Consider the following 72,089-nt stretch of genomic DNA (forward strand, 5'->3'; position numbering starts at 1 on the left):
GTAAGATTTGGAATCCCTAATGCTGAGATTGGAGTTTGATAATGGCAGTCGGCTCCCACAATCACAGGTAAGGGCAAGCTGAATGTACCGATTTTGAAACCCCTAATCTTTGGATTTGGGGTTTGAAGATCCCTAATTGGCATCTGCATTTGGGGATCTAAATTCAAAATCCCTGATTTCACAATATGGGATTCGAATCCGAAATCCCTAACAGCTGATTTGGGATGGAAATCCCTAATTCCTGATATGGGGATTCAAATCCCTAATACCTGATTCAGGGATTATGGATTCCGAAATCCCTAATTGAGTGATTTAAATCCCTAATCCATGAACGAATATAGAGGATTAAGGATCTGAAATCCTAATTGCAACTAGATTAGGGATCTGGGTTCCGAAATCCCTAATCGGAATCTGGAATTGGGAATAGGGATCTGAACTTCCCAATTTGGGATTTGGGATTCGAAATTCCTAATTGCTGTATCTGGGATTTAAATCCCTAATTTTCTCAATTTGGGGATTTGGGGATATTGGGCGTGTTTGGGCAGTGGGATTAGAAGGGATTAGGTTTTTTGACTCAATTGACTCAGTGGATGGGATCTTCCAATCTTAGGGACTTCTGGTGCAAGGTCCATCCTTCGTGAGGCACATCATACCTCTATTTGGAACACTAAAGCACGGACCCCACCTGAACAAACTGAAAACACAAGTGCACTGTGAAAACTTTCATATAGAATAACTGACAAAAAGATAAGATGCTTCAACCTAACAGTGGAAGAATCAAATAACTGACAAAAAGATAAGATGCTCTAGACCTGACGGTGGAAGAATCGCCTTTAACCTACTTCCCCAGCTCCCTCAAATACAGTCGGAACAAGGTTGACCTGCAAAACACTCGTAACCATCTTCAAGCATTACACAAGCACTCCGATGTATTTAGTGACAACTTGGAATTTTTTCTTTCTAGCTACAAGATAAAGTGAGAACCATCGATAATGATTTTCTTTTCTTTTTAATGCAAGGCAAGATATAGCTGAGGTTGCATTTGAATGCACTAATGAATTGAATTGCAATAACTACTTCAAAAATGTGAAAAGGGCCATATTGCAATTGTCTTCAATAACATTTCAAATTTTGCAATTAAGGTCTAAAAGAACAGAACATTGGTTTGAGGGCTACTTCCACATTATGAATGCAAAGGAAGGTGAGCACAGCTCAGTTATCTCCTCTTTATTGAACTTTATTTGGGATTTGGGATTCGAAATCCCTAATTACTACTGTTTTTTGCATTGATTTAGGTAGGGGTGCCATCACTTGTGTGCTTTCTGAATAAGGTTGATGCTGTTGATGATCCAGATCTACTGGAACTTGTAGAGATGGAACTCCGTGGTATGTACTATGACCGTTGTCATTCATTAATTTATTTATTAATGTTTTGGTTGTGAGGCATCCTATTATGCTTGTTTGAGAGAAACTGCTTTGTTTGTTAAACAGTAGTAGCTACTTGTAATATATGATTTTGTTGATGGTTGTTGTCACATATTTGAAGATCTGCTGTATTGTATTTATATGTAGCGTCCTCAGGTCTTACATGAACTAATTGATGACTTCAATTGGACATGCCAAATTTGGATGATTAATGATTAATATACTATCCTATCAACCATTTCTCAAAGCACTTGCATCCATTAGTAGCTATCTATTATCCTTAGCTTTTAAGCCCTTTCAGTGGGGTTGCAATTGGTTTTGTTTCACAATAAACCAAACTTTACAACTAAGCTATCAATGAGCTTCTTTCAAAGGATCAAAATTGATAGCACTCTTACTTAAAAAGTATTGAAGGTCTTTAAAGTCCTTTATCTTAAAATTTTGAGAGAGATTTTTCAAAAATTTCACATATCCTACAACACCACTTGTGATGATCAAATTATCTATGTCAACAACACAAAGTTTCATTTATATATTTCTTCACAAAAGTGCATGTATTAGTAAAAGGGAGAATAAAATCATTTGAAGAAAGTATTCTCTAACCTTTGTAACCAAACTTTAGATGCTTGTTTTAGATTATGGAGTGCCTTTTTTGGTTTGCATGCATGCCTCAGCTTCATATGATTATAAAATTCTATAGGTTGATCAATATATATGATGAAACCCTACTCTCTCAAAGCAATGTGAGAATAACAGCACTCCAGATATGTATATCTTTTATCTTTCTTATATGTAGTTACGTGTCAAAAATCTTTTTGTAAAAAAAATGATTTCATTTGATTTTTTTTATATGGATGCATCATGCATGGTTTTATGATAAAACACATGTATGTGTGTGTGTATATGTATGCATGCACACATGGATGGATGAAACGTATGCATGCATACATGCATGGATGGATTTATGTGTGTGTATATGTATGTATGTATGCATCCATGGATGGAAGATTGGATGGATGGATCATCACGCATGTGTGTATATGTGTGTATGCATGCATGGATAGATGGATGGATTGTTAGATCATGGATGGATGGATCATCATGCATGTGTTTATGTATGTATGCATGCATGGATGGATGGATGTATCATCATGCATGTATGTATGCATGATCCCAAACCTAAACCCGACCCCAAACCCGAACTCGATTTCCTAAACCTAAACCTTAACTTATCCTCAATTCCCTGAAGCTATAACCTATAACCTAAAACCTACACCTAATCATGTGCATATATTTGCGGATATATATAGATCCATGTATCAGTTGCATGGATCTATATATAGGTTGCATTATAAGGAAACACTTAATGATGTCTCATACAGGTTGTGGCTATTAAAGATATAATATCACCTCCTTATAGGGAAACATTTAATGATGTGTACAGGTAAATTCATTTTTTTTTATTCCTTATATTGTTTTCCAGTTATATTTGTGTTGGTTTCAGAGTACAGGTAGCAATAGAAAGTGTTGGTCGATTGTGGCTTATAGACAAAGGGATGAGTAACCAACAATACGAATATGGGAGGCCTTCCCCAGGTATCCAAATGCTTTTATATACAATTATGTTGTTTTTAAATGTATTAGATCGAAATTAATGGAGTAGACCCGGATGTGCGTCGGAGCTATCCGGATGTTGAGCGGGGGTCCTTGGAAGGTGGGAACCGCGGTTTTGACTAGGATGAAGCTGTCCATTTCCTATGGAGAACATTGGAGTGGCCTGACCATTTGGACAGGCCATGTTTATGTATTAACTCGAAATTGATGGAGCAGACCTGGATGTGCGTCGGAGCTATCCGGATGTTGAGCGAGGGTCCCTGGAAGGTGGGAACCGCTGTTATGACCATGATAAAGCTGTCAATTTCCTATGGATAACATTGGAGTGGCCTGGCCATTTAGACATGCCGTGTTTATGTATTTGATCGAAATTAATGGAGCAGACCCGGATGTGCGTCGGAGCTATTCGAAAGAGCGGGGTTCCCTGGAAAGAGGGAACCGCTATTATGACCATGATGAAGCTGTCCATTTTTTATGGACAGCATTAGAAGGGCCTGACCATTTGCGCCGGATGGTCGTGTTTATATCTGTATTTGCAGGGACCATACCCTTAACTTAAACCAAAACCTATGACCTAAAACCTCCTAAAACCTTAACCTATAACCTAAACCTCAACCTTAACCTAAACCTAAATCTTAACTTAAAACCTAAACCTAAACCTAAAACCTAAATGTATTCTCAAATCCCTAAACCTAAACCTACACTTAATCCTAATCTTAACTCTCTAACCTAAACCTATACCTAAACTTGAAAACCTAAACATAAACTCAATTCCGAACCCGATCCTAAACCTTAACCTTAACCTATTCTCAATTCCCTAAACCTATATCTTATAACTTAAACCTAAACCCAAACCTAAACCTTAACCTATACCTATAACCTTAACCTAAACCTAAACCTTAACCTAAAACCTAAACCTATAACCTAAACCTAAATCAAAACATATAACCAAAACCAAAACCAAAACCAAAACCTATATCCTAAACCCAAATGCATTCTCAAATCCTATAACCCATAATCTAAACCTAAACCTAAACCTAAACCTATAACCTATAACCAAAACCAAAACCTATAACCTAAACCAAAGCCAAAACCTATAGCCTAAACTTGAACCCATTCTCAAATCCAAAAACCTATAACCTAAACCGTTAACCTATAACCTAAAACAAAACCTATAACCTAAACCAAACCTAAACCAAAAACCAAAACCTAAAACCTAAACTTATAATCTATAACTTAAATCAAAACATATACTCAAAACCAAATCCCAAAACCCAAACCTAAACCTAAACCTGAACCTATAACTTAAACTCAAATCCCTAAACCTAAACCTAAACCTAATCCTATAACCTAAACTCAAATCCCTAAACCTTAACTTATAACCTAACCTAAACCTATACTTATAACCTAAAACTATTCTCAAATCCCAAAACCTATAACCTAAACCTACCCTTTCCCTAAACCTATAACCTAAACTCAATTCCCTAAACCTAAACCTGGACCTAAACCTAAACCTATAGCCTAAACTCAAATCCTTAAACCTTAACCTATAACCTAACCTAAACCTATACTTATAACTTAAATCTATTCTCAAATCCCAAAACCTATAACTTAAACATAAACCTTAACCTAAACCTATAACCTATAACCTTGACCTAAACCTAAACTTAAACCTGTAACCTATAACCTAAACCTAAACCTAAAACCTAAATGTATTCTCAAATCCCTAAACCTAAAGCTACACCTAATCCTAATCTCAACTCCCTAACCTAAACCTAAACCTAAACTTGAAAACCCAAACCTAAACTCGATCCCGAACCCGAACCGATTTCCTAAACCTAAACCTTAACCTATTCTCAATTCCCTAAACCTATAGCTTATAACCTAAACCGAAACCTAAACCTAATCCTAAACCTAAACCTATAACATATAACCTAAACATAAACCTAAAACCTAAATGTATTCTCAAATCCCTAAACCTAAACCTACACCTAATCCTAATCTCAACTCCCTAACCTAAACCTAAACCTAAACTTGAAAACCCAAACCTAAAACTGATCCTGAACCCGAACCCGATTTCCTAAACCTAAACCTCAACCTATACTCAATTCCCTAAACCTTAACCTATAACCTAACCTAAACCTAAATCGATAACCAAAACCTAAACCTATAACCTAAGTGTATTGTCAAATCCTTAAACCTAAACCTACACCTAATCCTAATCTCAACTCCTTAACCTAAACCTAAACCGATCCCGATTTCCTAAACTTAAACATTAACCTATTCTCAATTCCCTAAACCTATATCTTATAACCTAAACCTAAACCTATAACCTATAACCTTAACCTAAACTTAAACTTAAACCTGTAACCTATAACCTAAATCTAAACCTAAAACCTAAATGTATTCTCAAATCCCTAAACCTAAACCTACACCTAATCCTAATCTCAACTCCCTAACCTAAACCTAAACCTAAACTTGAAAACCCAAACCTAAACCCGATCCCGAACCCGAACCCGATTTCCTAAACCTAAACCTTAACCTATTCTCAATTCCCTAAACCTATAGTTTATAACCTAAACCTATACCTAAACCTAAACCTAAACTTATAACCTATAACCTAAACATAAACCTAAAACCTAAATGTATTCTCAAATCCCTAAAGTTAAACCTACACCTAATCCTAATCTTAACTCCCTAACCTAAACCTAAACCTAAACTTGATAACCCAAACCTAAACTCGATCCTGAACCCGAACCCGATTTCCTAAACCTAAACCTTAACCTATTCTCAATTCTCTAAACCTTAACCTATAACCTAACCTAAACCTAAATCTATAACCTAAACCTAAACCTAAAACCTAAGGGCATTCTCAAATCCTTAAACTTAAACCTACACCTAATCCTAATCTCAACTCCTTAACCTAAACTTAAACCTAAATTTGAAAACCCAAACCTAAACTCGATCGCGAACCCGAACCCGATTTCTTAAACCTAAATATTAACTTATTCTCAATTCCCTAAACCTATATCTTATAACCTATACCTAAACCTAAACCTATAACCTTGACCTAAACCTAAACCTAAACCTGTAACCTATAACCTAAACCTAAACCTAACACCTAAATGTATTCTTAAATCCCTAAACCTAAACCTACACCTAATCCTAATCTCAACTCCCTAACTTAAACCTAAACCTAAACTTAAAAACCTAAACCTAAACCCGATTCCGAACACGAATCCGATTTCCAAAACCTAAACATTAACCTATTCTCAATTTCCTAAACCTATATCTTATAACCTAAACCTACACCTAAACAATCACCTAAACCTAAACCTATAACCTATAACCTTGACCTAAACCTAAACCTAAACTTGTAACCTATAACCTAAACCTAAACCTAAACCTAAAACCTAAATGTATTCTCAAATCCCTAAACCTATAGCTACACCTAATCCTAATATCAACTCCCTAACCTAAACCTAAACCTAAACTTAAAAACCCAAACCTAAACCCGATCCCGAACCCGAACCCGATTTCCTAAACCTAAACCTTAACCTATTCTCAATTCCCTAAACCTAAACCTTATAACCTAAACCGAAACCTAAACCTATACCTAAACCTATACCTAAACCTAAACCTATAACCTATAACCTAAACATAAACCTAAAACCTAAATGTATTCTCAAATCCCTAAACCTAAACCTACACCTAATCCTAATCTCAACTCCCTAACCTAAACCTAAACCTAAACTTGAAAACCCAAACCTAAAACTAATCCTGAACCCGAACCCGATTTCCTAAACCTAAACCTCAACCTATACTCAATTCCCTAAACCTTAACCTATAACCTAACCTAAACCTAAATCGATAACCTAAATCTAAACCTATAACCTAAGTGTATTCTCAAATCCTTAAACCTAAACATACACATAATCCTAATCTCAACTCCTTAACCTAAACCTAAACCCAATCCCAAACCCGATCCTGATCTCCTAAACCTAAACATTAACCTATTCTCAATTCCCTAAACCTATATCTTATAACCTAAACCTAAACCTAAACCTAAAACCTATAACCTAAACCTAAACCTAAACTTAAACCTGTAACCTATAACCTAAACCTAAACCTAAAACCTAAATGTATTCTCAAATCCCTAAACCTAAACCTACACCTAATCCTAATCTCAACTCCCTAACCTAAACCTAAACCTAAACTTGAAAACCCAAACCTAAACCCAATCCCGAACCCGAACCCGAACCCGATTTCCTAAACCTAAACCTTAACCTATTCTCAATTCCCTAAACCTATAGCTTATAACCTAAATCGAAACCTAAACCTATACCTAAACCTATAACCTATAACCTAAACATAAACCTAAAACCTAATTGTATTCTCAAATCCCTAAAGTTAAACCTACACCTAATCTTAATCTCAACTCCCTAACCTAAACCTAAACCTAAACTTGATAACCCAAACCTAAACCCGATCCTGAACCCGAACCCGATTTCCTAAACCTAAACCTTAACCTATTCTCAATTCTCTAAACCTTAACCTATAACCTAACCAAAACATAAGTCTATAACCTAAACCTAAACCTAAAACCTAAGGGCATTCTCAAATCCTTAAACCTAAACCTACACCTAATCCTAATCTCAACTCCTTAACCTAAACTTAAACCTAAATTTGAAAACCCAAACCTAAACCCGATCGCGAACCGGAACCCGATTTCCTAAACCTAAATATTAACTTATTCTCAATTCCCTAAACCTATATCTTATAACCTATACCTAAACCTAAACCTTAACCTAAACCTATAACCTATAACCTTGACCTAAACCTAAACCTAAACCTAACACCTAAATTTATTCTTAAATCCCTAAACATAAACCTACACCTAATCCTAATCTCAACTTCCTAACTTAAACCTAAACCTAAACTTAAAAACCAAAACCTAAACCCGATTCCGAACACGAATCCGATTTCCTAAACCTAAACATTAACCTATTCTCAATTCCCTAAACCTATATCTTATAACCTAAACCTACACCTAAACCATCACCTAAACCTAAACCTATAACCTATAACCTTGACCTAAACCTAAACATAAACTTGTAACCTATAACCTAAACCTAAACCTAAAACCTAAATGTATTCTCAAATCCCTAAACCTATAGCTACACCTAATCCTAATCTTAACTCCCTAACCTAAACCTAAACCTAAACTTAAAAACCCAAACCTAAACCCGATCCCGAACCCGAACCCGATTTCCTAAACCTAAACCTTAACCTATTCTCAATTCCCTAAACCTATAGCTTATAACCTAAACCTATACCTAAACCTATACCAAAACCTAAACCTATAACCTATAACCTAAAGATAAACCTAAAACCTAAATGTATTCTCAAATCCCTAAACCAAAACCTACACCTAATCCTAATCTCAACTCCCTAACCTAAACCTAAACCTAAACTTGAAAACACAAACCTAAAACTGATCCTGAACCCGAACCCGATTTCCTAAACCTAAACCTCAACCTATTCTCAATTCCCTAAACCTTAACCTATAACCTAACCTAAACCTAAATCGATAACCTAAACCTAAATCTATAACCTAAGTGTATTCTCAAATCCTTAAACCTAAACATACACCTAATCCTAATCTCAACTCCTTAACCTAAACCTAAACCCGATCCCAAACCCGTTCCCGATTTCCTAAACCTAAACATTAACCTATTCTCAATTCCCTAAACCTATATCTTATAACCTAAACCTAAACTTATAACCTATAACCTAAACATAAACCTAAAACCTAAATGTATTCTCAAATCCCTAAAGTTAAACCTACACCTAATCCTAATCTCAACTCCCTAACCTAAACCTAAACCTAAACTTGATAGCCCAAACCTAAACCCGATCCTGAACCCTAACTCGATTTCCTAAACCTAAACCTTAACCTATTCTCAATTCCCTAAACCTATAGCTTATAACCTAAACTTAAACCTAAACCTAAACCTGTAACCTAAACCTAAAACCTAAATGTATTCTTAAATCCCTAAACCTAAACCTACACCTAATCCTAATCTCAACTCCCTAACCTAAACCTAAACCCGATCCCTAACCCGAACCCGATTTCCTAAACCTAAACCTTAAGATATTCTCAATTCCCTAAACCTATTGCTTATAACCTAAAACGAAACCTAAACCTATACCTTAACCTAAACCTATACCTTAACCTATAACATATAACTTAAACATAAACCTAAAACTTAAATGTATTCTCAAATCCCTAAACCTAAACCTACACATAATCTTAATCTCAACTCTCTAACCTAAACCTAAACCTAAACTTGAAAACCCAAACCTAAACCCGATCCCGAACCCGAACCCGATTTCTTAAACGTAAACCTAAATGTATTCTCAAATCCCTAAACCTAAACTAACACCTAATCCTAATCTCAACTCTCTAACCTAAACCTAAACTTAAACTTGAAAACCCAAACCAAAACCCGATCCCGAACCCGAACCTGATTTTCTAATCCTAAACCTTAACCTATTCTCAATTCCCTAAACCTATAGCTTATAACCTAAACCTAAACCTAAACCTATAACCTATAACCTTAACCTAAACCTTAACCTAAACCTGTAACCTATAACCTAAACCTAAACCTAAAACCTAAATGTATTCTCAAATCCCTAAACCTAAACCTACACCTAATCCTAATCTCAACTCCCTAACCTAAACCTAAACTTGAAAACCCAAACCTAAACCTGATCTCGAACCCGAACCCGATTTCCTAAACCTAAACCTTAACCTATTCTCAATTCCTTAAACCTATAGCTTACAACCTATACCTAAACCTAAACCTAAACTTATAACATATAACCTAAACCTAAAACCTAATATATTCTCAAATCTCTAAACCTAAACCTACACCTAATCCTAATCTCAACTCCCTAACCTAAACCTAAACCTAAACTTGAAAATCCAAACCTAAACCCGATCCCGAACCCGAACCCGATTTCTTAAACCTAAACCTTAACCTATTCTCAATTCCCTAAACCTATAGCGTATAACCTAAACCTAAACCTAAACCTAAACTTAAACTTTAACCTAAACCAATAACGTATAACCTAAACCTAAACCTAAACCTAAAACCTAAATGTATTCTCAAATCCCTAAACCTAAACCTACACCTAATCCTAATCTCAACTCCTTAACCTAAACCTAAACCAAAACTTGAAAACCCAAACCTAAACCCGATCCCGAACCCGTACCCAATTTCCTAAACCTAAACATTAACATATTCTCAATTCCCTAAACTTATAGCTTATGACCTAAACCTAAAGCTTAACCTAAACCTATAACCTATAACCTAAACCTAAACCTAAAACCTAAATGTATTCTCAAATCCCTAAACCTAAACCTACACCTAATACTAATCTCAACTCCCTAACCTAAACTTGAAAATCTAAACCTAAAACCGATCCCGAACCCGAACCCGATTTCCTAAACCTAAACCTTAACCTATAACCTAACCTAAACCTAAACCTATAACCTAAACCTATAACCTAAACATATGCCTAAAACCTAAACCTAAACCTAAAATCGAAATGTATTCTCAAATCCCTAAACCTAAACCTACACCTAATCCTAATCTCAACTCCCTAACCTAAACCTAAACCTAAACTTGAAAATCCAAACCTAAAACCGATCCCGAACCCGAACCCGATTTCCTTAACCTAAACCTTAACCTATAACCTAACCTAAACCTATAACCTAAACATATAACCTAAACGTATGCCTAAAACCTAAACTTAAACCTAAAATTGAAATGTATTCTCAAATCCCTAAACCTAAATCTACACCTAATCCTAATCTCAACTCCCTAACCTAAACCTAAACCTAAACTTAAAAACCCAAACCTAAACCCGATCCCGAACCTGAACCCGATTTCCTAAACCTAAACCTTAACCTATAACCTAACATAAACCTAAACCTATTACCTGCACTTATAACCTAAACCTATTACCTAAACATAAGCCTAAAACCTAAACCTAAACCTAAAATCGAAATGTATTCTCAAATCCTTGAACCTAAACCTACACATAATCCTAATCTCAACTCCCTAACCTAAACTTAAACCTAAACTTGATAACCCAAACCTAAACCTGATCCCAAACTCGACCCAATTTCCTAAACCTTAACCTTAACCTATTCTCAATTCTCTAAAGCTATAACCTATATACTATAACCTATAACTAAAATCTAAACTTTAACCTAAAACCTAAGCCTAAACCTTAACCTAAACCTAAACCAAAACCTATAACCTAAACCTTAACCTATAACCTAAAACCTAATCCTAAACCTAAACCTAAAACCTAAAACCTAAATGTAAACATATTTTAATGATCAGTTTTATTTTTAAAAAGTGCCCACTTTTTTGGAAGAAGTTTATGCAATTCTTCATGATTCTGAATTATAATGTTTTGTTGGTTTAAATATTTTTTTTTCAGGTGAAAGACACAAAAAGAAAATTGTTGCTGATTTTTTTTCTTTTTTTATTTATGATGTTAAACCTATATGTATTTATGTGTGGATGAATGTAATGTGGATAAGATTGCTTATGTTTGGATGGATGTAGTTTATGTTTGGATGAATGTAGTTTATGTTAGATTTACGTAGTTTGGGTTGTTTAAATGGATGTGAATGTGAATATGATGAAATATATTATATAACAGGTGTATATCAGGAAGAATACGATGAAATATGTTGTAACAGGTATAGTGACCCTCTTATAAAGGACGGTCCATGACAGTCCTTTTTAAGAACGGTCCATGGCCGTCCTTTGAAGGCCCATAAGAGACGGTCCATGACAGTCCTTTTTAAGGACGGCCCATGACCTTCCTTTTAAAGGACGGTCCATAGCCGTCCTTTAAAGGCTTATCAGAGACGGTCTACAACAGTCTTTTTTGAGGACGGTCCATGACCGTCTTTTTAAAGGACGGTCAATGGCCGTCCTTTAAAGGCTTATAAGAGACGGTCCAAGACCGTCCTTTTTAAGGACGGTTCACGATCGTCCTTTTTTAGGATGGTCCATGACCGTCTTTTTTTCGTCAATAAAAATGACGGTTTTCGACCGTCCTCTAAGTAATACGACACGTCAAAATTTGACGGCCCTTGCGATGGTCCATGACCGTCCTTTTTGGTCATTTGAGACGGTTTTGGACCATCCTTTTTTCGCAGTTTTGGCGTAGTGTCAAAGTTATTACAGATCTATTGTAATTTGAGTCACAATAAACCATTAAAAAAATTAAAAGTATTCCTTGATAATCAAACTAGAATCCATAAGAGTTCAATAACCATGAATAAAAGCAAAGCCATCTTCCTAATCACGCTACAAGCTTCACCTCTTAGTCCTAACTAAGTGGTTTAACTAACCATAAGCATGATTAACCAATCCTCAAAAGAAAAGAAAAGAAAAAACAGAAAAGCAATGAACAAACTCTCTATGCACGTCCCATATGGGATTGAATTCGCCTCCACGGCTGCCCATCCAAGATTGGATTGGATCCCCCTTTCTCTCCTCTCTTCTCTCTTTATAACATGCTAGGGCGGTGGAGAGCGTAATCTGGAGTCGGTGGAGCTTTCGCAGCTGTGTGCGAAGCAAGAATGCGGAAGTTCTTGCGCTGTTTGATGGTGGGGTCCACCAAGAAAACTGAATGAGAGATCCACTCCATCCACTGAATTCCTCTCAGAATTTCAGTTGGGAAGATGTATTTTTGGTCTTCTATTGATGAGGCCTACAGAGCTTTTTACTTCACCGTAGGTTGTCTTGTTTGGACGGTTTAAAATCGATCTTTATTAACTTCTGCCATTCTGTCACCTAGACTTGGGGGAGAGGGAGTGTGGGCTTCTGATGGACGGTCCAGATCAGACCTTTGTTGTCCTATGGAGCCCCATAGAGATCAACCGCAAACTCTGTTTGCGAACAGAGCTTCCGCGTCGGCATTGTGATAGATGGTGGCCCACTAATTGATGTCAGGACAAAAATCCATTCCGTACATTGGAATATACTCGAAAAACCATTCTGAAGGGATATTTTTGGAGTGAAATCGAAGTGGCCCACACGATTTTTTATTCCACCCTCTATCCTATGTTTAATAGCTAGGATCTTGCAATAGCTTACATGGTGGAAAAAAGACACCTAGGAGAGGGTCAAGCCCAACCTCTCGTCACAATGGACGGTCCATATCTTTAGAATAGGCGATGAGTGGAGCCCACTAGCACGAACTGGCGAGACAGCGTTTGCACGCTGTCTCTGCAGAGAAGATGGATCGACTCCACGGTCTGTTGACCGGTTTTGCTGACTCGGTGCACATCCGGTTATATGTACATGGTGTACACGCACCGTGATGTGGGGTCCACTGTAATGTTTACACAAAATCATCTCCGTCCATTTTCTGCGTCACCTTGTTTAATGGGTGGTTTGAGACCAAAATTGACGCATATCCAGGTGGGTCCGAAATCAATGGTTTATGGGCTGATCTACCCAATGGGTCAATTCTACAGAGATCCAACCGTTGAAATTCGACATGTGCGGTTCATTTATGGTCCTCAGGCCAGACATAAAGTTTTGAACCGAACGGATAATAGGAACCTTGTGATCTTGCATTCTAGATGTCTTTCAGGCCACTTGAGCTTCAGTTTCGCAATTTTCTCGGATCTCTGGCATGTAAATCCATCTATCTCGATCCCCTGGAGTCCTTCCCTTCCCTTGGTGAGTTCTGAGCGTTAAATTTATGCTTTTAGCACCCTGTTTTAGTTCAAGCTCGCAAATACACCTTGCAGCACAAACACGGTTAAATTGGGCTGTTAAACAGAACCATGTTCGTAAATCCAAGCAATAACTGGAGTCTGATATGCAATATTTGACCCTCAACACTAGCCATCCTTGGTAGCAACTACAGTTGGTTGGGATACTCCAATGGCCATGATTGCACCCTGCAGAACAATCCATTGCAAATTTGGCGGTCAGACTCTCAATTAAAGAGGGGATAGTGTATTTGATTTACAAAAACTAAAACATAGAATCCCCTTGTTTTTTTCTTCTTTTCTCAAAGTGGGATTGTGTATTTGATTTACGTGGTGCAGCATCCAGGGAACGTCCTGAAGACACAAGAGACAGTAAATTCAATTTTCACCCATGGCATAAAATTGCAAGCATTCCCTGCACTTGTTAAAATTAAATGACACTAGCAGTGCCACCAGTCCTTGGGCCAAGACATGACCCTGACTGCTTATTGAGTGGACTGCTACTGAATTAGTTTAGTGGGTGTTCACACAAAATTATGCTGATTAATGAAGAAATTTCATGATGCAACCAAATGCACCATTACCCAAAAACAAACACCAATTGGATTATCCTAATAATTCATATTATGGGCTTAAAATGGATATTTAAAAACAAAAATCACCAGCACATATATAACAAATAAGAAGGAAAAAATCTCTGATATGGTCAGGATTGTTTGATTAGAGTAGCTTCTGTAGCTATTCCACGATGAGACCCACCAAAATAAATGGTTGGAATTACAGGGCAAAATCATTTCCCATACACAATATAAGGATAAAAGAAAACATGAACTCTGTTGTAAGTGACTAACTAGTGCATATACCAAATCATACTCATCCAAGTGACTAACTAGTGCATTTCTGATCACCCTTCGTGAAAAACTACAATCATGTGGATTTTCTGTACTCTGAAAAACTACAATCATGTGGATTTTCTATATTTGTTAAGAGGAGTTTCATCAAGGCATATACCAAGTACTCAAGGCATCGGTCGGCCTGGTTTCTCATCTCTGTTATGCTCTCTCTGTGAGATTTTCTTGCATTATTTTCAACTGATCCGAGCATGCACTTGACATGGACTCCATTTCCTTTGTAGCTTCTTCGTCCAGCAGTAGCGATTCTACATCCCAAAGGAAAAAATAAAAAGGAAAAAAAAATAATCATAAGACATCTACATTAGTGCACTTCTTGCACGAATTACCTCAAACTAAAAGATTAAAGATAAAATTACCTTGTTTTTTATTAAAAGGTAGACATTCGATTCCAACTACCTTGTTTTCCTATTTATATTGTAAATGAGTAACAATTATTTACAAGGTATTTACTACTGTAGCAATTTTATAGTTGACAGGTGTTGTGTATGGAGAAAAACAGAAGCAGGGAAATTTTTTTATGCAAGAACTGTGGGGGCCACCTTGATGCATGTCATATCCATGCCATCCATCAGTTCCACCAGCTCATTTTAGATCATGAGCCCAAAAATGAAGCCAACACCATTTAAGTAGGGCTTAATAACACCTTAAACCCTACAAAGCCCAATTTTACTAATTCAGTTGGAAAGTCGCTGGACATGCTAGTGCAAAAGCAACCACTTGCACCAACGTACAGCACACATGCTTGAGATCCACCAGAAGCGTACATCTGATCTAAAATATCAGGCTGGTCCATTCATCTGCTAGCCATGCATGCATTTTGAATGTGGACAGTCTGTCAATATGTACCTGTCCATTTTCTTTTGTACATATGCAGCCCATCTAACATTTTGGATCTCACAAGTGCGCCAATGTGCAAGTACTATTAACAAGGCTCACTAAAGAAATGAACGCCCACAGTTGATGATGGTACACTAAGATTAATTTACGAACGGACTGAAATCCAACAAAAATTTTTATGGTCTTTCATGGTAACATATATTTCTTAGCCCAAACTAATGCACCTCTGGGGATTAAGTGAAGCATAATGATTGTTCACATTCAGCTGTAAAAGATACTAATACTGATAGTTGGGCTTTTCCATAAAGAATGATTTTTGGGGCATGCAACATCGATGATGGGAACCAACAGACGAATGGTCTGGATTACCAAACCATAAGCTTCACTCAGTAGAATTGAAAATGTGTGGGGGTAATGCATCATTTAATAACTCTTTGTCAGGATCATCAATCTGTTTTGATTTCTTTGCATGATTTCATCAACGTGCTGGGAAGTTTTTGTCCATCAAGCAACATGAAGGCATAATATGAAATTTAAATCACAATAATTATGAGACACTTACCAAGTGCCATTCTTATCATGTTTTACAAGCTGTTGAAGCACATCAATTTCAATCATCGCAGCCTCCCGGTACTTCTTAATACCACAGATGACTTTGATGGCTACCATCTCCTTTTTTCCTTGTCCCAGCATTCCAAAACCTGACCAAATGTCTCTGAAATAAAGAACAAAATTAACACTCAGGCCTTATATGACCTCACACCACAACCCAGATACAAATAGAATAAAAACCGAAGTAAAAATAAAAATAAAAATAAAAATGGGCCATTTTAAAAGTATTCAATGAGAATATGCTACTTCCAATACCAAGGAACTTACAGCCACTTGACCAATGGTCAACCAATTAATGATTCTACCAACACTTCATCTTTAGTTCAGTCGAGGTCAGTCTACATTCAAACCATTAATAAGTGGTTATAACTTCTAGGCAAGTAGCTACCATAGCGCGGTAGCAAATGTCAAAAACTGCACTAATGAATTTGGAAAGATCCAAGACAAATCAAAATACCCTAATGTCACTTTTCAGCACTATTTCAAAGGGATCACGGGCCTCAATTGTTACAAATGTGTGAACAAATACCTGAAGCAACACTCTATCTAAAAACTAGTCCATGGTTCTACACTACACCTACTAAGGAAACCAGCTTTGATAGCATTGACAAATAGCTAAGAAACTAGCTATCAAATTTTATTTTGATCACGTAATTTTGCTTCCACACATTCAACAACATGTTTACATGCATCGCTTATACATTGCATAAACACAATTCATGAAACATAAACATAATATCAAAGAGCACCAATCCACTTAACAAACCTGCATAACCAAAGACAGGCTGACTTCTTGGATAGCAGTAATGTGGATTGCCATATAATAATAACAATGCCTTTTTTTTTACCATGCCATGCATATGTTCTTTGAACAGGCAGCAACTGCAATATTTGGTAGAATTTCATCTCATGTCATGATTCCCAAGGCAAAGCTACAGCATTTGTTTCCAGATCAGGGCATTGTTAATGCCCAGAGATAAGAACAGTTCCCATTCTTGACAGTGTACCCCGCCCGTTGTGAGGGTTGTCCACGCTGTCCAGATTGGACAGTAGGCCCCGCCTTGTGTACTGCACATCCATGCTGTCCAAGGTGGACAGTGGACCCCACTGCAATGTGTGTGTGGCCGATTCAGCGAATTGTTCAGCCCCGTGAATATGTGGAATTTATGACGTGCATGTGAACACAACACACAATCATGTGATGGAATTGGGGCTCCATTTTCGCCAATTAAAACAGGGGCTGACTTCTCCTAATTCTTGTTCATAGTAATTACAATAAGAAAGAGGAAATGAAAAATTGGCATTACAATCAATTCCAATTGGTCCTTGTGACGCAGCATTGACCTATTAGAAACAAGCACTAATAAAAGATTGTAACCAAGGTGGGAAAAAATAAATAGACTAAGGCCCTGTTTGGAAGAACCCTAAAAATGAGTTCAGCTCATTTTAGTTAACAGTAATTACGTTTTAGAGATCTCTAATATGTAATTACTGTTAACTAAAATGAGTTGAACTCATTTTTAGGCCTCTTCCAAACGGGACCTAAAACTGGGACTCCAAGATCAACATTACCACTAGTAAGAGATTGTACTTTGAGAAGGAAACTAAAAGAACTGTAACAAGACTTCTAACTCCACAATTAACTTTTCAATACACCAATCATATACGCCTTGGAGCCTGGAGGGCAGTCTACACTATCTGATTGACATCTGGCTATTTGATTTATCCAATGGGACCCATGGTTAATCATTGATGATACTCCAAAGTTTCCTCAAATTCATTCATTTCTAATTCTATCATTGTCTTGCCACTCATCCATCTGAATATCCTTATTTCAGCTACACTCATCCATGAACGCGTTCTTCCTTGGCTGCCCAACATTCAATCCCATAAAGCATGGCTGGTCCTATAGCTATCCTATAAAATTTCAGCCCACTATTAATGTTACAAGCAATAAGAAAGATTGTGTGTTGTGTTCACAAGCACATGATTGTGTGTTGTGTTCACAAGATAAGGAAATGAAAAATTAAAACAGGGGCCGACTTCTCCTAATTCTTGTTCATAGTAATTACAATAAGAAAGAGGAAATGAAAAATTGGCATTTACCTCATCTTCTTTGAAGTGCAAGTCAAGCCAATTCCCTTTTGAAGCTTTAGACTGTGTGACAATGACTCGGTTGGGCTTAACAACCACCTTACATTGCTCAGGTACAATCTCCTTGTTCAACTTGGTATGGCACAATGGTAATTCTTCCCTTGAAAGTCATGGAATTTAATATCAACAGACATTGGCTTGAAGTTTCCACCTAGATCTCTTGCTCCACACCCTCCAAGGACACGTAAATCTTAAAGGAAAAGCATGGATGAACATCATGGAATTTAATATCAACTACTCATGTAAGCAAAAGCATCCTATAAGAGGGGGAGTTATTTAATACTCTGGCAGGGTGTGATGTTTGATACATAGGCACATAAATTGTACACATGCCATGCATTAACTCAAGCTACATGGTCCAAAATTATGGGACCCACATTGGATAGGCTGAGAACCCAAAATCAGATTGTTGGACCAATTTGAGAACTCTGGTTAATGGACATTTTTCTGTTGGGTTTGGACCATAGACTATATTTCATTTTAACCGTCACCTTTGCTTCATGGCCCATCTAAAGTGGGGGCCATGATTTGGGCGGTTTAGTTTGAGTTACTTGTATGCCACGTGTACAAATTTCTAGCGCATGCATGTCAACCATCGAACTCTGCCAGAGTATCAAAGTATTCCCTCAGTTAGAATTACTGATGACTACTTGCATGAACACAATTAGACCATCAAGTGCACATCAAACTCTAACGCATGCACGTCGACCATCAAATTCCCCTAGTTGTTGAAAATCATTTTCTAACTGCTGGAAATTGACCCTCATTTGATGGAAATTGTGAATAGTTGAATATTTAGTTTAAACACTGATTTCATTGGATGTTTTACAAATACTTCATAGTTTGTGTTGGACATCGAAGTGAGCCCTTCCCTAGATCATTGGAATTAAGTGACAATCATTGGGCCTCTTAAACCTATATCAATCCCACATCAGCCAATGGCATCCAATCTGCAATTTCGACACATCCTTGGTTGATATAGTTTTCAATGCAACTAAAAAAGAAATAGATAATGATCAGACAATGTTCTATCAAGTATGAACCACAATGCCAGAAACCCACTTACCTGTACTCGAGGATTTTCAAAATCATCCATATCTGAGGCTAATGCATGCAAGACCCATTGATGATACTGAACTTGAAGGTTTGGCCCCAAATTGATTTGTAGACAATTGCCCATTCGCATTAATAGCAGCCCAGCGCACACGAGGGTGGGGATCTTGGAACGAGTTCAAAACCATCGCCACCACTTGCTCCAGGTTTTTATCATCACCTGCATGGAATAAAAAGGAAATTAAATGAAAATGCAATTGTAAAAGAAGCTTTCATGAAAATCCATTATAAAACTCAAAATCAAGCCACAGACAAAAGGAAACATAGCCTTAAATTTCAGATTCCTACCATGTTATTAAAAAAACATAAGGCTGTAGCTACCTCCAGCCATTAAAAAAATGATTTTTGGAATCTGTACTATAAGTACAATTCTGCAATTCAATCTGTCCAGATCTGACTCCTTTTGGAGGCTGTTTGATAGTCTAATACTTCTAACTAAATTTACACATACACACAAAAAATTAAAAAAATAAAAAATCAAAGCTCCATAAATTATATATATCTAAATAAATGTTATAGATCAATTCTCCTTTTAAATCAATTTCAATCTATGGTTTCAGGCCAAAATAATCAAACACCCTATCAATACAATCAAAATCATACAAGAGTTGGTCGGTCTTGGAGGTGATTAGGAGGCAACTGTAGAACTCAATTCAAAAAGTGTATCCCATTTTGACCCGACCTTTAGAAAGCTAAATATGTACATCTTTGGATGATTAAAAAAGATTTAGAAAGAAACAAACACACAAATGCAAAATAAGGTAAGATCATAGCTTGTCGCAACTGCCAATTTCGGACATCAAGCATGCAAGACCACCAATTACTTGCTCATCGCTATTAGCAAGAGCAGGTAGAAGAAGTGCTTCTTTAAGAAACTGTACCCTGAACAACAAAACCTGGGGTACACCCTGCCGGAGAGATGGTTGTTAAAAGCACATAAAGAAATACAATTGTTGAAGTACAAATCCATGCAAAATATCTCACCCCTCCAGAAAGGCAATAAGATGCAGAAATAGGATGTGATTGTTTTAATTGTAATTTTTCATCATATAAGCAAGAACTGGCCCATCCATACCTCATACCGACTCACAAGCTCCGTGAGAACTTCAATGGCCAGATCAAATGAAGAGGAAACCTATCCCCATCCATACAGAAATGAATTGAGTGCATGAAAGAATGCAACATGAGCAGAACTGATTGCATAAGATGGAGAAAACATACCTGCAAGGAGTTGAAGACAAAATTAAGAAGTGGGTGAGTTGGCAGTGAGGAGGGAGGAATCTTTGAGATGCAGCCAGCACGAACCTGAGATTCAGCTAAGCTTTCAGATGGCAACTTAGGAGTTCCAGTAAAAAGTGTAACATGATGGACGCGACGAACTTCTACACATGCCAGACAATGTTCTATCAAGTATGAACCACAATGCCAGAAACCCACTTACCTATACTCGAGGATTTTCGAAATCATCCATATCTGAGGCTAATTCATGCAACACCCATTGATGATACTGAACTTGAAGGTTTGGCCCCAAATTGATTTGTAGACAATTGCCCATTTGCATTAATAGCAGCCCAGTGCACACAAGGGTGGGGATCTTGGAACAAGTTCAAAACCATCGCCACCACTTGCTCCAGGTTTTTATCATCACCTGCATGGAATAAAAAGGAAATTAAATGAAAATGCAATTGTAAAAGAAGCTTTCATGAAAATCCATCATAAAACTCAAAATAAAGCCACAGACAAAAGGAAACATAGCCTTAAATTTCAGATTCCTACCATGTTATTAAAAAAACATAAGGGTGTATTTACCTCCAGCCATTAAAAAAATGATTTTTGGAATCTGTACTATAAGTACAATTCTGCAATTCAATCTGTCCAGATCTGACTCCTTTTGGAGGCCGTTTGATAGTCTAATACTTCTAACTAAATTTACACATACACAAAAAAATAATAATAATAATAAATAAATAAATAAAAATCAAAGCTCCATAAATTATAAATATCTAAATAAATGTTATAGATCAATTCTCCTTTTAAATCAATTTCAATCTATGGTTTCAGGCCAAAATAATCAAACACCCTATCAATACAATCAAAATCATACAAGAGTTGGTCGGTCTTGGAGGTGATTAGGAGGCAACTATAGAACTCAATTAAAAAAGTGTATCCCATTTTGACCCGACCTTTAGAAAGCTAAATATGTACAGCTTTGGATGATTAAAAAAGATTTAGAAAGAAACAAACACACAAATGCAGAATAAGGTAAGATCATAGCTTGTCGCAACTGCCAATTTCGGACATCAAGCATGCAAGACCACCAATTACTTGCTCATCGCTATTAGCAAGAGCAGGTTGAAGAAGTGCTTCTTTAAGAAACTGTACCCTGAACAACAAAACCTGGGGTACACCCTGCCGGAGAGATGGTTGTTAAAAGCACATAAAGAAATACAATTGTTGAAGTACAAATCTATGCAAAATATCTCACCCCTCCAGAAAGGCAATAAGATGCAGAAATAGGATGTGATTGTTTTAATTGTAATTTTTCATCATATAAGCAAGAACTGGCCCATCCATACCTCATACCGACTCACAAGCTCCGGGAGAACTTCAATGGCCAGATCAAATGAAGAGGAAACCTATCCCCATCCATACAGAAATGAATTGAGTGCATGAAAGAATGCAACATGAGCAGAACTGATTGCATAAGATGGAGAAAACATACCTGCAAGGAGTTGAAGACAAAATTAAGAAGTGGGTGAGTTGGCAGTGAGGAGGGAGGAATCTTTGAGATGCAGCCAGCACGAACCTGAGATTCAGCGAAGCTTTCAGATGGCAACTCAGGAGTTCCAGTAAAAAGTGTAACATGATGGACGCGACGAACTTCTACACATGCCAGACAATGTTCTATCAAGTATGAACCACAATGCCAGAAACCCACTTACCTGTACTCGAGGATTTTCGAAATCATTCATATCTGAGGCTAATGCATGCAACACCCATTGATGATACTGAACTTGAAGGTTTGGCCCCAAATTGATTTATAGACAATTGCCCATTTGCATTAATAGCAGCCCAGCGCACACGAGGGTGGGGGATCTTGGAACGAGTTCAAAACCATCGCCACCACTTGCTCCAGGTTTTTATCATCACCTGCATGGAATAAAAAGGAAATTAAATGAAATTGCAATTGTAAAAGAAGCTTTCATGAAAATCCATCATAAAACTCAAAATCAAGCCACAGACAAAAGGAAACATAGCCTTAAATTTCAGATTCCTACCATGTTATTAAAAAAACATAAGGCTATAGCTACCTCCAGCCATTAAAAAAATGATTTTTGGAATCTGTACTATAAGTACAATTCTGCAATTCAATCTGTCCAGATCTGACCCCTTTTGCAGGCTGTTTGATAGTCTAATACTTCTAACTAAATTTACACACACACACACACACACACACACACACACACACAAAAAGAAAAAATCAAAGCACCATAAAGTATATATATCTAAATAAATGTTATAGATCAATTCTCCTTTTAAATCAATTTCAATCTATGGTTTCAGGCCAAAATAATCAAACACCCTATCAATACAATCAAAATCATACAAGAGTTGGTCGGTCTTGGAGGTGATTAGGAGGCAACTATAGAACTCAATTCAAAAAGTGTATCCCATTTTGACCCGACCTTTAGAAAGCTAAATATGTACAGCTTTGGATGATTAAAAAAGATTTAGAAAGAAACAAACACACAAATGCAAAATAAGGTAAGATCATAGCTTGTCGCAACTGCCAATTTCGGACATCAAGCATGCAAGACCACCAATTACTTGCTCATCGCTATTAGCAAGAGCAGGTAGAAGAAGTGCTTCTTTAAGAAACTGTACCCTGAACAACAAAACCTAGGGTACACCCTGCCGGAGAGATGGTTGTTAAAAGCACATAAAGAAATACAATTGTTGAAGTACAAATCCATGCAAAATATCTCACCCCTCCAGAAAGGCAATAAGATGCAAAAATAGGATGTGATTGTTTTAATTGTAATTTTTCATCATATAAGCAAGAACTGGCCCATCCATACCTCATACCGACTCACAAGCTCCGTGAGAACTTCAATGGCCAGATCAAATGAAGAGGAAACCTATCCCCATCCATACAGAAATGAATTGAGTGCATGAAAGAATGCAACATGAGCAGAACTGATTGCATAAGATGGAGAAAACATACCTGCAAGGAGTTGAAGACAAAATTAAGAAGTGGGTGAGTTGGCAGTGAGGAGGGAGGAATCTTTGAGATGCAGCCAGCACGAACCTGAGATTCAGCTAAGCTTTCAGATGGCAACTCAGGAGTTCCAGTAAAAAGTGTAACAAGATGGACGCGACGAACTTCTACACATGCCAGACAATGTTCTATCAAGTATGAACCACAATGCCAGAAACCCACTTACCTGTACTCGAGGATTTTCAAAATCATCCACATCTGAGGCTAATGCATGCAACACCCATTGATGATACTGCACTTGAAGGTTTGGCCCCAAATTGATTTATAGACAATTGCCCATTTGCATTAATAGCAGCCAAGCGCACACGAGGGTGGGGGATCTTTGAACGAGTTCAAAACCATCGCCACCACTTGCTCCAGGTTTTTATCATCACCTGCATGGAATAAAAAGGAAATTAAATGAAATTGCAATTGTAAAAGAAGCTTTCATGAAAATCCATCATAAAACTCAAAATCAAGCCACAGACAAAAGGAAACATAGCCTTAAATTTCAGATTCTTACCATGTTATTAAAAAAACATAAGGCTGTATTTACCTCCAGCCATTAAAAAAATGATTTTTGGAATCTGTACTATAAGTACAATTCTGCAATTCAATCTATCCAAATCTGACTCCTTTTGGAGGCTGTTTGATAGTCTAATACTTCTAACTAAATTTACACACACACATACAAAAAATAAAAAAAAAATTTTAAAAGAAAAAATCAAAGCTCCATAAATTATATATATCTAAATAAATGTTATAGATCAATTCTCCTTTTAAATCAATTTCAATCTATGGTTTCAGGCCAAAATAATCAAACACCCTATCAATACAATCAAAATCATACAAGAGTTGGTCGGTCTTGGAGGTGATTAGGAGACAACTATAGAACTCAATTCAAAAAGTGTATCCCATTTTGACCCGACCTTTAGAACGCTAAATATGTACAGCTTTGGATGATTAAAAAAGATTTAGAAAGAAACAAAAACATAAATGCAAAATAAGGAAAGGTCATAGCTTGTCGCAACTGCCAATTTCGGACATCAAGCATGCAAGACCACCAATTACTTGCTCATCGCTATTAGCAAGAGCAGGTAGAAGAAGTGCTTCTTTAAGAAACTGTACCCTGAACAACAAAACCTGGGGTACACCTTGCTGGAGAGATGGTTGTTAAAAACACATAAAGAAATACAATTGTTAAAGTACAAATCCATGCAAAATATCTCACCCCTCCAGAAAGGCAATAAGATGCAGAAATAGGATATGATTGTTTTAATTGTAATTTTTCATCATATAAGCAAGAACTGGCCCATCCATACCTCATACCGACTCACAAGTTCCGTGAGAACTTCAATGGCCAGATCAAATGAAGAGGAAACCTATCCCCATCCATACAGAAATGAATTGAGTGCATGAAAGAATGCAACATGAGCAGAACTGATTACATAAGATGGAGAAAACATACCTGCAAGGAGTTGAAGACAAAATTAAGAAGTGGGTGAGTTGGCAGTGAGGAGGGAGGAATCTTTGAGATGCAGCCAGCACGAACCTGAGATTCAGCTAAGCTTTCAGATGGCAACTCAGGAGTTCCAGTAAAAAGTGTAACATGATGGACGCGACGAACTTCTACACATGCCAGACAATGTTCTATCAAGTATGAACCACAATGCCAGAAACCCACTTACCTGTACTCGAGGATTTTCGAAATCATCCATATCTGAGGCTAATGCATGCAACACCCATTGATGATACTGAACTTGAAGGTTTGGCCCCAAATTGATTTATAGACAATTGCCCATTTGCATTAATAGCAGCCCAGCGCACACGAGGGTGGGGGATCTTGGAACGAGTTCAAAACCATCGCCACCTCTTGGTCCAGGTTTTTATCATCACCTGCTTGGAATAAAAAGGAAATTAAATGAAAATGCAATTGTAAAAGAAGCTTTCATGAAAATCCATCATAAAACTCAAAATCAAGCCACAGACAAAAGGAAACATAGCCTTAAATTTCAGATTCCTACCATGTTATTAAAAAAACATAAGGGTGTATTTACCTCCAGCCATTAAAAAAATGATTTTTGGAATCTGTACTATAAGTACAATTCTGCAATTCAATCTGTCCAGATCTGACTCCTTTTGGAGGCTGTTTGATAGTCTAATACTTCTAACTAAATTTACACACACACAAAAAAAAAAAAAAATCAAAATCAAAGCTCCATAAATTGTATATATCTAAATAAATGTTATAGATCAATTCTCCTTTTAAATCAATTTCAATCTATGGTTTCAGGCCAAAATAATCAAACACCCTATCAATACAATCAAAATCATACAAGAGTTGGTCGGTCTTGGGGGTGATTAGGAGACAACTATAGAACTCAATTCAAAAAGTATATCCCATTTTGACCCGACCTTTAGAACGCTAAATATGTACAGCTTTGGATGATTAAAAAAGATTTAGAAAGAAACAAACACACAAATGCAAAATAAGGAAAGATCATAGCTTGTCGCAACTGCCAATTTCGGACATCAAGCATGCAAGACCACCAATTACTTGCTCATCGCTATTAGCAAGAGCAGGTAGAAGAAGTGCTTCTTTAAGAAACTGTACCCTGAACAACAAAACCTGGGGTACACCCTGCCGGAGAGATGGTTGTTAAAAGCACATAAAGAAATACAATTGTTGAAGTACAAATCCATGCAAAATATCTCACCCCTCCAGAAAGGCAATAAGATGCAGAAATAGGATGTGATTGTTTTAATTGTAATTTTTCATCATATAAGCAAGAACTGGCCCATCCATACCTCATACCGACTCACAAGCTCCGTGAGAACTTCAATGGCCAGATCAAATGAAGAGGAAACCTATCCCCATCCATACAGAAATGAATTGAGTGCATGAAAGAATGCAACATGAGCAGAACTGATTACATAAGATGGAGAAAACATACCTGCAAGGAGTTGAAGACAAAATTAAGAAGTGGGTGAGTTGGCAGTGAGGAGGGAGGAATCTTTGAGATGCAGCCAGCACGAACCTGAGATTCAGCTAAGCTTTCAGATGGCAACTCAGGAGTTCCAGTAAAAAGTGTAACATGATGGACGCGACGAACTTCTACACATGCCAGACAATGTTCTATCAAGTATGAACCACAATGCCAGAAACCCACTTACCTGTACTCGAGGATTTTCGAAATCATCCATATCTGAGGCTAATGCATGCAACACCCATTGATGATACTGGACTTGAAGGTTTGGCCCCAAATTGATTTATAGACAATTGCCTATTTGCATTAATAGCTGCCCAGCGCACACGAGGGTGGGGGATCTTGGAACGAGTTCAAAACCATCGCCACCACTTGCTCCAGGTTTTTATCATCACCTGCATGGAATAAAAAGGAAATTAAATGAAAATGCAATTGTAAAAGAAGCTTTCATGAAAATCCATCATAAAACTCAAAATCAAGCCACAGACAAAAGGAAACATAGCCTTAAATTTCAGATTCCTACCATGTTATTAAAAAAACATAAGGCTGTATTTACCTCCAGCCATTAAAAAAATGATTTTTGGAATCTGTACTATAAGTACAATTCTGCAATTCAATCTGTCCAGATCTGACTCCTTTTGGAGGCTGTTTGATAGTCTAATACTTCTAACTAAATTTACACACACACACAAAAAAAAGAAAAAATCAAAGCTCCATAAATTATATATATCTAAATAAATGTTATAGATCAATTCTCCTTTTAAATCAATTTCAATCTATGGTTTCAGGCCAAAATAATCAAACACCCTATCAATACAATCAAAATCATACAAGAGTTGGTCGGTCTTGGAGGTGATTAGGAGACAACTATAGAACTCAATTCAAAAAGTGTATCCCATTTTGACCCGACCTTTAGAATGCTAAATATGTACAACTTTGGATGATTAAAAAAGATTTAGAAAGAAACAAACACACAAATGCAAAATAAGGAAAGATCATAGCTTGTCGCAACTGCCAATTTCGGACATCAAGCATGCAAGACCACCAATTACTTGCTCATCGCTATTAGCAAGAGCAGGTAGAAGAAGTGCTTCTTTAAGAAACTGTACCCTGAACAACAAAACCTGGGGTACACCCTGCCGGAGAGATGGTTGTTAAAAGCACATAAAGAAATACAATTGTTGAAGTACAAATCCATGCAAAATATCTCACCCCTCCAGAAAGGCAATAAGATGCAGAAATAGGATGTGATTGTTTTAATTGTAATTTTTCATCATATAAGCAAGAACTGGCCCATCCATACCTCATACCGACTCACAAGCTCCGTGAGAACTTCAATGGCCAGATCAAATGAAGAGGAAACCTATCCCCATCCATACAGAAATGAATTGAGTGCATGAAAGAATGCAACATGAGCAGAACTGATTACATAAGATGGAGAAAACATACCTGCAAGGAGTTGAAGACAAAAATTAAGAAGTGGGTGAGTTGGCAGTGAGGAGGGAGGAATCTTTGAGATGCAGCCAGCACGAACCTAAGATTCAGCTAAGCTTTCAGATGGCAACTCAGGAGTTCCAGTAAAAAGTGTAACATGATGGACGCGACGAACTTCTACACATGCCACTGGCACAAAACGTAACATTACTAGCCAGCGGTTGACATGATCAGTCAGCATAGACATTCATGATAAAAAGTGGCATCAAAAAACCCAAAAACATTTATAAAGTCAACTTATGTTTCAAGCATGGTTCAAAAACATGAGAACTAAATGTCCAGCTTGGTCAGCTCAATTCAAAGACTCAAATGAGTCCTTCTTGACTCAATTTGATATTAATAATTGAATTAATAATATCTAAAGTAGTGATAAATGTTTAAAATAATTATGTACACTAAAATATATAAAATTTGTTGAAATGAACAAATGTGCACCTTGTGATGCTGATCATTGATGTTTGTTCATCCAAAGCGGTTGTGTTTTCGAACTTATCACCTTTACATGAAAAAGAACAGTCTACAAGGCGAGAGACTCGGTTCAAATTGTTGCAAGTCACATCGAGTCAACCCAGTCAGAAAGTCGACACAACGAGTCTCATCGATGCGAGACGAAGTCACACTCACAATCAAGTTCCCCAGTCATTCAGCTCGCAATCTCATCAAAAACTTTGGTTTATCAATGGAGGGGCTAACATGCCGGCAGAAAAACTAGTTTGGAAACTGGCTTATGGTTCTGATCACTTGCAGTATGCATTTTTACTTTTTGTTTTTAGTGCATATTCAGATGATATTGAGATTGTAGAGAATGTGTATGTGTGCACGTCACATTATTGTACTCCCTCTGGGCACCATAACTATGCTTAGGGTTAGTTTAGAGTGGTAAGACATAACTCCTGCAGTTGCACAAATCTTTCTTCTCTTCACTTCTCCCTTCCTGATTTTTGTTTTCTTTTTTTCCCTTGCATAAGCTAACAGCCCATCCCACACACACATGCGAGCATGAGTGCATGCACACACACACATTATCTACATAGATATTACTTTCTGACATTGGAAAAAACAAAGTTGTTTAACTTGTGTTTATTCTATGTTCAAATGCGGACACACTAAACTGAGACGGGTCAACTCCCGTACTAGTTCAGGCTGGAGCTTTGATGGTATCATCAAGAATTGTTCTCAATTAACCCATTAGAAAAGATGATAAATTTCTGCCCTTTCTTATGGTACTTTCTGCTATTGATTGAAGGAGCAGAAAAGAAAAATAAATAGTAACAACCTAGATCAGAAAACTTCATTGGAACAAAATAGCAAAGTCTTTCAAAAAATATCTTACCCAACTCAGCAAACATCTCAATATTTTCCCACTCTTCTCATGAAGCTGAACACCATCCTCAGATCGTTGCTCAGATTGGTGCAGCAGGAATTCAAGAACAATAGGAGTATGTAAAGAAGCTGTTTGAGAATCAAAGGTTGCCTTATGAGTAGAAGAAATACATCCATCTATGAAGAACAAAATAAATATAGCAAGATGATCATGCAACATCAGAATAAATATAATAAGATTATCATGCAGCATGCACAAGGGGAATAGAAAGGAACAGCCATGATTCTTCAAAAATAACTTGGGACAAAATCAAGAATGAGTACTATAATAATGATTGTAAAAATTCTCAAACCTCTCGGCCATACTGGCATCTACGATCCGAACTGATGTTACAATCAGTATTTTGATCCTCAATGACTTCCTCTGGAAGAACAGTAAGCATCTCTAAAACAGCAATATTACCATTATCCTGGGTTCGCAGTCGGTCAAGACTAGAAAATAGCTGCTCAATGGGCTTCTTGTGTTCTACTGCATGAATGACAAGTGCTGATAATGCGAGACAGACTTGCGTTAAGAGTTGTTACATGTGGAAAAGAAAAGCTCAATCAATACCTTAGGCACTTCATTCGGATTACACAAGAAAGAAATGCAATTAGTTAGGGGCCTGAACTAGAAATCAACAAGGTTATCAGACAGTACTACAACAGAATTTTGTAAAACTGTGCCAGTAATTCCAGTAACCAAGATGGTTAAGGGCTTGTTTGATTTTCCATGATTCTGGTAAATCCCTGATAAAAAAAAGTAATTATTACTTTTTCACTTGTTTGAAAATGAGGGAGTAATTCTACCTAGAAAATCAGTCCAAAAATATTGACTTAAACCCGTGGACCCCACCATAAAGTATATAATATATCCGTGTCGTCCATCTGTTTTACTAGAATATATTAGAGCATGATCCGAAAAAATTAGGAAGATCTAATGCTCAATTGGCCCACATGAAACAATGGACTTAATTTGTCCACCGTTGAAAGTTGATTATTTTACTGGGCCCATATTGAGGTTTATTCACCATCTAACCCATTCACAGGGTCACATAGTCATGGATAAGTGAAAAATATAAATATAAGCCTGATCTACAACTTCTAAGGACCTCAACAAGTTTTTAATGGTAGGCATTCGATTTTCACATTTTCATGTGGTGTGGTCCACTTGAGCTTTGGATTTGCCTAATTTTTTGCCTTAAATTCATTTGGCATAATGAATATTGGGCGGTGTGGATAAGCCACACATTATGGTGGGCCCCATATTTATTTTACAAATTCCTCGATTTAAGTGTTTAAAAAGTAACCAGTCAAGTTGGGAAAGATGCAAGTAATTACCTTGGTAAACAATGATTACTCATTTACAAGGTAACTACATTTGAGCCAGAAAATCAAACAGGCCCTAAGAAGTCAATGTAGTTTTATATAACAGGGGCAACATTCAGTTAGCTCCTGTCACTAACAAAATAGGGGAAATATTAAGAACTAAAGTGAAAAATGAATACGCCTGATATATGCAAAAGAAACCCGTGTAGGGATTTGGTGAACCACAGGAAATGGAATATACATTAAATAGGAATTTCTTTTCCCTCTTTCTCTTCCCCAAATCATGAGCAGTTCCATTCTTTTTCTTAACCAAATACAGGGAATTGGGAAGAATTGAATTTGCCTATATTGCGAGTTAGGGTCCAGCGTACGTGTGTGCTGCTCAATGCTCACCATCCATGTTGTAACTCTATTATGATTTATGGTCCACTATAAAATTACGCTGAAGGGAGGATTGTGACCATTACAATCTGTGCATGAAATTAAAACAATCTAAAGAAGATTAAAAAGTACTACTGTAAACAGTTCCAACGTCACTATCTTCCAGAACTCCGATAATCTCATATTAGACAATCTTAACCATTGAATCAGCCTCCCTACAACCAATGGACCATCCACAATGGGACAGGCATTCAACTACACTAGTCTTCCCAACTCAGGTATGATCCTCAACCAGGACATGGGTAGCATCCTAGGCCCTAAGCACTAACAAGTGGGTCCCATGATAACAACTAAACTGTTAATCCAATGGACCAAAGATATAAGGACCACGTCAGAAAATAAATAAATAAATAAAATAAAACCCAAGAGGGCTAAGCGTATTAAGTGCGATCGGGCCTCACCCAAGACAGTGGGGCCCACCTTGATGTATATGTTTTATATCTACACCGTCCATCTGTTTCTCCATATCATTTTATGGCATGAGCCCAAAAAATGAAGATCCAAATCTCAGGTGGACCATATCATCGGAAACAGTGGTGATTAAACACCCTACCATTAAAAACTTTCTACGACCCACTGTAATGTTTCTGTAATTTTTATTCGCCATTCAACATGTTGATAAGGTCAAACAAAGCTCCATGGATGGTATTTAAAAAAAAAAAAAAAAAAAACAAACAAACAAATGTTCAACTGTCATCACCTGCTGCCACTCTCCATCTACCGCCTCCTTCCACAACGTTACATTGTTGTTCCCATCTGCCACTACCAATATATTCCCAATCAGTGACCATGACACCCTCCACACTAGCATCTTGCAATCATTCAAGATCTTCCCCTCCCACTGATCCCCTTCCTTCGCCACCGTGCATATGACAATCGTCCCGTCCTGAGAAACACTCGTGATCGTCGATTTTGGGAGCCACAGATTCGGGGCGCAGGCCACATCCCTCACCCAGTCGGCTTACATCTGTAGGGCGGGGAAGCAGTCCATCTTCCAAATCATCACCTTTTAAGGCGATCGATTGGCGATGAAGATGGCGCTCGAAAGAGGGAAGGGAGCCAGAAAAAAAAGGGCGGTCGAAAGAGGGAATATGAATTTTCCTCTTTTGAAATGGGATAAGAATCCAAATCCGGAAAATGTGAGTTTTCCATAGTTTATAAAACAAACTGTATTCACAGCCGTACAATATATGGTCCATTTAGTTGATGGTTAAGATAATATTACATAAGATAATTATAAATATAAACCATCTACAAGAAGACCCATTCTTTGGATGGTCTGGATAGCCATATATCAAACCCACATTTTCTATGAACGAGTCACCACTATTTAACATAAAATGCAAAACTAACACGTTTTCACCATACAAATGAAAACGGTAGCTTGAGTTTTAGATTTGGTAGGGCTCTATGGGCCCCACCATGATGTTTTTGTTTAATCCAAACCATAAATCCATCTGTAAACAATCTTTTAAGGTTGATACCAAAAAATTAGCTCGAAATAAATCTCGAGCGAACAACACCACAGGAAAATAGTAGCAATTGAACGTCCACCCTTAAAAATCGACATTTTAGCTACAGATTCTTGTGTTTCGGTTACAAATTTTAGCCCTTGGTTTTACCGATGGCTAAAAGCCGTAGCTGAAACAGCCACACATCCGTCGGCTTTGCTCTATTTTTTGGTAGTGTCGAATCCACAGGGACTGAACCTTGTACGTAATCTGAAAAATAACCAGAACTAGAACTAGAATAAAATGAAATCAAAATCAAGTGAATATGGGGAAATAATGGTGAAATAGGAAACTAAATTTTGTAGAAATTAAAGGTAGGAAACTAGGGATTCACACCCAGATCCATAGCTCAATTGGCAGACTAAGTGGAGATACCTCGTTTCAACACTTGAGGTCTTGGTATCGATCCCTAGCGGGGGTGGCTAGAATGGAGTGTGTGTACTGACATAGGTGTGTACTAACCATCATAAGAGAATTGTGAACTCAACTGGACTTCGAGTCCCATCTTCATTCAGTTGGAAGAGATTTGTCAGATCTCTGATCTTCTCATGGATCTAATCATCAATAGATAAGAGTGGTGAAGATTTGGAAGTGATCCCATCACCTAACCATGCCCATGAGACTATGGCAAACAACGGCAATTTACCAAACCCACAACCAATCATAAGAGAATTGTGACAGTTAAGAAGGATTCCGTCACCCTACCATGTCCATGAGACGATGGTGAACAACAAGTCTTACTAATTTCACAATCTCAATAATGGAAGGAACATACTTAAAGCTATCGCAGATCTATTGTAATTTAAGTCACAGCAAACCAATAAAAACTAAAAGTATACCTTCATAATTAAACTAGAATCCAAAAAAGTTCAACAAAACATGAATCAAAACCAAGCAAACATCCCAATCACACTACAAGCTTCACTTCTTAGCCCTAGCTAAGAGGTCTAGCCAATCATAGACATGGTTAGGCAATCTCTTAGAAAATATAAAAGAAATTAGAAAGATTAAGGAAGAAGAAAGAAGAAAACTCAGTCGGTTGCACTCCACGTCCTATTCTCTCTCTCTCCTCCTCACGTTCTTGATACCTCCACGGCTGCCCGGATCCATACGTCCAAGGGATCAAAAGATAGCCTCCCCATGTTGCCCTCTCTCTTCTTTATATAGCCAGCAAGAGACCAGGTCTGCTGGAGTCGGCGTGCACTCGTACGTACGTTGCATGCGCAGCGACAGCGGAAGAACTGCGTGTGGTCTGCTGTTGATGCTGATGACTGATCAGTTGTCGGGATCTGAATCATTCAGACTCCTTAGTGGCGGTCAGACATCCCCTGGGATTAGTTTGGACGGCCAAGATCATTAGACTAATCCTGGCCATGGACACAAAATGGCCTAGATCATCCAGACGTCCGTAACACACGTTGGATGCGTTGGAATTGCGCTAGAGTGCTCGGTGGGCCCATGATCGGTATCGGCGGAAAAATCCACTTTGTTCATTGAATTCGTGGAGAAAAACCAGTCGAGGAGTGGTTTTTATTGGGTTTTGGTGCAGTCCACTGTATAAAATCAACTCGCCGTTCATCCTACATTTTCCATCAATCTACGTGTGTACACATGCATGGGGCCAAAAGGTGACCTTGGCGAGGGGCGTGGACCCCCCTTGGAATATATGGACGGCTCAGATCATCCATTTGGATGATGGGTGGGCCCCACTACTCAAACCCAGCGGAACCACGTCCGTCCACTATTGCGGGTGCGGAAGGAGTTGGGTCAGCCGACTTTGACCGGGATCCCCGGTCCGATGCAGCTCGCGTGCGGACATGCTGTGTACATGCATGTGGGGTCCACTATGATGCATGTGAAAAATCCGCTCTGTCCATCCGTTTTTCCACCCTATTTAAGGGGTTAAGACCAAATTTGAACTATATCCAGATATCAGGTGGGCCTCAAATTGAGGATTTATGGGTTGATCTGTCTGTTGGGCCACTTCTACAAGGATCCAATGGCTTAAATGTTATGTGTATAGTTAATTTATGGTCCGTAGGCCATATATGAAGTTTTGAGCCGAACGGATGGTTGGAACCCTGTGATCTTGCATGTTGGACGATTTTTAGGTCATTTAAACGTGTGTGGCCTGGTTTTCTCGGATCTCTAGCATATAATTTCTTTGATCTCGGTCCCCTGGGGTCCTTTCCTTGCCTTGGTGACTTCATAGCGTCAAATCCACGCTTTTAGTACTCTTTTTCAGTCCACACTCGTAAATTCACCTTGCAACACAAATACGGTTAAAATAAGGCATTAAACAGTATCATGTTCATAAAAGCAGGTAATAACTAGGGTCTAATATACAATATTTGACCCTTAACACAACACCCAACCAGTATTTTGCTAGTCCCGAGCAAAGTATGCGAAAAATAAGTTGAGAATTACATGGCAATTTCTATAAACTCGAGTGATTTTTTAAAAACAATCTAAATACTAGAATTCTAAGATTCATGAATGTTGGGTATTACTTTCTCTTGGACTCAAGCGCACTGTAAACTTCATAATCAAGTTCAAAGTATTAATCCTTCAAATAAAACAATTCTAAACATTGAGTTCTATGAGTGTATAGTATAATCTTGGCTTATCATCATTAAGAGATCCAATCGTCAATTTCATAATAACATTGATAATAAAAAGGGTATTCAGGACAACCAAAACTTGCCTTACAGTTCTTTTTTTCATCCTTTCAGCTTTTGATTTTTCCATCGATGACTTTCACACTATGTCAACCTTTTAAAGGTAAAGCCAAGGAGGGGAATTGAATCCTCACCTATAGGGAGCAAACCCATGGTGAAGACCATTCGCCCAACCCTTCCAGACGAGAACTGTTTTTTAGCTGGGTATTTATCTCTTTTTTTTCAATGCTTCTTTTTTTTTTGTCTATTGATCATGATGGACAAATTTTCCAGGCTGGTTCCTTTCATGCTTAGTGATCACCAAGTTAACCCTTCAATATCGAACTGAAACCTTAATGTGTAAGCGAGATGTGACATATGAAATCATGACTCAATCAATGTTTACAACTTCTAATCATGGATTAATAATTCAAACTTAACTGTGACATTTAATAGATAACTGAATCCAAGAGTCATAAATCACTAACATTATGTATCTTATAATTCTAAATCAAGGATAACCGTCAAAATTATTTCGAATTCACAAGAATTTCTAAAAAAAAAATTAAAATTTTTTCAAAATTTTTGCTAAAGACTAAGAAAGCACTGATTAGTTAACTTAATCTCCCATCCACAACCTGAAATCTACATTGTCATCAATGTAAAAGAATAAGCATGCAATGCACATGGGACAACGAAAGTAAAAGAGAAGTGATGGAAAGATAATACCTAGACGAAGTTAAGCGGCTTTTTCCCAAAGAGATTTCAGCATGAAGGCGGCTTGGCACAAGAGTTAATCTAACAAAAGAAAACCATCCTAAAGCAACTTAAAAAGCAAACTAACATAACGACATCAAGCAAACTATCCTAGTCCTATGAAAATAGGGAAAAAGCTACTCAATCATGCCGCATGGTTTCTCTTCTGGCCAGTATCGTGATAAATTTCTCAGTAGGTTCATCAACAAAATTATCCAAAAGCTTTTTTTGTAATAGGCTTGGATGCCCTGAAGCATGAATGTCCAGAGAAACTTATGTACCTCAGCAAAGATTTACCGTTGATTCGCCTGAGGTATCTAAAGTATATATGATTCACCTGTGTCAGAAAAAGTTTCAAAGTTAGTTTCTCATGGTGAATCAGAGACTACAGGTAAATAAAATTCAGAAAAATTTTCAAGAAGTGATATAGTCTCAACACATTCCGAAGTTCCAGACTTCGGTTCAATTCTCAGCTCCTCCTTTAATGGTAAGCGTTCAAGATTTATGGAGGGAAGGTTTTTAGAGTAAGGGTTCCCTCGGTCCGTGACAACCATCGAGGTATTATTTTACAAGGCATCAACTATTTCTTTTATCATGGGATCATTTGAATCTGCAAAGTGTGCCAAGTAATTATCCAAAGAGATGAGAAATTCAGCTGAGAGTGACGCGTTTTCCATGTTGAAGCCTGTGATGATCTGTCTAAGGATTTCATCGTCTCTAAAAGTGGATGGACACATGCTTTCTTGCTCTTGCCTTGCATAGACAGATTAAAAATCATTAGGGGAAGCATTAATGTGAATGCTTTGTTCATTGAAACTACTCAGTCGAGGCATTGAATCGTCAAACGTGTACAGTTCAGATGATGACCTCAACTGGGTGGTTTCAAATTCCAGAGTCTTATCGAGCAATTCGTCCCTCTCCCGAATCATATCATCATTCAATTCAGGGGAGTGGTCCAAACATATCTTATAAGAGTTAGAATGGTCGGTTGTAAGGGGCTCATCCTCCACATTTAAATCAGGCATGTTAGATGAGTGGAGTAGATCCTTATGACCGATCACTTCGTGTACTTCTTGGTCACTGATATGAACCATACTTGAGATTGATTTCAGAGGAATTTGGGCTAAACATTCATGATTGTCATCCCAATACGCATCATCGTCTAATTCCGTGCAGTGCACACTTGGGATGAGATCGCTTTCCTCACGTTCTAGTTCTAGTTCTGGTTATTTTTCAGAGTACGTACAAGGTTCAGTCCCCGTGGATTCGACCTCGGTCTGACCGAGTTTATTACTACATCACAACCCTATACTTGGGGTGTGAACAAGTTTTTGGCGCCGTTGCTAGGGACTAACGGTTACGCTTTTCAGAAATTAACTAGTTTTAGAATTAGGTTAAGATTATGATTCTCTAACTTTAGGATTAGGTTCTTATATATTCTTCTCATTTTTAGAAACTAACCTAACTTTCTTGTTTTGTAGGATTCTGAGTTAGACTCTCTAAAGTGGTAACCTCTATCTTTTTTTTTTTTTACTTTTTCTGTTTTTAGGTTTAGGGTTTTATTTGATTTTTAGAAACTTTCTAATTTTAGGTTTTCTTTTGTTTTTAGAACTTACTTTCTATCTTTAGGTTTATAGGAAATTTATAACTTTATAAACTAATTTCTTTTGTTTTCTCTTACAGGATCTTAACATAGGCACTCCAACCTGCTAACTTCCTTCTAACTTCTCCTCATTTTACTTTCCATACTGCTGTAGGATTTTTATTTTATTTTCTTTTAGGAGTAGACTAGAGATATGGTTTCACCATGGAAGAGTGGGTACGTCATTATGTTGAGATAGATAAGAGATATTGGGGAGGAACGTTTAATGATTCTTATGGAATTCGACCTATATCTCGAGATTTTTCTCAAACCATCATCGAGAACAACTTGGAATACTATACTCCATCGGTTAATAAGTCCTTACGCGACCATAATTATGGGGGTGAGGACTATTATCAACGATCGTATTCTCCCACTTATGATCCATATGACTATAACCAGTGGAAACATCAAAATTGGGACAATGAACCAACAACATGTTATAATGATTATTCTCTTGGATACCCTACCTTTGAAATCCAACTAGAAACGATCCAAGAGGATTCATTTCAGTGTAATATGACTTGTCTTGCGGAAATTAGAAAAACGTTGGAAGCGCCTAATTCGCGCCTCGATAAGATAGAGGAAGCTCGTTCATCCCAACCATAATCCAATCCAGAAATACAATGCGACAAAAGTGATCCTAACTCGTTTTTAAAGAACTCTGGAATTTTGAATGAAAAGTTAAATTATGTTAATGAGCATATGGTTCAATTTTCCAAAGAGTCGATCTCGATGATGGTCCAAAGGAATGATCAAGAGACGTGGGTGTCTTTCAAATATATATGATGATAGTGACACACTTCACTCACATGATACACATGATTTAAATGATGAGGGAGAGGTTAGTTTTGTGAAATTAGTAAGACTTGTTGTTCACCATCGTCCCATGGGCATGGTAGGGTGACGGAATCCTTCTTAACTTTCACAATTCTCTTATGATTGGTTGTGGGTTTTGTAAATTGTTGTTGTTTGCCATAGTCTCCTGGGCATGGTTAGGTGATAGGATCACTTCCAGATCTTCACCACTCTTATCTATTGATGATTAGATCTATGAGAAGTTCAGAGATCTGACAAATCTCTTCCAATTGGATGAAGATGGGACTCGAAGTCAGGAAGAAACATACTTAAAGCTATCGCAGATCCATTGTAATTTAAGTCACAACAAACCATTAAAAACTAAAAGTATACTTTCATAATTAAACTAGAATCCAAAAGAGTTCAACAAAATATGAATCAAAACCAAGCAAACATCCCAATCACGCTACAAGCTTCACCTCTTAGCCCTAGCTAAGAGGTTTAGCCGATCATAGACATGGTCAGGCTATCTCTTAGAAAATATAAAAGAAAGGAATAAGAAAGAAGAAAACTCAGTCGGCTGCACTCCACGTCTTATTCTCTCTCTCCTCCTCACGTCCTTGATGCCTCCACGGCTGCCCGGATCCACACGTCTAAGGGATCAAAAGATAACCTCCCCACGTTGCCCTCTCTCTTCTTTATATAGCCAACAAGAGGCTTGGTCGGTTGGAGTCGGTGTGCACTCGTACGCACGTTGCATGCGCAGCGATAGCGGAAGAACTGCGTGTGGTCTGCTGTTAATGATGATGACTGATCAGTTGTCGGGATCTGAATCATTCTGACTACTTGGTGGTGGTCAGACGTCCCCTGGGATCAGTTTGGACGACCAAGATCATTGGACCAATCCTGGCCATGGACACAGAATGGCCTAGATCATCCGGACGTTCGTAACGCATGTTACATCCGTTGAAATTGCGCTGGAGTGCTTGGTGGGCTCATGATTGGTATCAGTGGAAAAAATCACTCCATCCATTGAATTCGTGGAGAAAAACCAGTCGAGAAGGAGTGGTTTTTATTGGATTTTGGTGTGGTCCACCATATAAAATCAACTCACCGTTCATCCTGCGTTTTCCATTAATATATGCGTGTACACGTGCATGGGGCTAAAAGGTGACCTTAGCTGGGGCGTGGACCCCCCTTGGAACATATGGACGGCTCGGATCATCCATTTAGATGATGGGTGGGCCCCACTACTCAAACCCAGCGGAACCATGTCCGTCCGCTGTTGCTAGTGCGGAAGGAGTTGGGTCAACTGACTTTGACCAGGATTCCCAGTCCAGTGCGGCTCGCATGCGGACGTGCTGTGTACACGCACGTCGCACGTGGGGTCCACTGTGATGCGTGTGAAAAATCCGCTTCGTCCATCCATTTTTTCACCCTATTTAAGGGGTTGAGACCAAATTTGAACTATATCCAGATATCAGGTGGGGCCCAAATTGAAGATTTATGAGCTGATATGTCCGTTGGGCCAATTCCACAAGGATCCAATGTCTGAAATTTGATGTATATGGTTAATTTATGGTCCTTAGGCCATATATAAAATTTTGAGCCGAACAGATGGCTAGAACCCTATGATCTTGCATGTTGGACGATTTCAATGCCCATTTAAACATGTGTGGCCTGGTTTTCTCGAATCTCTAGCTTGTAATTTTCTTCAATCTCGGTCCCCTGGGGTCCATCCCTTGCCTTGGTGACTTCAGAGCATCAAATCCACACTCATAAATTCACCTTGTTACACAAACACGGTTAAAATAAGGCATTAAACAGTATCATGTTCGTAAAAGCAGGTAATAACTGGGGTCTAATATGCAATATTTGACCCTCAACACATTATCGCCCAGTACACTATATCTGATACTCCAAAGCAGAATGGTGTGGCTGAAAGGCGTAATCGCACCCTTATGGATATGGTGCAAAGCATAATTAACAATTCGACATTGTCAGAATCCCTTTGGGGTGATGCAATCAAAATCGCAGTTCATATTCTTAACAGGGTCCCCAGCAAAGCAGTAAGCAACACCCATTTTGAGTTGTGGAATGGGAGAAAACCAAGTCTCCAATATTTACATATTTGGGGTTGTCCTGCTGAGGCCAAAATTTATAACCCGCATGAAAAGAAACTTGATCCTATAACCGTAAGTTGTTTCTTCATAGGATATCAAGAAAGATCAAAGAGCTATCGAAATCAAAGGGATATCGATTTTACTGTCATTCCCACTCTATCAGGATTGTTGAGACTGGGAATGCCAGATTCATTGAGGACACTGAAAACAGTAGGAGCACGAATATTAGAAACTTTGTATTTGAGGAAGAAATGACTATGACTCCAGTCACAGTCACTAAAGATCATGTGGATACAAATGTTGTAGACAACCCTGCAATCATTGTAAAATACCACAATGAACCTCAAATACAACCCATTTGTGAGGAAAATAAGAACCACACCCAAGAGGCTGAACTATTAAGAAGATCCGAAAGAGAGAGAAGACATGTAAATCGAGATGATTACATCGTAAACTTATAAGAGCACGACTTTGACATAGAGATGGAGAGGATGCTGAATCATTTACACAAGTTAAAAAAGTGTTGATCCTTCTTGTTGGATTAATGTCATGAAAGATGAGTTAAAATCCATGAGGGATAATAAAGTATGAGATCTTGTTGAATTACCTGCTGGAATAAGGCCGATTGGTTGTAAATGGATATTTAAAACCAAGCGGGACTCTAAGGGTAATGTCAAAAGATATAAAGCTAGACTTGTTGGCAAGGGTTTTAACCAACGTGAGAGCATTGACTTTAAGGAGACTTTTTCACCAGTATCTAAGAAAGACTTATTTAGGATTATAATGGCTCTGGTAGTTCATATGGACTTAGAGTTACATCAGATGGATGTAAAGACAGCATTTCTCAATAGAGATCTAAATGAGAATGTATAATGTTACATCCGAAGGCTTTATAGCCAATAGCTCAGAACATTTGATTTGTAAACTAAAGAAATCCATCTATGGGTTGAAACAGACATCGCATCAGTGGTACCTAAAGTTTCATGAAGTAATTTTCTCGTATGGTTTTGTAGAAAATACTGTAGATGAATGTATCTATATTAAAATTGGTGAGAGTGAGTTCATTATGATGATTTTGTATATTGATGACATTCTGTTGGCTAGCAGTGATATCAGGATGTTGAGCGACACCAAGAAATTCTTATTTCAAAGATTTAAAATGAAAGATCTTTGTGACGCCTCTTATGTGATTGACATTGAAATTCGCCATGACAGATCACATGGACTGCTCAGCCTGTCACAGAGGGACTATATTACTAGAGTACTCGAAAGGTATGACATGTAAAACTGTGCTTCCGGATAGTTGCCCATTGTGAAGGGCGACAAATTTGGCTTATTCCAGTGTCCAAAGAATGATTTGTAGAAGAATCGAATGAAAGAATTCCCTTAAGCATCAGTAGTATGGAGCATCATGTATGCTCAAGTTTGTAGGCAACCGCATATTCACTGGAGTGTTGGGGAGATACCTATTTAATCAAGGAATACAACATTGGATAGCTACAAAGAAAGTGCTACAATACCTACAAAGAACGAAGGACTTCAGACTCATATACAGAAGATCTGATCGATTGGAGTTGATTGGATATTCAGACGCAGACTTCGCTGGCTACGTTGACACTAAGAAGTCAACCTCAGGATATATCTTCACGATGGTTGGAGGAGTTGTGTCTTGGAAAAGCGTGAAATAGTCTACCATAGCCTCGTCCACCACGGAAGCTGAATTTATTGCCTGTTACAAGGTATCTAATCAGGCATTATGGTTACAAAGTTTCTTCTCAAGTTTGTGAGTACTGGAGTATATCCTGAAACCATTGAGAATATTTTACAATAATTCAGCTGTTATTTCCTTCTCTAGCAATAATAAACATTCATCATGGTCGAGGCATATCGACATCAAATATCTTGTTGTAAAAGAAATAGTTCAGAATCATCAGGTGTTTATGGAGTTCATCGGCACTAAGCAGATGATTGCAAATCCGCTCACTAAAGAGCTCCCTATCACGTTATTTCAGGAGCATGTGACATCCAAGGGAGTCATTGATCCCACAAATGTTTTTAGTTAGTGGGAGCTTGAGCGTACTTTGTTTTTCACAGACATTTAGAGATCTCATTTTATACAATTTGATGATTTTGAAATAAAGTTTTATTTCTGCTTCTCACTTAGTATGCGTAATCTAAATTCGCGTAAGAAGAACTAAACTTATGTCTCATTGGAGACGTTTGAAAGCTTCAAGACCTCTTAAGGATAGGCATACATTATTACACTAAGTGTGTAATCCTTATACCACATTTCCTAGTTACTGATATATGTCATTAAGATTGAAAGTACTTGCGATTGTGCTTAGCCTCACTTCGCCTAAATTAAAAGTTGTGACGACTACCGCGATTCGATACTAGTAGTCTTAATGGACCAGATTGAATAGCATTACATATATTGTCCAACAATTTCATTGGTTAACTATTTAGATGTTTTCTTAAAATCAAAACTTGTTTTCAAAAGTATTTTTACATGTTAATCATTAACGTTGCTCAATGTGGCCCAAGTGGGAGAATGTAAGAACTCTATAAGGTGAGCCTTATTGATCAATGGTCTAAATTGACCTGATAGTTGGACTATATGATCGGTTAAATCAGTGGACCTCACTTCATTGTGATTTACGCAGAGTATCTGCGAAAGAATGCGTAATGGGTGGAGTGCTATAACCTGATACGCAGGGCTGTTTGTGTTTGACTGGGATAAGCAAGTGTGGAGCTGTGGGAGAGAGTTGTGATGGGATTCAAACTCTCATCCTCACAGAACCTATATATAAGAGAGTTGGGTCTCCGATCCTACATCACACGGTAGAGGCTTAAGTCCCATCTATTGTTCTACAAAAGGAGAGGAAGATCTTAGTATTAGTTTTCTAGTATTCTACTTCTTCTATGGCATCTCAGTTAAGTAAGTCATCTAAACCTCAGATCTCTATATCCTATGCACAGCCAGATCTCTGGGATTTCTGCATTAGGCTAATATAACAATTACAAGAGATAGATTTTTACTGAACAAGCCTTGAATCTACTCTACAAACCCTAGCTATGCTCTTGAACTCTTAGGAATGAATTAGAAAGCCCTAAAACATTGTCTCTCCTCCCAAATTCCAATTACACCCAATATATAAAATATCATAAACAAAATATGAACCAAATCTCGCACTTACACAGTTCTGTGCATGATCAATGGGACCTTCGATGACATCAAGTAACAATACCAAAACATTCCAATAACAAAAATGGATTTTTCAGATTTTTTTGTTGGCATCGAGCACATGTTGATGGCATCTACGTCTACTTGATGGAATCAAATAGTCAGTCAGTGGCATCAACAAACTGTGTTATTGAGAAATTTAAAACATCAACAAAACCATGAAGTGGCCCCACGGTGCATGCCTCACCCGATAATCTGTTACCCGGAGCCTAGCCTAATCAATTCCCGCTTCAGGGGAGCTCCCACCTTTCTTTGGATTTAAAAATAAAAAATAAAAATCCAAGATAATTGGATACATGGTATTGCAACCTATTCTGTATAACCACCATCCCATTGTCTAGGGCACGTTTGGTTGCTTCAGATATAATGATATTTCATGATTTAGCAATCTTATTCAGTCCAAATTTCACGAAATTTGATGCAACCAAACACACCCTTAAACAAAACTACAACGGTAATTATGCAATCATGACGACAATAATATTTCAGTTACAACAAAATCATTGATGGCTACCTACGGCTACAGCGGCGGCAATGAGTTATATACACTATGAAGATTGAAACCAAGAAAGGAAGAATACTGAGACATGAGATCTTCGATGTCTTCTTCGTTGCTGCCACCCATCCTCGCCACAATTTTCAAAGGGAGGGACCCACGGCAAATGGGACACGTCCCATGACGATATCCGATCCATTGATCCAAGCAAGCTCGATGGAAGAGATGCTCACATCTCAGCTCTCTAATCTCTTCTCCTTCTTCAATCTTATTTAGACATACAACACATTCTTCTTGTTCATCAGACTCCGGCCCACAGGCCCTGAAGTGGACCACGTTGAGTTCTTCATCAGTTGCTGGCACAATCTGGTCACCGACCGCAGGCATCTCCTGATCAGATGGTTCGAACTGGGGCCCATGAAACGGCGAATCAGATCGCCACGTGAAGTGGGCCGTTGCCAGGAGACGGAAAATGAACGATGCGGATTGGTGGGCGAATTTCGGGGAGAGGACTAAAATGCTAAGGAAAATGAAGAGAAGGGGAAAGAGAAGTTGGGAAATTGAGAGTGCTGGGATTTCCATTGCTTGAAGAATCAAAAGGTGGGAAGCGGATTGGCTGGTGTACCTCACACCAGCTATATAGCTGCTGTAGGTACTTGTCTTGCGAAGACGAGCACTGACGCTCCACGAACTCCGAGTTGTACAAACGGTTCAAAAGAGATCAAAGTTACATAGCCCCACAATGATGTATTTATTATATCTACACCGTTCATATATTTTTAGAGATCAATTTAGAGTATTATCCAAAAAACGAATCATATCCAAAGATCATCTGGACCACACCACAATAGCAGACGAGATAATATTTTCACCGTTAAACAATTCGTAGGGCCTCCATAATGTTTATTTTCCATCCATCATGTTCATGAAGTCAAAAATACCTGAATGAAGAGATAAAACAAATTTTATAGTGATCCAAAACTTTTGTTACACAAAAAAGGGTTTCAATGGTAGACATTCAATCCCTCACTGCTTTTTGCAGTGTGGTCAACCTGATGGTTAGATCTGTCTTATTTTTCGTCTCAAGCCTTAAGACAAGCTCGCCAAATGGATGGACGGTTTGGATATAACACACACCTCAATATCAAAGCGTCAATACAGCAGCTATATAGCTGGTGTGAGGTACACCAGCCAATCCGCTTCCCAAAAGGTGGGTCGAAATTTTCGAAGATCGATATGGAGATATTCACGTCATGGGTTGAACGCAAGACGGATTATATGATCCTCGGACAAGTAAAGATTGAGTCGGGTTTCTTATTGTGCATGCAAGGTACCCAAAGTAGGGACCCAACGAGGTGTGGCCTCACCTACATTGATGTATTTATTGTGTATCAATGCAGTACATCCTTTTTTCCAGTTCATTTTAGGGCATATGAACAAAAATTAAGTAGATCCAAATATCAGGTGGACCACACCATAGAAAAAAGTGGTGAGTGAATGCCTACCATTAAAAACTTCCTTGGAGTCTACTTTAATGCCTGTCCACCGTAATGTTTATTTCCCATCCAACCTGTTGATAAGATTACAAAGAACTGGATGAATGGGAGAAAAAAATATCAGGTTGATCTAAAACTTGTGGCCCACAAAAAGTTTTCAGTGGCCAATCACCAATTTTTTCCTGTGGTGTGGTCCATATGAGATTTGGGTCTGCTCTATTTTCTACATCAAGACTTAAAATGAGTGGAAAAAATGGATGGACGGCGTGGATATACAATACATGCATCAAGTTGGGCTCACAGTCAGGGACGCACCATGTTGGCTGAGGCTGGGGCCGCACCTAATCCGCTAGCACATTTGGGAAGTGGATTGCGTGGTGTGCCACACACCACTGACCTCAACAAGTTCTGTGGGGCCACCATGATATATTTATTATATCGAAACCGTCCATCCACTTGGCGGAGTCGTTTAATCGGTTTAGGCCAGCAATGAGACAGATCCTAAGCTCAAGTTGACTGCAGAACAGAAAGCAGTGGGTATTGAACGTCTACCATTGAAAACTTCTTATATTTATTTTTTCGCTTCATCCAGGTCTTTGTGACCTTATGAACAGGTTGGATGGAAAATAAATTTATGGTGGGCCCTAAGAAGGTTTCAACGGTGGAAATCATTGTCCCCGCTGCTGTTTGTGTTGTGGTCCAATTGAGACTTGGATCTGCATCTTTTTCCGGATCACAACCTATATAGTGTTCTCTCCAAATGGATGGACAGTGTGGATATAACACATACATCATGATAAGGCCCACAGAACCTGCTGACGTCAACTCATCACTCAATCAGCTTCCAGGGCTGGCTCTTAAAGGGTCCAGTCCGGAGTATGCGGACCGGAAACGGATTGGCTACTCCCCCTGCCACCAGCCAATGGCTGATGGTCGGTGTTCTGTGGGCCCCACCATTATGTATGTGCTTCATCCATGCCGTCCATCTATTTTTCTAGATCATTTAATTGTAGCAGACCAAAAATGAGGTATATCCCAGTCCCAAATGGACAACATTACAGGAAACAGTGTTGAATGAGCTTCAACCATTAAAAACTTTTTGAGGACCATAAAAGTTTTTGATCAAGCTTATCTTTGTTTTTTCCCTTCATCTGGGTCTTTATGACCTAATCAACAGATTGGATGTCAAATAAACACTACAGTGGTCCTTAGGAGGATTTTAATGGTGGATATCTAATCACTATTGTTTTCCTGTGGTGTGGTCTACTTGAGATCTATATTCCTATCATTTTTGGTACATAGATCTAAAATGATCTATAAAAATGGATGAACGGCATGGATGAATCACATACATCATGATGAGGCCCACAGAGCACCGATCACAGCCACCGGGATGGTGGCAGGGGGCGTAGCCAATCCGTTTCCATTCGGACCGGCCTAATCGTAGTCGGGTCTTGCCAGGGCGGGTCCTGGGCTTTTTTTTAAGAACCCGACCCGGATCCCATTGGATATCGACACCCATCGGATCTTTGGACCTCAGTTTTCGAGCTAGGTTTGGGTTGTGCAAAGTCGATTTGGACATCTATGAAGGACCACACTTATATAAATAAATTCGATGAAACAGCGGTGTGATAATTTGACAATTCAAGCTGATATAAATTGGCAAAGGTCATTTCATTATCAGAATAATTAATATTTTAAAAATATATAATACTAATTGCGCCGAATATCTAATAAGAATAAGATAAGATCGCACAACCAATATAATTGGTGGAGGAGATTTCAAAGAATTAGGGAGACCATCTTTATCTCCAGAGGACATCAACAATGGAGAGACTGAGAAGCATGTGGTTGTCACATGTACACGTGGCAAAATAAGAGAGGAGGTAAAACTACATAATGGCCCAAAGAAAATATTGATGACTGCTTTTTTAACTGCCTATGATCATTCTTATGACTCATTATAGAAGTACAAGTAGCTGCACATATACAAGTATAATGCTCACAAACATATAATTAGTTAAGGTGATGATTAACAGTGAAACATGGTAGAATATAATTAGCTATACTTGTTTAGAAGCAAATTGATTGTGAGAAAATCAGGAAGACCCATTTCAAAATAGAAACGTAATCAGCTATATTTGCCAGACGATTGGGTGATTACAAAAAGATCTTAAAAATTCATCTTGAGTTAGAAATATAATCATCCATGTTTGCTAATTTGCTGGTTATTACACGAAGATTTGCTGGTTAATCCACAGAAGATCGTGGAGATGGATTCTAGAGTTTCTAGCAAACCGCCTTACATCTTTATAAATTCTGCGAAGAATGAAGAGCTCGAGGCTTGCGCCATTCTAACACTATACTAATTTTTAATTCTAAGCAGCTTATCTTTTGTCCACCATAGACATTTATCTTATTTTTCCTAACCACTCCATTATTAACCAATAGAATGCTGCAAATTAGATCGGATTAATTACATTAGAATTAGTTAGTAGTTTGTCGCCCTATGTTCCCAGTCACACCAGCGGACCTCTAGGAAGATCTATTAGTTCGAATGGAGGCTACGGAAGCTTTCTTGCCTATAAGCTTAAAGAATTCATCAACCACCTCGCTATGAGATTCGATCCAAGCAATGAATAAATTTTCATTGATGTTGAAAATCGGATGCCTCAAATCTATGTTAAAATAGTGGCCATCAACCTTTCAACAATTTGGTCAATAGGTTGAAGGATATCGAAAATATTCATTTTTTGGGCAAAACTTTTTGGACAGTTTTTTGGAGTTTTCGATAGGTCGAAAACTCTAGTTCACAAGTCGACCCGACTGATGGACGCAACTTAACCGGTCGAATCGACTGGTTGACGGATTGCGCAGTTTTACATGATTTGTTTCTATTTCTAGTTTTTTCTTGTATTTATAGGTATAATCGGGACTAAGGTGGGGGCTAAACATGCTTAAGGGTTTGAAAGGGTTTTGGAGAAAGAAAAATCTACGGTTTTTCTCTTTGGTCATTGAATCGGTAAGATTTCATCTCTTGTAACTTTGTATTCATGGTACATTATCGCTTTCTACCGTGGTTTTTCTTTTAAAGGTTTTTCCACGTAAATTCAAAGTGTTTTTTGTTAGATTTGCTTGTGCGATTTGCAATTACTTTGTTTGATTCCTCTACGTGTGCTTCTGCGAGTCCTAACAAGTAGTATTAGAGCTACTGCAGATTGAATCTGAAGACAAGGTAACTATGGCATCTAGAAGGAGAAGATGAATAAGTCTTCTAGTTCAGCAAGGATTGGAAGACATACTTCTTAGAAAGCGACCAAAAACTATGAAAGAAGAAGAGTATAACAAGTTAGATTAAAAGGCAATATCTTAATTCAATTGTGTCTAACAAATGAGGTCCTCTATAATCTTATGAGAGAGAAAATTGTGGCTAATACATGGGAGAAGTTAGAGAACATCTATGCGAATAAGTCTCTTGAGAATTGTTTGTATCTTTTTTTTTTTTTTAATGTAGGCGAATGCCACTAGAATATCATTGATCAGAAAATTTACAAGCATTCGGGTTGGTCCAAACAAAAAGACTGCGGACCTCATCTATCATATCTCCACTAGAAAGAGAAAAATCTAAGACATAAGAGAATATCTTAGAGATCCTCAAAACAAACATATACAAACCAGTCATCCAACTAATACAAAGGGCTAGGGGGAGAAGGACCGACAAACCGCTGTGGGAAAGAAGAGGCTACTGAAATTATAGATCCTAAATTAAGGCCATCTTAAGGAGCCTAAGCCTGAGTTATCCAAAACTAGCGCTCCTCTGATTAACCTTGGAAGGTCAGAATTGCTCTTGTAAATTAGTGGAACATGTTAGATTAAAAGGCCAATATCTCAATCCAATTGTGTCTAACGAATGAGGTCATCTATAATGTTATGAGAGAGAAGATTGCAGTTAATACATGGGTGAAGTTAGAGAACATTTATGCGAATAAGTCTCTTAAGAATTATTTGTATCTGGAGCTATAATTATTTAATATGACGATGGCTAAGGGGACTAACATCGGGACCCATATTAGTAACTTTAATCGGCTTATTTGTAAATTGTTAAATGTGGATGAAGCGATGACAGATGAAAATTAAGCATGTATTTAGTTCAATTCTCTTCTAGTATTGTATGGGTTGTTCAAAGACTTTTTGTGCACCGGTAGGATAATCATTAGCATTAAGATTGATCAACTCTTCAGTTGAAGGCGATGAGAAACGAAAAAAATGGTAACGTAAGTGTTTTTATAGATGCACTGGTTATAAGAGGAAGAAATTCCAAGCGAGATAAAGGATCTTCGCATTTGAAATCCAAATCCAAGGGAAAAGGGCATAAGCGAGCTAAAGTATTGGAGTTGTGGCATGACATGACACATATATAAAAGAAAGATTGACAGAATCATAAGTTTAGAAAGGAGAAATCAAAGAGTTCTTTCAGAGAGACTAACACTTCGGAATTCGGTGAGGAGATGAATGGTAGTAACGAGCTGATCATATCAAAATTTGGGTATTTCAATGATGAATGGATTTTGAATGTGGGAGCTTCGTATTATATAACCCCTCAAAGAAGTTGATTCACCAGTTACAATGAGTAAGTTTGTGTTCAGGTATTCGTGGGCAATGACAATGTATATAACGTGGTTGGTGTTGGATCGGTACGCATTAAAATGTTTGATAAGATGGAACGTATTTTCACCGATGTCAGACACATTCCCGAGTTGAAGAAGAGTCGGATATCTGTGGGTGCACTCGAGGTACTCAGGTGTAAATTTACCATGTTCGATTATATCCTTAAGGTTTCAAAGGGGGTACTCGTATTAATGAAAGCATAAAGGAATGATAACTTTTATATGTTGATTGGGAGCACTTCATCGAGTGAAGCTGCAACGTCTGTAACAGATTCTACGTTTACACGTATGTGGCATGCGCGCCTACGCCATATGAGCAAGTGGGACATGGACGTACTTTCTAATCATTGTTTGATCCTAGCTTTTAAAAAGCATTGATTTTAGTATATGCGAGTATTGTATACATGGTAAATAATCAAAGTTATCTTTTAAGTCTGAGAAACATGTTTGTAAAGGAGTTCTAGATCATGTGCATTCTATATATGAGGGTCGTCGGCCGTAATTTATGGTGAAGGATCATTATGATTCATTATGTTTATTGACGATTATTCAATAAAAGTATGGGTTTATTTTCTGAAAAATAAATCCGAAGTTTTCGCCAACTTCAAACAGTGAAAGGTGATGATTAAAAAAAAAAAACGGTAAAGGTGAAAGGTGAAAATGTTAATGACAAATAACAGTAAGAAATTTACTTTTAAGAAATTCAATCATTTTTTAAAAGATAAATGGATCATGAGTCACAACATGGTGGGCCATGCATCAAAGGAGAATGATTTAGCTAAGTGGATGAATCAGAATATCTTGGAGAACGCTTGATACATGATAAATAATGATGGATTGGGAAAGAAAATGTGGATCGAGACCGTTAACACATCACGCGTCATCTAAAATTTTACAACTAATAATCATAGAAGGGGCCTGATGCTACTTACAGTAAATTCATGTGCCGAGCCCATTGACATCCCTATAACCATGTCAACGTTCGATGGAGGTTTGCTACGCCCACAGACGTATATATACAAGCATCCCACGACCCAACCGCATTAGCTAGCCAGTTTTGTGCATGAGTGCAAGATGACTGTAAGAATAGAGCGGCTGACGTCAATTCAGATTTCCCAGTTGTAGATAAAGTAGGACAGGATGTAAAAACCGTGGATGAGCTTTTAGCCGTAGATAATTTGTTGTACGGACTGCGGCACACAAAACAAGTGGACCAGATTGATTTTGGGCCTAAGTGCCGTGGCACATGTGGATTAGGGATTTTTTTTTTTTTTTTTGTATAACATCGTCTACATATTAATAACAATCGCACTTTTCACGGCATTATGAATGAGACTGGTCCTTGCTTGGCGCGACTGGCCTGTGCCCCTTGGCCATAGGAATTTCCAGTGGTTGGAATCTATATGGGTCCTGCAGAGATGCTTGTGACAGATCCACTCCGTCCATCCACTTATCAACAGAAAATAGGATAGTATTCCAAAAAATAAGTTAGGCCAAAAACTTAGGTGGGCCACACAGAAGGAAACAGTGCAACGGAAATTTACACCACTGAAAACTTCCTAAAGCCCACCATGAAGTTTATATGCCATCCAAACCGTTCACAGTGTTATTACCGTTCAGATAAACAGTAGGAAAAAATACCATCCGATACAAACTTTTGTGGCCCCACAAATTTTCAATGTTATGCGTTTAATTCTGTTATTTCCTGTGGTGTGGCACACTTGAGATTTGGGTCTGCCTAATTTTTTGACTCTTCTCATATTATGATATTTTGAAACTGATGGACGGAGTGGATTGGTCACGGACGTCCCTGCAGATCCCAGATAGCTTCCAACCACAGAAACTTCCCAGTGGCCGAGGCAGAGAGGCAAGTGGCGTTTCTAGCATTCCCCACTGTAAGTAGACGTAACACAAAAAGTCAAATGAGCCTCATCTGTTTTGTACACGTCTCAATTAAAATATGATAAATACTAATAAGGAACGGATCATGGTACACATCAAAGTGGGCCCACATGCACCCACCGGTGGCGTTTGGGATTATGGGAGCCATACAATGAGCGGAGCTATTTAATAGTACTTGATCTGGAAAGCGGATTGCCTAGTGAGTAACTCACTACGTTTAGCATTCTTAGTAAACTGTGTGAGGTCCACCATGGTTTATGTATTTTATCCGATCTGTCCATCCATTTTTCCAGGTAATTTTAGGGCTGGATCAAAAACATGAGGCATATTCAACCTTCAAATGGACCACACCACAGGAAACAGTTGAATTGAATGTCTACTGTTGAAAAAGTCTTGGGGCCACATAAGTTTTGGATCAGGCTTATATTTGTATTTTCCTTTCATCCATGCATTTATGATTTTATGAACAGGTTGGATGACAAATAAACATCACTGTGGGGCCTAGGAAGGTTTCGACGGTGGAAATCATTATCCCCACTGTTTCCAGTGGTATGATCCACTTAATCTTTGGATATGCTTCAATTTTGGGCTCAACTCCTTAAATTATATGGAAAAATGGATGGACGGCATAGATAGACCACATACATTCAAGGTGGGCCCAACTGGTTTACTCAGTACAAAAGAGCTCACCGAGTAACTCAGTACGCATTCCGACTTGGATTTGGAAACGGATTATGTCCTACCCCCGACCGTCTCGAGCTAGGAACAGCAGCAGCTTTGAGTCGCCACCGTGTTATATGGGTCTTAGCCACACCATCCATCGATTCTTTTCATATCATTTTAGGGCATAAGCCCAAAAATAAGGCAAATCCAAGGCTCAAGTGGACCACACAGCAGGAAGCATCAGTGATAATTGTTGATGCGGTTATCTGGTTCGTCCTCCTAGACCCTTGTATGCCTGCACAGAAAGAAAACAAAGGAGACCCTGGCTCGAGCAGGGGACCCTCCGATGCCAAAGTCAGGCCTGGACTCGGGGTCTCAAAGTATTGGAAGGTTTTTAGGAGGGATTTGTTTCGTACCTCTCAAGGTGACAAGGGTCCTCCTTTTATAGCTGCTGGGGTCCTCCTGATATTGAGCGCGGGATCTTCTCGGGTCCTCCTGATATTGAGCGCGGGATCTTCTCCTGGTATCACGGAGATAGGATCGTGCCCATCTTGAGCCATCATCCGATCCCGTGAGCTTCGGGGTCGGAGATCTTATCCCAAGATATCCGGGATGAGATCTGACCTAGCGACGGTCGGTCTTGCAAGGCGGTCCGCCCGACACACGCCCGGAACGCTGATAAGTCGTTCGAACCGACTCAACCATTGTCTCGGTTTAGCGAACCATGCCTCGGATTTGACGCATCCTTCGGCGACCCGAGGTATCAAGTCCGAGTCCCGAAGCATTAAGTCCGAGTCTTCGGACTTGTATTTTTGCCCCCAACAAAAGCCATTGCCGCATTCCACATGACACTGAGGAGTAGCGAGTTTGGAGTCGGTTCGTAACTCAGTCCGAGATGAGTCGTGATCATTAAATGCATTCCATGAGGCCTTTGATGGGGGACGGTTCAGCTTCTGACATCGCATGCGCCGTCAGCCGTCAAATCACACATCCCGCCAATGAGGATTGGACACGTAGCGAAGGTATTATTATTGCCAGTTGACGTGCGCCACGTGTCGAGCGAGGGAATCGATGCAGGCGTCGAATCATTTCCTCATTAATTGTCTCCGCCGTATGGCGACCTTATATAACGTCAGGGGCCCCGCACTTTAAACTTTTACTGCTCTTGCCATTCCCGCTCCGCATTTTCTTTAGGGTTTACATAGCCTTTCGTCTCCTTCCTTTTCTTTTTCTTTACCGTCGGTGCCTCTTTCCGCCATCTCCGTTTTCCTTTCTCCCTCCGGTGAGTTTCTCCTTCCTCTTTATTTGGTAATAATGGCGGATAGGAGTTCTCAAAGTCCCCAGGGGGGAGCTTCCGGAGACGAAGGCGAAGCGCAACGTTTTTGGAACGTTGCGGAATCGCCTTCCTTACTGACGGAGATAGCAGTGGACGCCAACGCTGCTTGTCTACCGGAGAGAGTCACCGAAGCTCCGGCGGAGCGTCCAGCTTCCGTCGTTCCTTCTCGGGGCGGGTCGTCTCTATTAACCCGCCCGGGAAGGCCTAACTTGCCAAGGGATATGGAGGAGGATGAGGAGGAAGAAGATGAAGTTTTAATCGCCGAAGGAACCCCTGATCTTGCTCCTGTTAGTGAGTCGGCGCAGGCCGAATCTGAAGAAGAAGGATCGGTGGAAGCGGTCCGGTTCCCTCAGTCTTGACTGAGACGGACTTGGACAGAATCCGAGTCGGGTACCATATTCCCGAGTCGGTCATCACATATCTTCCCCGTCCGAATGATTTACCGGATCACCCTCCTGCCGGGGCAGTCGCGATTTACCAAGTGTCGATGCAATGCGGCTTGCGTCTGCCCCTTCAGACCATAGTCCGGGGAGTTTTGTCTCGCATAAAGATTGCCCCGGGGCAGATAGTCCCGAATGGGTGGAGGAACTTACTCGGATGTGCAGTGTTGTGGGCTGAGATGGAACAGCCACCACTTACAGTCGACGAATTTCTCCACCTGTATCAGGTGCGGGTAAATCCGAACTACCCCGGCTTCTACGTCTTCGCTGCTTGGCGAGGCGGAGGCGGTTCCCTGATAACCGACCCTCCCACTTCCAACAAACACTGGAGAGAGCGTTGGTTTTGGGCGTGTGGTCGCTGGGAGACGGATGAGTCCGGGTCCCACGAGGCTCGTGTCCCTCGGACTTTCCAAAGAGCAGGTGACTTTTTTTTTTTTTTTTTTTTTTTTTTTTTAAATACCCTGAAGCTGACGAACTTATGTCTGGCAGATATTCCGAAGAAGAAGCCGAAGCTCGGCAGCACTGCCTCGGCTCGGATCAAAGAGTTGAAGTCGTTGGATCCGAGGGACAGGTCTTGGAAGGTGCTTCTACAGCCGGAGCGCCTTCACCTTGCAGGTCTGGACTCGGAAGTTACAGGTAATTAAGAACGAATCTTCTGAATTTTCCAAATTTCCACCGACTTACTTCGCCTTACTCTCCCCCTCCCTTTTTTTTGTTTCTGATCTGCCCGAAGCTCGTCCCAACCTAAGGATTGTCCGCGAACCGAGATGACTGGAGCTCGTCCCGCCCTTAGGCCAATTCACGAAGTTGAAGGCTCCTCAGCGGTCAGTTCTTTTAGAGCCTCGGCCACCGAAGAGGCAAAGGGTGCCGCGGAAGGAGAAAGAGCCGGCGAGTTCTTACTGCCCCTCCGGTCGTCGTGATTCCCGACCCGGACGAAAGGGCGGAAGAGACGGCGGTCGCTGCCTCGGACCTCGGCGGCACTGACTCGGCACGCGTTGAGGCGGCTGTGCCGAGTCGGGAAGAAGAGACCGGGGCCGCGACCTCAAGGGGGGAGGAAGAGACGAGGGCTGCGTCCTCCCGAGGGGAAGAGACGAACCAGGAGGGGCCGTCAATCCTGCAGCAAGTGGTGTCGGGGATGGTTCCTTGGGCCCTGGCCCATGGGTGTGAAAGAGAGTTCGTGAAACTCTACAACGCCCCGTCTTCGCAGACCGTCCACTGCCCGGATGCTTTTTGAACTCGCTCCTTGCTTAATCAAGGCCAGGCAAGGAGCTATCCTCAACTCATCGGCCGCAGCTCTTACTGCGAGGCCGAGATCCGGTCGCGTCCGACAGCGAGGCGTCCCTTGCTCGAAAGCCTGCCAAGACGCGAGGGCGAGGCGGCTTCTTCCGAAGGGCCCTGACGAAGCGAAGGCGAGGTCGCTCAGCACCGGTTCGACTCTCCAAAGCCGAAGAGGAGAATCGGCGAGTTCTCAATCCATGCTTCGTGCGCGGATGACTTAGCTCGGGCTAAGCTTGAGGCGGCGAGGCATAAGCAGGCCGAGGAGAAGACTCGGGAGGCCAAGACGGCTAGGGACCAGGCCGTCCAAGCATTCCTTGAGTCGGCCGAGTTTGAGGACGAGAGGGATCGCCTGTTCCAGAGCGGATCTGGAATGCGTCAAGGATATAAAGAAGTCTTTTCATGACCTTGACCTTTCAGAAATCGAAGGCGGGGCGACCTCAGAGTCCGAGACGCCGCTGAAGACACAACTGCCGGGGACGGGGCCGACGCATGAAGACTTTGGTATTTTATAAGTAAATATTTTATTTTGCTCCGATGTATTCGGTTGCTTTTGTACTTACACATATTCGGACGAATGAAAAAGAAAAGCATGTCTTTAATCATATGACTCGGCTTTACTATTCCTCAGGGTGTTTAAACATAAAATATCAAGAACAGGATATTAGGAATTGAGGTGGTCAGCGTTCCAAGGATGAGGCAATGACTGTCCGTTTAGGTCTTCTAGCCGATATGTTCCTGGTCTAATGGTGCCCGAGACGATATAGGGTCCTTCCCAATTGGGTCCCAGTGTACCCGACCCAAACTCCTTAGTGTTGGAGAACACTTTCCGAAGAACCATATCTCCCCTTCGGAATCTTCTAATCTTAACTCGGGTATTGTAGAACCGAGTCACTTGTCGTTGTCGAGCCTCCGTGCGCAGAGCCTCGCCCTTTCCCTTTGTTCGTCCAGAAGGTCGAGTCCGAGTGCAAGGAGTTCTTCATTCTCTTCCGCATTGAATAAGGTGATTCGAGCCGAAGGTAATCCGATTTCGACGGGAGTGACTGCTTCCGAGCCGTAAGCGAGTGAAAACGGAGTTTCTCCTGTGGCCGTTCGGGTTGTAGTTCGGTAAGCCCAAAGAATTTTCGGGAGCTCTTCGGCCCATGCTCCTTTGGCCCGGCCAAGCTTGGTCCGAAGATGTTGCTTGATAATCTTGTTAACTGCCTCGACTTGTCCGTTGGTTTGAGGGTGATGCGGTGATGAATAAATATTCCTGATCCCGAGGTTCTTGCACATCTCACGAAAGCTCCTATTATCAAATTGCCTTCCATTGTCTGTGACAATGGTACGGGGTACTCCGAATCGGCAGATAATGTTTTTCCATACAAACTCGGTGATCTTCTGCTCGGTTATTTTGGCTAATGGTTCTGCCTCGGCCCACTTCGTAAAATAGTCCACTGCTACCACAGCAAACTTGGTCTGTCCTTTTCCCATAGGGAGCGGTCCTATGAGGTCGATGCCCCATTGTGCGAAAGGCCAGGGACCAGTCATCGGCGTCAGTGCCTCGGGTGCTTGCCTCGGAATTGCCGCAAACCGTTGGCATCTGTCGCATTTTTGAACGAGCTCACGAGCGTCGTGTTGGATAGTGGGCCAGTAGTATCCCTGTCGTAAGACCTTGTAGGCGAGGGATCGCCCTCCAGAGTGGTTTCCGCAGATTCCTTCATGAATTTCCCGTAACACATAGTTTGCCTCGCTGGGTTTGAGGCACCGCAGCAACGGGGCGTAGTATCCTTTCTTATAAAGGGTCCCGTTGAGTATGGTGTAACGGGAAGCTCGGATCTTAATTCGTCGGGCCTCGGTGCGATCCTCTGGCAACTTTCCTTCGTCAAGGAATTGGCGGATTGGATCAATCCAGGATGGTTCCGAGTCGATTGTATTGACGGCCTCGCTAATTGGCTCGTCTATACTTGGTTTATCGACGTATTCGACAGGGACGGACCTGTGTATATCGTCTTCTTCGGCCGAGGCGAGCTTTGCTAGCAAATCGGCTTTGCTGTTTTCCGTACGAGGTATCCGAGTTACACGACAGAATTGAAATCTGTTGATAAGTTCTTTCGCTTTCTCCATGTAAGCTCTTAGCCGGTCTTTCCGTGTCTGGTATACACCGGTAACTTGGTTAACAACCAACTGAGAGTCGCTGAAAACGCTTAGGTGCGTGACCTCCATGTTAGCGGCGAGTCGGAGGCCGAGTAGCAACGCTTCATATTCCGCCGTATTGTTCGACGCTTGAAATCCAAGTCGTAAGGCATACTGTATATAGGTGTGATCGGGGGTTTCCAGCACAGCCCCACTGGCCTTCGAGTTGGAAGAACCGTCGACATACAGATTCCATGGAATAGGGCAAGGGGAAGCGGTCGAGGTCGGAGCTGCACCGTCCTTCGGTGTATCATTTGCTGAAAGTTCGGCTGAAGACGGTCCCTCGGCGATAAAATCAGCTACGGCTTGCCCTTTGATTGCTGCCTTTGGTCGGTATTGAATATCAAACTCACTCACTCGATAGCCCATTTGGTGAGTCGGCCGGAAGCTTCTGGTTTCTGCAGTAACTGGCGAAGCGGAAGGTTGGTCATTACAATGATGGTGTGGGCATGGAAGTACGGCTTAAGTCGCCGAGAGGAAGTTATTAAAGCCAAGGCCACTTTTTCCAAGCTTGGGTATCTCGTTTATGCTGGCAATAACGCTTTGCAGTAGTTGCTTTCCTTCTGATTCTCGTATCAAAGCCGAGCTAACCGCCGCCTCGGATACGGCTAGATAGAGGAGCAACGACTCCCCTCGGGTTTTGATAAGAGAGGTGCAGAACCGAGATATAATTTTAATTGCTGGAATGCTGCTTCACATTCTTCCGTCCAACCCATCGCTTGTCTTCCTTTCAATTGTTTGAAGAAGGGGAGACACTTATCCGTTGCTCTGGACAGGAACCGATTGGGTGCTGCGACTCGTCCGGCCAATCTTTGGACGTCCTTAATGGTTTTGGGGGATTCCATATCAATCAGAGCCTTTATCTTCTCAGGGTTTGCCTCTATTCCTCGCTGACTGACTAAGAAACCGAGGACGTGTCCGGAGCCTACTCCAAAAGCACATTTACTTGGATTTAGCTTCATCCGGAACTTCCGCAGGATTAGAAACATTTCTTCCAAATCATTCGCATGATCCGCCGCGTGTATGCTCTTGACAAGCATGTCGTCGATGTATACTTCCATGGTTCGGCCTATAAGTCGAGCAAAGATTTTGTTAACTAACCTTTGATAAGTTGCACCGGCATTCTTCAGACCAAATGGCATCACTCGGTAACAATAAAGGCCTTTGTCGGTGACAAAGGTAGTTTTTGATTTATCTGTTTGATGCATTACAATTTGATTATATCCCGAATAAGCATCCATGAAGCTAAGGAGCTCATGTCCGGCTGTACTATCTACTAGCTGGTCTATCCTCGGAAGCGGAAAGCTATCTTTGGGGCAGGCTTTATTCAAGTCGGTATAATCAATACAGACTCGCCACTTCCCGTTGGACTTCTTTACAAGCACGACATTCGCGACCCACTCTGGATAGTGTATTTCTTCTATGAAACTAGCTTGGAGTAGTTTGTTGACTTCTTTCTCGATGATGGCGTATCGTTCAGGGCCGAGCGGTCGTCGCTTCTGTCGGATCGGTCGGATCGACGTTAAGTCGGTGAGTCACCACGGAGGGGTCGATCCCTTGCATATCTTCATGATTCCAAGCGAATACGTCGGCGTACTTTCGGAGCAGGGCGATCAGCTTTTCTCTCAAAGGGGAATGCAGAGATGAGCCAATTCGCACTGTCTTGGATCCATCTGTTTCGACTAAGGCGATTGAGACAAGATCTTCGACCGGCTGTCCTCGTTCATAATTCTCGCCCCGAGGGTCCAACGATTCGATTGTTAATATGTTGGTCGGATTCTTGTCGGCGGCTCCTTTTACAGCTATCATGTAACATCGCCTCGCGTCTTTGGCAACTCCGACTCCTGACTCGGTCGGGAATTTCATTGTAAGATGGTATGTGGATACCACGGCCTGGAGGAGACTCAATGAAGGTCGGCCGAGTATCGCGTTGTATACCGAGGGTTGATCGACGACCAAGAAGTCAACCATCATCGTCGTCTGATGTGGTGCCAGCAGTGAGCGGTAATGAGACAGTCCCCTCGGGCAATACTTGTCCTCCGGAAAAACCGATCAATGGGGTCCGAACCGGGCGTAACGCGGATCGTTCGATCCCCATTTTGTCGAACGCTCGAGTAAATAATACGTCTGCAGATGACCCTGTATCGACGAGTATCCGAAACACTTTTCGGTTAGCGATCGCCAAGGAGACGATCAGCGCATCATCGTGGGGGTGATGGATACCTCGGGCGTCTTCTTCAGTAAACGATATGCAATACCTTTCTCTTTTCTTTTCCTTTGATGGCCGATCTATAATCATGAGCTCGGACTGAGGCTGACTGAGTTTTCGTGCGTGAATCCTTCGCGCGTTGTTTGAGTCGCCCCCACATTGTGGACCGCCGATAATCGTCCGGATTTCTTCCATAGGCTGACTCTCGGTCGGGCGCGCCTCGGATGCCCCAGCTTTGACCATATGTTCTCTGAGTCGGCCGTCTTTTATGAGTCGTTCGATTTCTTCTTTTAAGTGACGGCAATCACTTGTGTTATGCCGTGATCGCGGTGATAATGGCAGTACTTATCCTTATCCCGCCGATTAGGATTACTCCTGAGCTTCCAGCTAACAAAGCCTTCGTTTTTATTTCCATCAGTACCTCTTCCCGAGTCTTATTCAGGAGTGTATATGGAAAATTTTCGATCCGGCCGTTTTCGACCTTCGCTCGTCACGTGCTTGATCCTCTTTGCGTTTCCTTCCCCTGGTCGGCTTTCTTTTTGGCCGACTCTTTGGCCGAGGTTTTAGTTTCACGCAGGATTCGTGCTTCCTCGGCGTTGGCATATTTATCGGACCGTGCCATAAACTCTCGAGTATCGGGCGGAGTTTTGTCTAGAGATGCCAGGAATGGCTTATCCCTAACTCCTTGCATGAGTGCATTGAGGGCCGTTTCTTACGAATGTTTCCGAACTTGAAGGGATTAGAAATTAAAAACCATGAAGTAATCTTTCAATAGATCTCCATGCTTCACAACTAGGTTATTCAGATGTGCAGGGGGCTTTAATTTTTTCTTTCCGCCGATGAAGTTGGTGAGGAAGGCGTCGCTCAGCTCAACGAATGAACTGATGGACTTTGGCTTCAGCTGTTTGAACCACAGTCGAGCTACATCAGTCAATGTAAGAGAAAAGGCCCGACACATTACTGCATCCGAGGCATCGTGGAGCTCCATATAGGTTCTGAAGCACTCAATATGCTCGGTCGGGTCAGTCTTGCCGGTGAAAGGAGCGATTTGAGGTAATCGAAACCTCTCGGGCAATCGGGCTTTCAATACCGAGTCCACAAAGGGGGATGCTTTCGCTTCGGACCCGGTTGAATATACGTTCCGGCCATGCTTTATGTCCGCCATCTCTTTTGCCATCTCTTCCCGCACTTCTTTTTTGAAATTTTGAATGTCGGCTTTCCAAGGTTCACTGCTTTCTGCCGTGCCTTCCATGGAAGGGCGATTGCGCCTTCTTCGTTCTATTTCGTGCCGAAGATCAGTCGGGGGGAGGGAGGCGTTGGCTGAATGCGCTGGAGATGGTTCTGACCCGCCTTGAGGTTGGCTTGGCCGGAAAGACTGCGGCGCAGAAGGTTGAGGATCAACCGCCGCCGTTGGTACGCGCGCTGTCTCCCCTTGAAGATGCGGGAGTGGCTGCATTTGCTGCTGATACATTCGTTCCAGCATCTGCTTCATCGTATTCATATCAGAGCGGATTTCCTGAACCTCCTTGTCCAACCGCCCATCGTCGCGACCCGTCTGATTGTTGCTTGTTCCGGTCGCCTCGTCGGCGGTTGTTAGGTGGGTTTCGGGCTGCGGGGACCGTTGGGCCCGGTGGCCCTGTAATCGCGTTCTCATTCAAATCTTCTTCGGGACCGTCCTTCTAGTCATCACCATTGGACTCGGTATAGAGATACGAGATGGCTTTTGCACGTTCCAACGACGGCGCCAAACTGTTGATGCGATTATCCGGTTCGTCCTCCTAGACCCTTGTATGCCGCACGAGAAAGAAAACAAAGGAGACCCTGGCTCGGCAGGGGACCCTCCGATGCCAAAGTCAGGCCTGGACTCGGGGTCTCAAAGTATTGGAAGGTTTTTATGAGGGATTTGTTTCGTACCTCTCAAGGTGACAAGGGTCCTCCTTTTATAGCTGCTGGGGTCCTCCTGATATTGAGCGCGGGATCTTCTCGGGTCCTCCTGATATTGAGCGCGGGATCTTCTCCTGGTATCACGGAGATAGGATCGTGCCCATCTTGAGCCATCATCCGATCCCGTGAGCTTCGGGGTCGGAGATCTTATCCCAAGATATCCGGGATGAGATCTGACCTAGCGACGGTCGGTCTTGCAAGGCGGTCCGCCCGACACACGCCCGGAACGCTGATAAGTCGTTCGAACCGACTCAACCATTGTCTCGGTTTAGCGAACCATGCCTCGGATTTGACGCATCCTTCGGCGACCCGAGGTATCAAGTCCGAGTCCCGAAGCATTAAGTCCGAGTCTTCGGACTTGTATTTTTGCCCCCAACAATAATGATTCTCATCATTGAAACTTTTATAGGGCCCACCCATCCAACATATTCATAAAGTTATCCAAAATTTCTGTGGTCCTTGATAAGTTTTCAATGGTAAGAGTTTAATCCTCATTGTGTAGTCCAGTACTTGAGCCTTGGATCTGCCCCATTTTTTAGTTTATATCCTAAGATAAAAGGAAAAAATGGATGGACAGTGTGAATAAGATCCATATATCACGGCGGTTCCCCGCTGCAGACGGGCAGGAGAAGGATGCAAGCCGCGTCCATTAGGTTTGACATATTGGATAATATACGGGGGCTGGACCATATCACTGTGGTACGTGTACATGGGTAGAAAATAGGCCAGATCTCACCACCCCATGTCTAGGTGCCCGTAAGCATGTCTGCACCCATACACACAGGTCACGGATCGATCACGGCAGGATCCACGTGAAGGGATCATGAAATGCAAGAAATGTTGCTGCACAAAATGCAACTATGGTTAAGAAAATCTGTAATACAACATCTAACAAAAAGAGACGCCATATATTTTATAATGGCATGAATAAAAGGTCCTGGCCATGAAAAAAAGGTCTTGGCCAGTGTTTTTAGTTAGTGCTGATGCTACGTAGAAAATGATTGAGTACCTATGCAACAACTAGCTCATAGGAAAAAAAAAAATTTCTTACGAAAATTCAATCATATTTTAAAGATAGAGGGATCGCGAGACACATGCAACACAATGCGCCACGCATAAGAAGATAATGGTTTGACCCTTATTTTTTTTTTTTTACACATGCACACCCACCCCACACTCACACTAGTAGAATTTCATCACCTATGGGTACTTGAACCCTTGACCAGGAGTTTCAACTCCTGAGAGTCTACCACCCAAGCAAGATAATGGCTTGACTTAGCGGATAAAGCAGTCTCCTTGAGAAGACCTAATGCATGATAAGTAATAATGGGTTGGAAACGAAAATGTGCATTGATGCTGCACTTCATTTAGAATTGTTCAATCAATAGCCATCAAGGAGGATTGCCCCTGTACCTATATCAATGTTAGATGAAGGTTTGGTACATCCACAGGTGTATACAAGCATCCCAGGACGCAACCACATTAGCCAGCATTGTGCATGAGTGCAAGATCTAAGCTGTAAATCAGGTGAGTCCTGCCGTATGGATGACCTGTAAGAATAGAGAGGCTGGTGCCAATTCAGATTGCTCAGTTGTAGAAATAGTTGGACAGCATGGAAAAACCATGGATCAGCTTTTAGCTGTAGATTTGTTATACCGACTGTGGCACATAAAACAAGTGGACCAGATTGATTTTGGGCCTAAGTGCCATGCTGGCACATGTGGATTAGAGATTTTTTTGTGTAACATCGTCAGAAAAGACTCTACATATTAATAACAATCGCACTTCTCGTAGCACTACTAATGAGACTGGCCCTTTCTCGGACGCGCGCGGCTTGCCTGGCCATAGGAATTTCCAGTGGTTGGAATCTATATGGGTCCTGCAGAGATACTTGTGACAGATCCACTCCGCCCATCCACTTCTCAAGAGAAAATAAGATAGTATTCCAAAAAATCAGTTAGACCAAAAACTTAGGTGGTCCACATAGTAGGAAACAGTGCAACGGAAATTTGCACCGTTGAAAACTTCCTAAAGCCAACCATGAAGTTTATATGCCATCCAAAATGTTCACAGCGTTATTACCATTCAGATAAACAGTAGACGTAGCACAAAAAGTCTTTATCTGTTTTGGACACGTCTCAATAAAAGTACTATGAATATTAACGAGGAACGGATCATGGTAAAGTGGGCCCACATGCACCGACCTCTCCCTTTTGGAATTATGGGAGCCATGCAATGGGCGGTGCTATTTAATGTTAGGTGCGGATTGCAGCAGCTTTGAGTGGCCAACGTGTCATATGGGTCTTATCCACACCATTCATCCATTTTTTTTATGTTATTTTAGGGCATAAGCCCAAAAATAAGGCAGATCCAAGGCTGAAATGGACCACACAATAGGAAGCAACAGTGATAATGATTCTCACCGTTGAAAATTTTCTAGGGCCCACTATGATGTTTATTTGCCATCCAAATTATTCATAAAGTTATATAGACCTGAATGAAGAGAAAACACAAATATCAGATCCATCCAAATTACGTGGCCCCTGGTAAGTTTTCAACGGTAAGAGTTTAATCCCCATTGTGTAGTCCACTTGAGCTTTGGATCTGCCTTATTTTTTAATTTTATATATTAAAATAATACAAAAAAAAAAAAAGAAAGATAAACGGTGTGAATAAGACACATACATCACGGTCCACTCGAAGCTGCTGTCCATTCCTATTGGATAATCTACGGGGCTGAGCCATCGCTATGGGAACCGGATTGGCTGGTGTACCACACACCAGCTATATAGCTGATGTAGATAAGACGAGCGCCGACACTCCTCGATCTCCGAGTTGTACGAACAGTTTAAAGAAGGAGATCAAAGTAACATGGCCTCACAGTGATGTATTTATTACATCCACATGGGTCATCTAGTTTTTCCAAATCATTTTAAAAAATTATATAAAAAATGGATCATATCCCAAGCTCAAATGGACCACACGAAAAATAACAGCGAGGACCATGATTTTCACCATTAAAATATTTATAGGGCCCACCCAATCTGTTAATAAGGTAAAAAATATATAGATGAAAAGAAAAAACAAATTTCATATTGATCCGGAACTTTTGTAACGACTAAAAGGGTTTTGATGATAGACGTTTCAATCCCCAACTGCTTTTTGCAGCGTGGTCCACTCAATCGTTAGATCTGTCTTACTTTCCAGTTCGAGCCTTAAGATGAGCTTGCCAAATGGATGGACAGCTCGGATATAATACATACCTTGTGATGGGACCCATGAAACTTGCTCACATCAGTACACAAGCTATATAGCTGGTGTGTGGTACACCAGCCAATCCGCTTCCATAGCTATGGGACGTGTACTTCGGTAGAAAATAGGCCAGATCTCACCGCCCCTTGTCTAAGTGCCTGTAAGCATGTTCCTACCAAAACACGAAAGATCACGGACCGATCCGCATGAAGGGATCATGAAATGAAAGGAATGTTGCTGCACGTAGCTGTACGTTAAGAAAACTATAATATTACGACATCTGACAACATGAGAGGCTATATATTTTATAATGGCATGAAAAAAGAAAGTCCTGGCCTTTGTTTCAGTTAACAGTGATGCAGGTAAGAAATGACTGGCTACCCACATGTGTAACCATAAGTGAGAGTTAAAATTCACGTATATGATTAGCCAAGGTGGTCATCAATAAAGACATGGTATGATGTGATTGACACATCTGAAAGGAAGCACTCACACCTGACATACACCCACACACTCACACTAGATCGTGATTTCACGACAATGGGTACTCAAACCCATGAGCTCATGTTGAAACTCTTGTGACTTTACCATCGAGGCATGAGTAAGGACAGAACGGGATTGGGAAAAAAGATCTTAGCACGCCTGACAACTAGCTGATTGGAAAAAAAAATCTTGCAAACTTGTCTTAAGTCAGAAGTGTAATCGGCCATGTCCACTAATTGATCAATTAATTAAGAGAAGACTTTGAAAGTTGATTCTAGGACATGTCTCCAATAAATTGCCATACAAATCTATAAATTCAGCAAAGAATGAAGAGCTCGAGACCGTACACTCCAATTCAATACAATATTACTTTTCTATTATGTACATGTTGTCTATCCTTCATCTGTCATAGGCAATTATTTTATCTAAATCGTCCGCCAAAACCAACACCATGCTGCAAAAATAGTTTGGATTGAGTAAATTTAAATTTAAAGTTAAAGTAGACAACCTATGTTTGTGACCACACTGTCATACTTTAAAAAATCCTTGGGGTTCAAATTGATGGCTAAGGAGTCCATCTTGCCTCTTGCCTAGTGATCTGATCAACCATCTGACTATAGACTTTGACCAAGTTATGAATAGGTCACTATTTAACTACAGTTGCCTTATCATGGAGCCGAGTCGAGCAAAGAACAAGTGATCATCCCCAAGACAGCCTCACCCATGGAGCCAATATTCATACAACAAACAGAGTCATTCCCATGAATCTCTTGCTATAAAGTGAGGACCCAAAGCAATGAACAGATTATCACCCCATTGACCTTCTTACCATGAAGTAACGTGGCTAAGTACGAAATGATCAAATGTCTAAAAAATGACCAACTTGCCCACGAAGCTCATCTATGTGGAGTGATGAACATACTGTTATTTCCCAACGACCATTTCGCAAAAACAAAAAAAAAAAAAACAAAAAAAAAAAAAAACAAAAAAAAAACAAAAAAACAAAAAAAGAAGAAAGAAAGATACCCATCATATGATGAATGGACTGGTGAAGATTTGCCTTGGTTATCTTACCATGGAATCCGATCCTATGTGGTAAACAAATAGTTGCCACAATGACTATCGAGTTACGAAACAAACTGAGAGATGAACTGGCATTCATCATCCAATGAACCATGAGTGTCTCGCATAACGAAGTTTAGTCCATGACAAATGGATTGTTGTTCCTAATGACTATCTAATGGTGAAGCTACAAGCGATCTAGCTCTCATGACTCGATGATTTTCTTACCAAGAATAGACGGCTGATTCCAATGGCCGTCTTCCTATGAACAAACTGTCATCAATTATCCATAGGTGGTGAAAACCCACTACAGCCTGAGTGTGTGGCGATGTGTGTGCCTGTGTTTAAAATTTTTTTAAAAAAAAAGTGTAAAAAAAATGTCATCAATTATCCATTTTTCTTTTTTTCTTTTTTTTTATTTAATTTGTTGGTCGAGTGTAGTTAAAATTCTTTTACTTAATTAATCGGCTATGGCCTAATTATTCATTTTAATTTTATTCTTTTATTATTGAACTGTGTTAAAGAAAATCACTTGCTTAATCATAAATAAAAGTCGTTATTTTAAAAACAAAAATAACTCATTAGAAGGACGAACCCTCTCCTTCACAAATCTCTTGATTCTGTGCAATTGATGGCTGAATAGTCAGGCCAATTTTCACAGATCCAATCCTAAGCTAGTTATTTTAGTGCCTCGAGTTACAAGGCATTTGTTTTGGTTAAGTCACCATTGGCTCTAGCATGCCCAACTCACATTAAATGCATACATAACATGTGCGATCGAATTCAAAACAAATGACATTTTTAATTTGGTATGCTCAGTGGGACATGTGAGTTAAACATCTATTCAATAATATAACAATTTGATTAGAACAATTAGCAGGAAAAACAAGATTTTAGTAGAGCGAAAAATCCAACCCGTACTGGCACTACGCCAAAATCGGCAATTTGCGACGTATTTTAACGACGGATTTAAACATCCATTCAATAATATAACAATTTGATTAGACCAAATAGCAGGAAAAACAAGATTTCAATATAGCGAAAAATCCAACCCGTACTGGCACCACGCTAAAATCTCTTGGTTTAACGACGGATTTAATCCCTCGCTAATGGAAAATGTCTGTCGCTAAGCCCGTGTTTGTCGAAAATCTCTCGCTGAATTCAATTTTACGACGGATTTTGGTCCATCGTTATTAGGCGACAGATAAAATCCGTCGCAAAATTTGATTTTGTGACAGTCATAAATTCCCACCCAAAACACCAAATGGCGCGCTTTTCAGTTGCTTTTGCGATGGATCATGGTCCGTCGTAGAAGGACTTTTGCGACGGATCATGTTTGTCGTAAAAGGACTTTCGCCTAAACATTAATTTTTTTTTTCATTTTTATAGGAATATGGTGGAAAATTAAGTTTTTTTTTTGTAGTCTAATAATTATTTTTTAATAGAATTTCAGTGGTTTAATTGCACATATTTGTATCTAAGATTAATTTTTAACAATTGATTGAATGCAAAAAGAAAATTTATTTTGTTTTTATATCAAATGAGTGAAATTTTTATTTTTATTTTTTAATTTAAAATTAATATTTAAATGATTTGTAATATCACATGAAAAAGAATATTGAGAAGTTTAAAAAATTTAACAATGTTTGAGAAAAAAGTTAGATTTTGAAAAAATAAAAATAGTGATTTAATAAAAATCTATTTTGTGGGAAAAAAGAATTTTGATTAAAGTTGATAAATTTGAAAAAAAAAAAAAGCATTTGATTTTGAGAAAAAAATAATTTCTTGAAAAAGAAAATTAAAAAAAAATTTAATGTGAAAATTTTCACAATGTGGGCCCTACCATAATATTTTATAAAAACAATGAGATTTTGAAAAAAAAAAAATATATCATTTTAAAAGAGAAAATTGAAAAGTTGAAAACAAAATGATGCTTTTAAACAAAAAAAAATCGGCATTTTGGAATTTTTGGGAAAAAGATTAAAATTTGGGAAATTTTTTGAGATTTTGAAAATAAAAATTTAGAATTTATATTTTAATTTTTTTGAAATATTTTATAATAAATTTAGTTTTACGATGGAATTGGTTCGTTGCAAATCAGCGATTTTGGCGTAGTGTGGAGGACATGCACATTCCAAATGAACACATGCTTGGCTAGGCTGGAACCATGCCCAAATAGGTAGAACCCTGGTTTATGTTGTACAAGAGGCTGGTTCCTCGTCCAATAACAATAGTTCATTGGAGTTTGTTATGAGGCTCTATAGAATGAGCAATTTAGCATGATGCAAATTTCAGGATAGAGAAGTGTTGGATCCCTAGCGTACAAACACAATGTAATATGGTACAATACAATTTGATCATGTGACCCACACCAGGAATCCTCATTTAATAACATCAAATTTCTACAATACAATAAGACAAATGGTGGAGATCATGCTTGCATAAGAAGTGCATAAAAAGATATAGCTTCAATTAACCTAAACCTAGTCTCTTCAGAAGGTATTTGGTGAGCTTTCAAGTATACCGGTCACATCCTTAGACACTACTTTTGAATCACAAGTTCTGAAGCCTTCTCTTTAAGTAGAAAATTCAATACATAGGTTGTTTGATGGGCTTGCGTAGTCTTGGAGATCTTCCTACATCTATCTCATCACAACTCAAAATTGGACTTTCAAGGGTTCTCTAGAAAGTGATTTCGGAAAAATTGCTAATTAGCTCATTCTATTCTGAAGTCGACTAACCTTTAATCTGTTGTACCAAATTTGGTCTCTCGAAACTATCCATTCATCATCACTTGGAAAAGGAATTTTGTTGATGTCAATAATGCCCCCCACCTTGGCCCAATAGGCAATCATTGCATGGCCCACCTGAGATGATGTTGAAGCAGGATTCACCGCAGGGGCCATCGCCATGTCTGGAAGTCTACTAAGTTCAAGTGTAACCCACGGAGCATGTTGCACCCGAAGCTTTGTTTATTATCTAAACTGAAGTATGAGTGGGTATGGATGACACACACTTCTTACCAAATACTATAAATAGCATATAACCTCATGGAGGTTGTTCATGTGAACATTCTTCATGAAAATTTAAAGTCACTTTCAAGAATTCGGTGCCCCGACAAACTATGTGGATTAAAAATCTCAAAAACCATTTAGCTTTTGCTTTGTTCTCACCAATTCCCTGTGGAATGATCTCGGTCTTGCCGAATTTATTACTACAGCACAGCCATACACTTGGGATTGCCCAAAAAGTAGTGTTAAGTATCAGTATCACTACGAATTTTGTCGACCGAGGATATGGAAACAATTTCGATAACATTGATAATGTCATTGATAATCATAAATGTAGGGAAACATAATGGTGGAATTTTTCAATGAAACTTACGAGATGCTAAAGTGCACCTATTTGCATATTTAAGAACAATTTTTTTTTTTTTTTTTTATAGGAAGAATGCATGTTGTCATTTAATAGGGTCCTAAAAGTATGTATTGTCAATCAATCCAACCATCTTATATGTCCGTCTAACCATCCCATATATCCATCCAACCATCCAACCTTCCATCCAAACATCCATTGATATTTCAGAATATCGACAACACATGATATTTCTCAACTAGAAAAAAAAAATGAAAGATTATGGTCTTGACATAGCTCATGTTGTGATAATGATAATATCACGATATTATCAATATTGTCGTCAATAAATTAAACACTACATACAACCATGTACCCATAAAAAATTGAAATGATTTTTTTAATACCAAAATTTTGGCAATATCTATATATTGGCGATATTATCGAAATATTGCTGATACATCGGCTATACAAGTGACACCTAGAATTCACGTAGTTGAAAACATTGGCAATACAAGCGAAACATGGATTTTACACAATAAAAAATATTAGTAATACATTAATGGTATCGATGCATTGATGATACTACTGATGTTGTTATCGTTATTGGAACCAACATTATCGGTATCACTAAGATAGAGATATAGATAATATTGAGGATAGTTTGGTAAAATTGGGTATACTTCAAACAATGGGTAAGAGGATATGTTACATTATCCACCAAAGCTGCTTGTAGTATCTTAATCTTTTCAATGTACTCCTTTTGGTATTTCTTGTTGATGTGTTTAGCCTTGCCATGATAATGAGGCTCCTTATACTGTGCAACTACTCTTGTATTGTTATAATAAATAGGCAAAGGCCTATTCATTCTAAAGACAATACCCAACTCTGAGGCAAACTTCTGATCGCCATGCAACTTATTTGGATGCTTTGCTAGCAACAATGTACTCTGCCTCAATTATAGAATCAATTGTGTACTTTTATTTGGCATTAAATTCATTGACTGTTGCACCTACTATGGAGAATATGAACCTACTAGTTGAACGCCTTACATTTGGATTTGCTTGAAAATCATCATTGGTGTATTCTACTATAAACATATCCCTGTGCATGCACATGAACTAATTAGGCAAGATCCCTTAATTTCTTCAAATATTTTATAATGTGCTTAACAGTCTTCCAATGACTCAATCTTGGATTGCTTTAATATTGGTCAACTTCTCACACTGAGGCAATATCTAACCTTGT

General features: G+C 39.7%; 2 protein-coding genes across 17 annotated transcripts; both read right to left on the minus strand.

Moving 5' to 3' along the window:
• Positions 1-13,984: 13,984 nt before the first annotated feature.
• Positions 13,985-30,750, minus strand: LOC131227519 (uncharacterized). Of its 16 annotated transcripts, XM_058223303.1 has the most exons (6): positions 29,558-30,746; positions 26,552-26,781; positions 25,432-25,639; positions 18,325-18,411; positions 16,169-16,321; positions 13,985-14,044 (listed from the first exon to the last, which is right to left on the minus strand). In XM_058223303.1, the coding sequence occupies exons 3-6, from the start codon at positions 25,455-25,457 to the stop codon at positions 14,005-14,007; spliced, it is 306 nt and encodes a 101-aa protein (XP_058079286.1). In that variant the 5' UTR covers positions 25,458-25,639; positions 26,552-26,781; positions 29,558-30,746; the 3' UTR covers positions 13,985-14,004. The 16 variants fall into 16 exon arrangements, 4 of the variants coding, with proteins under 4 accessions (XP_058079286.1, XP_058079287.1, XP_058079284.1 ...); XR_009162331.1 differs by lacking the exons at positions 13,985-14,044; positions 25,432-25,639; positions 26,552-26,781; positions 29,558-30,746 and adding exons at positions 14,088-15,014; positions 16,486-16,556; positions 19,439-19,919 and having other exon boundaries at positions 16,169-16,319; positions 18,325-18,562; XR_009162330.1 differs by lacking the exons at positions 13,985-14,044; positions 25,432-25,639; positions 26,552-26,781 and adding exons at positions 14,092-15,014; positions 19,439-19,625 and having other exon boundaries at positions 16,169-16,319; positions 18,325-18,562; positions 30,011-30,698.
• Positions 30,751-44,607: 13,857 nt separating this feature from the next.
• Positions 44,608-45,165, minus strand: LOC131228060 (E3 ubiquitin-protein ligase RHA2A-like). The gene has a single exon (XM_058223890.1). It carries the CDS (start codon positions 45,163-45,165, stop codon positions 44,608-44,610), a length of 558 nt encoding a protein of 185 aa, XP_058079873.1.
• Positions 45,166-72,089: the final 26,924 nt, after the last annotated feature.

Source organism: Magnolia sinica, chromosome 15, assembly GCF_029962835.1.
Source record: "Magnolia sinica isolate HGM2019 chromosome 15, MsV1, whole genome shotgun sequence".
Lineage (NCBI taxonomy): Eukaryota > Viridiplantae > Streptophyta > Magnoliopsida > Magnoliales > Magnoliaceae > Magnolia > Magnolia sinica.

Coding starts and splice junctions, on each gene's coding strand:
- LOC131228060 (XM_058223890.1), bottom strand. CDS start 45,165: ATGGAAATCCCAGCACTCTCAATTTCCCAACTTCTCTTTCCCCTTCTC.
- LOC131227519 (XM_058223301.1), bottom strand. CDS start 29,800: ATGCTGCATGATAATCTTATTATATTTATTCTGATGTTGCATGATCAT. Junction 26,782..29,557: donor TGAGATGTTTGCTGAGTTGG/GTAAGATATTTT, acceptor GCTGAATCTCAG/GTTCGTGCTGGCTGCATCTC. Junction 26,612..26,697: donor TTGTCTTCAACTCCTTGCAG/GTATGTTTTCTC, acceptor GGATGGGGATAG/GTTTCCTCTTCATTTGATCT.